At 34.3% G+C, this 60,948-nt stretch overlaps 2 protein-coding genes across 3 annotated transcripts; one reads left to right on the forward strand and one right to left on the reverse strand.

The window, feature by feature from the left end:
* Positions 1–36,373: 36,373 nt before the first annotated feature.
* On the reverse strand, positions 36,374–51,604 carry Rilpl (Rab interacting lysosomal protein like). Of its 2 annotated transcripts, none has more exons than XM_089644903.1 (7): positions 51,237–51,604; positions 49,732–50,019; positions 47,579–47,653; positions 43,277–43,375; positions 40,482–40,573; positions 39,675–39,845; positions 36,374–38,149 (listed from the first exon to the last, which is right to left on the reverse strand). In XM_089644903.1, the coding sequence occupies exons 1-7, from the start codon at positions 51,540–51,542 to the stop codon at positions 38,044–38,046; spliced, it is 1,137 nt and encodes a 378-aa protein (XP_089501029.1). In that variant the 5' UTR covers positions 51,543–51,604; the 3' UTR covers positions 36,374–38,043. The 2 variants fall into 2 exon arrangements, with proteins under 2 accessions (XP_089501029.1, XP_089501028.1); XM_089644902.1 differs by having other exon boundaries at positions 47,564–47,653.
* A 3,067-nt stretch (positions 51,605–54,671) lies between these two features.
* LOC149413145 (uncharacterized) lies at positions 54,672–60,214 on the forward strand. The gene is made up of 4 exons (XM_089645058.1): positions 54,672–55,007; positions 56,095–56,233; positions 57,803–58,903; positions 59,765–60,214. The coding sequence occupies exons 1-4, from the start codon at positions 54,846–54,848 to the stop codon at positions 59,944–59,946; spliced, it is 1,584 nt and encodes a 527-aa protein (XP_089501184.1). The 5' UTR covers positions 54,672–54,845; the 3' UTR covers positions 59,947–60,214.
* The last annotated feature ends 734 nt before the right edge of the window (positions 60,215–60,948 follow it).

A 60,948-nucleotide genomic window follows, 5' to 3' on the forward strand; every position in this document is an offset into this window, starting at 1 on the left:
CGTGCTGAAATTTTGGATTAGTGATAAAAATCATGATCTCAAACGAATTCAGTCACAAAATTTCAATTAAGTTGTATTTTAACAAAAAAAATATTTTCATGGACGATAATTTCAGACTTGGGTTCGAACTTTAGAAGCAGTTTTTTCAAGCTCTGTTGTACCGAACGGGCTGAAATTTTTGAATAGTGATAAAAATCATGATCACAAACGAATTCAGTCACAAAATCTGCATAAAGTTGTAGTTTTTGAAAAATCATGATTTATATCGACGCTAATTTCTGACTTGGGTTCTTACTTTGGAAGCAGTTTTTTCCGGATCTATGGTACCAAACGTGCTGAAATTTTGGATTAGTGATAAGAATCATGATCTTAAACGAATTCAGTCACAAAATCTCAATCAAGTTGTAATTTAACAAAAAAAGATTTTTATGCACGCTAATTTCAGACTTGGGTTCGAACTTTGGAAGCACATTTTGCAGGCTATATGATACATATCTGGCTGAAATTTCGGAATAGTGATAAGAATCATGATCAAAAACGAATTCAGTCACAAAATCTGCATAAAGTTGTATTTTTAGAAAAATCATAATTTTTATGGACGCTAATTTCAGACTTGGGTTCTTACTTTGGAAGCAGTTTTTTCCGGATCAATGGTACCAAACGTGCTGAAATTTTGGATTAGTGAAAAGAATCATGATCAAAAACAAATTCAGTCAAATCTGGATAAAATTGTATTTTTAGAAAAATCATTATTTTTATGGACGCTTATTTCAGACTTGGGTTCTTACTTTGAAAGCAGTTTTTTCAGGATCTATGGTACCAAACGGGCTGAAATTTTGAAATAGTGATAAGGATCATGATCAAAAACAAATTCAGTCACAAAATCTAAATTTAGTTGTATTTTTAGAAAAATCATGATTTTTATGGACGCTTATTTCAGACTTGGGTTCTTACTTTGGAAGCAGTTTTTTCCGGATCTATGGTACCAAACGTGCTGAAATTTTGGATTAGTGATAAGAATCATGATCTCAAACGAATTCAGTCACAAAATCTCAATCAAGTTGTATTTTAACAAAAAAAATATTTTCATGGACGATAACTTCAGACTTGGGTTCGAACTTTAGAAGCAGTTTTTTCAAGCTGTGTTGTACCGAACGGGCTGAAATTTTTGAATAGTGATAAAAATCATGATCACAAACGAATTCAGTCACAAAATCTGCATAAAGTTGTAGTTTTTGAAAAATCATGATTTTTATCGACGCTAATTTCTGACTTGGGTTTGAACTTTGGAAGCACATTTCGCAGGCTATATGATACATAACGGTCTGAAATTTTGGAATAGTGATAAGAATCATGATCAAAAACGAATTCAGTCAAATCTGGATAAAATTGTATTTTTAGAAAAATCATTATTTTTATGGACGCTAATTTCAGACTTGGGTTCTTACTTTGGAAGCAGTTTTTTCAGGATCTATGGTACCAAACGGGCTGAAATTTTGAAATAGTGATAAGGATCATGATTTAAAACAAATTCAGTCACAAAATCTAAATTTAGTTGTATTTTTAGAAAAATCATGATTTTTATGGACGCTAATTTAAGTCTTGGGTTCTTACTTTGGAAGCAGTTTTTTCCGGATCTATGGGGTACCAAACGTGCTGAAATGTTGGATTAGTGAAAAGAATCATGATCAAAAACGAATTCAGTCAACTTTGGATAAAATTGTATTTTTAGAAAAATCATTATTTTTCTGGACGCTTATTTCAGACTTGGGTTCTTACTTTGAAAGCAGTTTTTTCAGGATCTATGGTACCAAACAGGCTGAAATTTTGAAATAGTGATAAGGATCATGATCAAAAACAAATTCAGTCACAAAATCTAAATTTAGTTGTATTTTTAGAAAAATCATGATTTTTATGGACGCTTATTTCAGACTTGGGTTCTTACTTTGGAAGCAGTTTTTTCCGGATCTATGGTACCAAACGTGCTGAAATTTTGGATTAGTGATAAGAATCATGATCTCAAACGAATTCAGTCACAAAATCTCAATCAAGTTGTATTTTAACAAAAAAAATATTTTCATGGACGATAACTTCAGACTTGGGTTCGAACTTTAGAAGCAGTTTTTTCAAGCTGTGTTGTACCGAACGGGCTGAAATTTTTGAATAGTGATAAAAATCATGATCACAAACGAATTCAGTCACAAAATCTGCATAAAGTTGTAGTTTTTGAAAAATCATGATTTTTATCGACGCTAATTTCTGACTTGGGTTTGAACTTTGGAAGCACATTTCGCAGGCTATATGATACATAACGGTCTGAAATTTTGGAATAGTGATAAGAATCATGATCAAAAACGAATTCAGTCAAATCTGGATAAAATTGTATTTTTAGAAAAATCATTATTTTTATGGACGCTAATTTCAGACTTGGGTTCTTACTTTGGAAGCAGTTTTTTCAGGATCTATGGTACCAAACGGGCTGAAATTTTGAAATAGTGATAAGGATCATGATTTAAAACAAATTCAGTCACAAAATCTAAATTTAGTTGTATTTTTAGAAAAATCATGATTTTTATGGACGCTAATTTAAGTCTTGGGTTCTTACTTTGGAAGCAGTTTTTTCCGGATCTATGGGGTACCAAACGTGCTGAAATGTTGGATTAGTGAAAAGAATCATGATCAAAAACGAATTCAGTCAACTTTGGATAAAATTGTATTTTTAGAAAAATCATTATTTTTCTGGACGCTTATTTCAGACTTGGGTTCTTACTTTGAAAGCAGTTTTTTCAGGATCTATGGTACCAAACAGGCTGAAATTTTGAAATAGTGATAAGGATCCTGATCAAAAACGAATTAAGTCACAAAATCTTGATAAAATTGTATTTTTAGAAAAAATTTTTTTTTTTTTATGGACGCTAATTTCAGACTTGGGTTCTTACTTTGGAAGCAGTTTTTTCAGGATCTATGGTACCAAACGTGCTGAAATTTTGGATAAGTGATAAGAATCATGATCTTAAACGAATTCAGTCACAAAATCTCAATCAAGTTGTAATTTAACAAAAAAAGATTTTTATGCACGTTAATTTGAGACATGGGTTCGAACTTTGGAAGCACATTTTGCAGGCTATATGATACATATCTGGCTGAAATTTCGGAATAGTGATAAGAATCATGATCAAAAACGAATTCAGTCAAATCTGGATAAAATTATATTTTTAGAAAAATCATTATTTTTATGGACGCTAATTTCAGACTTGGGTTCTAACTTTGGAAGCAATTTTTTCAGGATCTATGGTACCAAACGGGCTGAAATTTTGAAATAGTGATAAGGATCATGATCAAAAACAAATTCAGTCACAAATTCTTAATTTAGTTGTATTTTTAGAAAAATCATGATTTTTATGGACGCTAATTTCAGACTTGGGTTCTTACTTTGGAAGCAGTTTTTTCCGGATCTATGGTACCAAACGTGCTGAAATTTTGGATTAGTGAAAAGAATCATGATCAAAAACAAATTCAGTCAAATCTGGATAAAATTGTATTTTTAGAAAAATCATTATTTTTATGGACGCTTATTTCAGACTTGGGTTCTTACTTTGAAAGCAGTTTTTTCAGGATCTATGGTACCAAACGTGCTGAAATTTTGGATTAGTGAAAAGAATCATGATCAAAAACAAATTCAGTCAAATCTGGATAAAATTGTATTTTTAGAAAAATCATTATTTTTATGGACGCTTATTTCAGACTTGGGTTCTTACTTTGAAAGCAGTTTTTTCAGGATCTATGGTACCAAACGGGCTGAAATTTTGAAATAGTGATAAGGATCATTATCAAAAACGAATTCAGTCACAAAATCTTGATAAAATTGTATTTTTAGAAAAATCATTTTTTTTATGGACGCTAATTTCAGACTTGGGTTCTTACTTTGGAAGCAGTTTTTTCCGGATCTATGGTACCAAACGTGCTGAAATTTTGGATAAGTGATAAGAATCATGATTTCAAACGAATTCAGTCACAAAATCTCAATCAAGTTGTATTTTAACAAAAAAAATATTTTCATGGACGATAACTTCAGACTTGGGTTCGAACTTTAGAAGCAGTTTTTTCAAGCTCTGTTGTACCGAACGGGCTGAAATTTTTGAATAGTGATAAAAATCATGATCACAAACGAATTCAGTCACAAAATCTGCATAAAGTTGTAGTTTTTGAAAAATCATGATTTTTATCGACGCTAATTTCTGACTTGGGTTCGAACTTTGGAAGCACATTTTGCAGGTTATATGATACATAACGGTCTGAAATTTTGGAATAGTGATAAGAATCATGATCAAAAACGAATTTCGTCACAAAATCTGCATCAAGTTGTATTTTTAGAAAAATCATGATTTTTATGGACGCTAATTACAGACTTGGGTTCTTACTTTGGAAGCAGTTTTTTCTGGATCTATGGTACCAAACGTGCTGATATTTTGGATTAGTGATAAGAATCATGATCTCAAACGAATTCAGTCACAAAATCTTGATAAAATTGTATTTTTAGAAAAATCATTATTTTCATGGACGCTAATTTCAGACTTGGGTTCGAACTTTGGAAGCACATTTTGCAGGCTATATGATACATATCTGGCTGAAATTTCGGAATAGTGATAAGAATCATGATCAAAAACGAATTCAGTCAAATCTGGATAAAATTGTATTTTTAGAAAAATCATTATTTTTATGGACGCTAATTTCAGACTTAGGTTCTTACTTTGGACGCAGTTTTTTCAGGATCTATGGTACCAAACGGGCTGAAATTTTGAAATAGTGATAAGGATCATGATCAAAAACAAATTCAGTCACAAAATCTAAATTTAGTTGTATTTTTAGAAAAATCATGATTTTTATGGACGCTAATTTCAGACTTGGGTTCTTACTTTGGAAGCAGTTTTTTCCGGATCTATGGTACCAAACGTGCTGAAATTTTGGATTAGTGATAAGAATCATGATCAAAAACAAATTCAGTCAAATCTGGATAAAATTGTATCTTTAGAAAAATCATTATTTTTATGAACGCTTATTTCAGACTTGGGTTCTTACCTTGAAAGCAGTTTTTTCAGGATCTATGGTACCAAACGGGCTGAAATTTTGAAATAGTGATAAGGATCATTATCAAAAACGAATTCAGTCACAAAATCTTGATAAAATTGTATTTTTAGAAAAATCATTTTTTTTATGGACGCTAATTTCAGACTTGGGTTCTTACTTTGGAAGCAGTTTTTTCAGGATCTATGGTACCAAACGTGCTGAAATTTTGGATTAGTGAAAAGAATCATGATCTCAAACGAATTCAGTCACAAAATCTCAATCAAGTTGTATTTTAACAAAAAAAATATTTTCATGGACGATAACTTCAGACTTGGGTTCGAACTTTAGAAGCAGTTTTTTCAAGCTCTGTAGTACCGAACGGGCTGAAATTTTTGAATAGTGATAAAAATCATGATCACAAACGAATTCAGTCACAAAATCTGCATAAAGTTGTAGTTTTTGAAAAATCATGATTTTTATCGACGCTAATTTCTGACTTGGGTTCGAACTTTGGAAGCACATTTCGCAGGCTATATGATACATAACGGTCTGAAATTTTGGAATAGTGATAAGAATCATGATAAAAAACGAATTCAGTCACAAAATCTGCATAAAGTTGTATTTTTAGAAAAATCATGATTTTTATGGACGCTAATTACAGACTCGGGTTCTTACTTTGGAAGCAGTTTTTTCAGGATCTATGGTACCAAACGTGCTGAAATTTTGGATTAGTGATAAGAATTATGATCAAAAACAAATTCAGTCAAATCTGGATAAAATTGTATCTTTAGAAAAATCATTATTTTTATGAACGCTTATTTCAGACTTGGGTTCTTACTTTGAAAGCAGTTTTTTCAGGATCTATGGTACCAAACGGGCTGAAATTTTGAAATAGTGATAAGGATCATTATCAAAAACGAATTCAGTCACAAAATCTTGATAAAATTGTATTTTTAGAAAAATCATTTTTTTTATGGACGCTAATTTCCGACTTGGGTTCTTACTTTGGAAGCAGTTTTTTCAGGATCTATGGTACCAAACGTGCTGAAATTTTGGATTAGTGAAAAGAATCATGATCTCAAACGAATTCAGTCACAAAATCTCAATCAAGTTGTATTTTAACAAAAAAAATATTTTCATGGACGATTACTTCAGACTTGGGTTCGAACTTTAGAAGCAGTTTTTTCAAGCTCTGTAGTACCGAACGGGCTGAAATTTTTGAATAGTGATAAAAATCATGATCACAAACGAATTCAGTCACAAAATCTGCATAAAGTTGTAGTTTTTGAAAAATCATGATTTTTATCGACGCTAATTTCTGACTTGGGTTCGAACTTTGGAAGCACATTTCGCAGGCTATATGATACATAACGGTCTGAAATTTTGGAATAGTGGTAAGAATCATGATCAAAAACGAATTCAGTCACAAAATCTGCATAAAGTTGTATTTTTAGAAAAATCATGATTTTTATGGACGCTAATTACAGACTCGGGTTCTTACTTTGGAAGCAGTTTTTTCAGGATCTATGGTACCAAACGTGCTGAAATTTTGGATTAGTGATAAGAATCATGATCAAAAACAAATTCAGTCAAATCTGGATAAAATTGTATCTTTAGAAAAATCATTATTTTTATTAACGCTTATTTCAGACTTGGGTTCTTACTTTGAAAGCAGTTTTTTCAGGATCTATGGTACCAAACGGGCTGAAATTTTGAAATAGTGATAAGGATCATTATCAAAAACGAATTCAGTCACAAAATCTTGATAAAATTGTATTTTTAGAAAAATCATTTTTTTTATGGACGCTAATTTCAGACTTGGGTTCTTACTTTGGAAGCAGTTTTTTCAGGATCTATGGTACCAAACGTGCTGAAATTTTGGATTAGTGAAAAGAATCATGATCTCAAACGAATTCAGTCACAAAATCTCAATCAAGTTGTATTTTAACAAAAAAAATATTTTCATGGACGATAACTTCAGACTTGGGTTCGAACTTTAGAAGCAGTTTTTTCAAGCTCTGTTGTACCGAACGGGCTGAAATTTTTGAATAGTGATAAGAATCATGATCACAAACGAAATCAGTCCCAAAATCTAAATTTAGTTGTATTTTTAGAAAAATCATGATTTTTTTGGACGTTTATTTCAGACTTGGGTGTGTACTTTTGAAGCAGTTTTTTCAGGCTCTATGAGACCAAACGGGCTGAAATTTTGGAAAAGTGATAGATTCGTTGTACACATTGGATTCAGTCACAAAATCTCGATCAAGTTGTATTTTAACAAAAAAATTATTTTTATGGACCCTAATTTCAGACTTGGGTTCGAACTTTAGAAGCGATTTTTTCAAGCTCTATGGTACCAAACGGGCTGAAATTTTGGATTAGTGATAAGAATCATGATCAAAAACGAATTCAGTCAAAAAATCTAGATCAAATTGTATTTTTAGAAAAATCATTATTTTTATGCACGCTTATTTCAGACTTGGGTTCCAACTTTTGGAAGCAGTTTTTTCAGGCTCTATGGGTCCAAACGGGCTGAAATTTTGGAACAGTGATAGATTCGTTGTACAAATTGGATTCAGTCACAAAATCTCGATCAAGTTGTATTTTAACAAAAAAATTATTTTTATGGACGCTAATGTCAGACTTGGGTTCGAACTTTAGAAGCAGTTTTTTCAAGCTCTGTGGTACCAAACGGGCTGAAATTGTGATAACAATAATGATCAAAAATGAATTCAGTCACAAAATCTGCATTAAGTTGTATTTTTAGAAAAATCATGATTTTTATGGACGCTAATTTCAGACTTTGGTTCTTACTTTGGAAGCAGTTTTTTCAGGATCTATTATACCAAACGTGCTGAAATTTTGGAATAGTGATAAGAATCATGATCAAAAACGAATTCAGTCACAAAATCAAGATTTAATTGTATTTTTAAAAAAATCATTATTTTTATGGACGCTAATTTCAGACATGGGTTCGAACTTTGGAAGCACATTTTGCAGGTTATATGATACATAACGAGCTTAATTTTTTGAATAATGATAAGAATCATGATCACAAACGAATTCAGTCACAAAATCTGCGTAAAGTTGTATTTTTTGAAAAATCATGATTTTTATGGACGCTAATTTCAGACTTGGGTTCTTACTTTGGAAGCAGTTTTTTCAGGATCTATGGTACCAAACGGGCTGAAATTTTGGATTAGTGATAAGAATCATGATCAAAAACGAATTCAGTCACAAAATCTGGATAAAATTGTATTTTTAGAAAAATCATGATTTTTATGGACGCTAATTTCAGACTTGGGTTCTTACTTTGGAAGCAGTTTTTTCAGGATCTATGGTATCAAACGTGCTGAAATTTTGTCATAGTGATGAGAATCATGTTCAAAAACGAATTCATTCCAAATTCTGCATAAAGTTGTATTTTTAGAAAAATCATAATTTTTATCGACGCTAATTTCTGACTTGGGTTCGAACTTTGGAAGCACATTTTGCAGGCTATATGATACATAACGGTCTGAAATTTTGGAATAGTGATAAGAATCATGATCAAAAACGAATTCAGTCTTAAAATCTGCATAAAGTTGTATTTTTAGAAAAATCATGATTTTTATGGACGCTAATTACAGACTTGGGTTCTTACTTTGGAAGCAGTTTTTTCAGGATCTATGGTACCAAACGTGCTGAAATCATAATTTTTATGGACGCTAATTTATGACTTGGGTTCGAACTTTGGAAGCAGTTTTTTCAAGATCTATGGTACCAAACGGGCTGAAATTTTGGAATAGTGATAAGAATCATGATCAAAAACGAATTCAGTCACAAAATCTGCATAAAGTTGTATTTTTAGAAAAATCATTATTTTTATGGACGCTAATTTCAGACTTGGGTTCTTACTTTGGAAGCAGTTTTTTCAGGATCTATGGTACCAAACGTGCTGAAATTTTGGATAAGTGATAAGAATCATGATTAAAAACGAATTCAGTCACAAAATCTAATTTTAGTTGTATTTTTAGAAAAATCATGATTTTTATGGACGCTAATTTCAGACTTGGGTTCTTACTTTGGAAGCAGTTTTTTCCGGATCTATGGTACCAAACGTGCTGAAATTGATCAAAAATGAATTCAGTCAAATCTGCATAAAGTTGTTCTTTTAGACAAATCATAATTTTTATGGACTCTAATTTCAGACTTGGGATAGAACTTTGGAAGCACATTTTCCAGGCTATATGATACATAACGGGCTGAAATTTTGGAATAAGGATAAAAATCATGATCAAAAACGAATTGTCTCTAAAATCTGCATAAAGTTGTATTTTTAGAAAAATCATGATTTTTATGGACGCTAATTTCAGACTTTGGTTCTTAGTTTGGAAGCAGTTTTTTCAGGATCTATGGTACCAAACGGGCTGAAATTTTGGAATAGTGACAAGAATCATGATCAAAAACGAATTCAGTCACAAAATCTGAATATAGTTATATTTTTAGAAAATTCTGATTTTTTTGGACGCTTATTTCAGACTTGGGTTTGTTCTTTGGAAGCAGTTTTTTCAGGCTCTATGGTACCAAACGGGCTTAAATTTTTGAAAAGTGATAATAATCATGATTCAGGCTCTATGGGACCAAACTGGCTGAAATTTTGGAAAAGTTATAAGAATCATGATCCAAAACGAATTTAGTCACAAAATGCAGATTTTTTTTAAGTATGCAGATAATGTTGTATTTTTAGAAAAATCATGATTTTTATGGACGCTAATTTCAGACTTGGGTTCGAACTTCATAAGCAGTTTTTTCAAGCTCTGTGGTACCAAAAGGGCTGAATCTTTTTATGGACGCTAATTTCAGACTTGGGTTCGAATTTTAGAAGCCATTATTTCAGGTTCTATGGTACCAAACGTACTTAAATTTTGGAATGTTGATAAGAATCATGGTCTCAAACGAAATTCGTCACAAAATCTGAACAAAATTGTTATTTTCGAAAAATCATCATTCCTATGGGCACTTATTTCAATCTTGGGTTCGAACCTTAGAAGTCATTTATTCAGGTTCTATGGTCTCAAACGGGCTGAAATTTTGGAATGGTGATAAGAATCATGGTCCAACACGAAATAAATATCAAAATCTACAAATGGTTTTAATTTTAGAAAAATCATTATTCTTATGGGCAATAATTTCAGAGTTGGGTTCGAACTTTAGAAGCGAAACGATAGTTTACAAGCATAACGAAATAGTGATTTCGATAAAGTAGAATAGTTTCACCATGAATGCAAAGGATCGGTCCGTCGTGCACTATAGAATTCTACGGAACCTGAAAAAATGGCATTCAAAATTCGAACCCAGTCTTGAATTTGTTTCCTTAAAATTGAGATTTTTTTTCAAAACATGCGTTTTTGCGAACACAAGTCTGAAATTTGTGCCCGTTAAATTGAAAATTTTTCCATAAATTCTTTTTTTGGTGTATATTTCTTATTCATTTCGATAAAGTAGAAAAGTCTCACCATGAATACAAAGTGTCAGTCTGTTGTGCACGATAAAACCTGAAAAAATTGCATTCAAAGTTCGAACCCAAGTCTGAAATTTGTGCCCGTTGAATTCAAATTTTTTCCAAAACTGCTTTTATTGCAGATTTTTTTAGTGATGTAGATTAACTAGAATAGTCTTACCACGAATGCAAAGTATCAGTCCGTTTTGAAACATAGAACCTGAAACCTGGCTTTCAAAGCTCGATCCCATGTCTTAAATTTGTGCCCGTTAAATAGAAAAATTTTCAAAAAATGCTTTTTTTGCATTTTTTTAGTGATTTCTATTATGTAGTAAAGTATCAGTCCAATGTGCACCATAGAATCTGAAAAAAATGGCATTTAAAGTTCGAACCCAAGTCTTGCATTTGTGCCCGTAAAATTGGATTTTTTTACCAAAATCCGTTGTTTGTAGATGTTTTTAGTGATTTCGATTAATTAGAATATTTTCACCACGAATACAAAGTATCAGTCCGTTGTGCACCATAGAACCTGAAAAAAAGGCCAATTTCGAACCAAGTCTTGAATTTGTGCATTTATGAATGCCATTTTTTCAGGTTCTATGGTGCACAACGGACTGTTATTTTGCATTCGTGGTGAAACTATTCTAATTAATCGAAATCACTAAAAAAATCTGCAAAAAAGCATTTTTGAAACAATTTTCAATTTTACTTGCACAAATTTCAGACTTGGGTTCGAACTTTGAATGCCCTTTTTTTCAGGTTCTATTTCGCATAACAGACTGAACTTTGCATTCGTGGTAAAAATTTACGACTGAATTTAAATCACTAACAAAATTTTCAAATAGTTGCATTTTATGGAAAAATTCACAACTTTACGGGCACAAAGAAAAGACTTGGGTTCGAACTTTGAAAGCCTTTTTTTCTGGTTGTATGGCGCGAACCGTTTTAAGTGTACTTATATGTTTAAAGTCAGAGGTTATTCGTTGAACGAAGCAGATTAGTTTAAGTGATTTGTTTACGATGTTATTTATGTGATCACGAAAAGAATGTTTGCAGTCAAGAGTCTAGAGTGGCCCCAAGGTTTTTGATATATGTGACAGTAGACTGACACAATTTTTTTTTTTTGGAAATGAAAGTTAAATCTTAAAAGTGGTGTATTACAAAGTGTGTTTTTTAATTAATAAACACTATTTACTTTATAATCAAACTGGTCAAGATTTTTTGTTTCTATAATAGGACAAAATTTTGCATTTATCAACATTAAGTTCCATGCAGTTTATTTTGCACTTCACTGTGTACATACAAAGTAGGAATTAATTATCATAAGAATCTTATTATCATTAGCAAAAATCCAGAAGCGTGTGTGTGAGAGAACTTTAGTGTTATCGTTAATAAAAAGGTTAAAGAGAAGCCGAGCCAAATGGGCTCCTTGGGGAACACCGGACGTTACGTCAATGTTAAAGGAGTCAAAGTTGTGTATTTTAACCCTTTGTTTTCTATCACTCAAGTAAGAGTGAAAGAATGACAACGAAGGGTTTCTAATGCCTATAGCATAAAGTTTGACAGTGAGAATCGTGTTATTAACTTTGTCAAGGGCTTTAGAGAAATCAGTGTAGAGGAAATCAACCTGAGTGTTGTCTTCTAAGGCTTTAACAATGGTATTTGTAAAGGACAGTAAATTAGTTGTTGTGGATTTCGCCGATCTAAATCCTCAATCCGAACAATTTTGAAAATAGGATTTATTTTCTTTGTGATTATCGATCCAAATATTTTTGGAATATTAGATATAATTGATATTGGTCTGTAATTACGAATATTCGAGTTATTCCCGGACTTATAAATTGGTCGAATATATTAAATTTTCAATGAATCAACAAATGTTCCAGATGAAAGTGATAAGATGTACAAAATACAAATTGGGTTTCATAATGAATATTTCCATTCTTTTAGCAAGATTTCTGGAATGCCATCAGGTCCGGTACTTTTTTATGGTTGCTTATCACTGCTCTTGAGTCCATCGCTGATCTACTAGTGCATCGGTAGTTGCATCTGTATGTCCCATTGTTATAATATCTTATGTTATTATCTCCCGATGAACTAGGACGGTGAACAAAAAATAGGTATGCCTTTCTATTTGACCATTCTATTCATTACTTTACTACAATCTATGTTTGAAAAATGCATCCATTGAAAAAAAACGTAAAACCGTAAACGCATAAGATAAATAAGATGTAGGTATATACATAAGTCAAGAATGGCGTTCAAAGTATGGTCCACTAACATCGGTTCATTGTCCGCTGTGAGATACCACGGGCTTCAGTCAGTTATGGTCGGTTACAAGATGGGCACAGATGGGTACAGGTCTCCGGCAATAACTTCAAAATGCCAACTTTCACCCTGATATAATGTACAAGTCATACTTGAAAAGCTAAGGAAAGTAATGGTATAACCTTTCGTCGGTAAATAGGGTTTTAATATAATCAGTTGTCGTGTAAATTGAATTTTTAATCTAAAAAAAACTCAAAGAGCACTTGAAGTTGGCGCGCCGGTAACCCAAATGTTCCGGGCCGTGGCGCGGCGGATGGTCATCGGCGACTCGATGAGTTCGTTTGCGGTCGGAAGGATTCGGCGATATCTACAGCCGCCACACCCCCTTTCCCACTTCCCGCATCGGGAAGAACAAGAAGAACAAGAACAAGAACAACATCTCGGAACAACATTTTTCACTGATTTTGCAAGGAATATAGACTCTTTCTAATATACCTCAATAGATAAATATAATGATTTTGCAAGTAGGTACACGCAGAAGCGTCGCCAGCATCCAATCTAAGGGGGGGCAGCTTAATATTTTTTATAGAGTTTACTGGAAAGGAACAAAGAAGTAGTCAGAATAAACTCGAAATATATTTACATATAAGCTGACGTGTATCCGGCGTTGCACGGGGTTATGAACATGGTCTTTTTATGCTGTGAAGCGGTACAAAATATTATTTTGCGTTTGGAAATTTTTTTTTGTGTATATATATATATATTTTTTTTTTTTTTTTTTTTTTGCCGGTAACCCGGGCGTTTATTGACATCAATATTTGTTTACAAATTATGTGCGCTACCCGACTCACTAGACAATTTCTGTTCTGAGCCGGGTAGCAGTATCTACTATTACATATATCAATAATAATAAAAGTGAATAAAAATACAAAGTAAATAAATAAAAATACAAAATACAGGAAAAAGAAACGTAATTAAAAAATAAAAGATTACCTAGATAAAATAATCTAAATATAAATTATTACATTCGTCATATGTAACAGTAATTGAACATTTTAATATGTCATATAAAAATTAGCATGGAAGGTTTGCGAGTAACTTGTTAATGCAATTTCTTTTTGTGTTCATTAGCCACGTATTAAAGTATTTGTATGTACATTTTCTGTTTATTTGAGTTGTATTTTGTGTTTCTTTTAAGAAAATATTGAATATGGAAGGTGCGAGGTAAGATTCATGTTTTTTAGCAAGAGTGGATTTAATTATTGGCACTTGTAAATGATTGTTAGATTTAGCTCTAGTGTTCTGGGAGTGAGATATGTGTGAAGGTGACGATTTTATGCAATTTGTATGGATAATTTTTTTTATGAATAGCTTCCTGATATCAAGTATTTTATTTTTAATTAAAATATTTTCAGTGGGATAAAGATATGGTTTTTTGAACATAGTTCTAATAAGTGCTTTATGAGCTGTATTAAGTAGCTTGATGTATGTGTCTGCGGCACCACCCCATGCCGATATACCATCAATTAAATGCTTTGACAAAGGGAAAAGTAGACATTTTTTAGTAGTTTAAGTGACATAATGTTTCTAATCGTTTTAAAAATGTGTATTTGTTTCCGGATTCTCATTGCAAGTGAAATTATGTGAAGTTCCCATTTTAGTTTGCAATCCACTGTTAAACCAAGATACTTAATATTATCCGAATGTTCAATTTTTTCGCAGTCGCAGTTTTTGGTTTGTGATGTAGTACATGGATACAGCTGTAAAAGCGGGACGGTTTTTGGTTGCCCAATATTTGTTTTACTGAATGTTAGAAATTTGGTTTTCGAGGTGTTTAAGGTAAGAAGATTTTCGTCGAGCCATTTTTTTATCTCCTTCATACCAAATTCGGCGCTCTTAAATGCCTTTTCCCAAGATTGCTCTTTAAAAAGAAGTACAGTATCATATTACCTTCATACATATTAAAAAAGACTTCGTAAATAATTTCCGCACATTAGTCCCAATTCCTAAATAATCTCGGAGATCTGTGGAACAATTCCATCCTCAACCGGAGTTCCTAAGTGACAAGAGCAGAGTGACTGGAAAATTAGTTTCAACTCTCACAAAGACACGGATAAGCGTCGCAGGCGAAATTTTTTCCATGCTATCCTCTTGGGGCAGATATGTGGTGTGGGTGAAGGGAGTAGAACATGAATTATTATATTAAAAAAAGACAAACTAATTTAATGTCAGTATCCCAACAATACTTAATAATTCCTTAATATTTTCTTAAACGGAAATATTTTTGATTTGTTTAAAACGGAAACATTTAAAACATATCAGCTTAATCGGCTAGTAGCCGAATGGGCACATGCGTCGGATTCCCACCTAGACGTCGCTTCTTCAAACCACTGCTAACTAAGTCCTCCATTATTGAACAAGCAACATTTTCCACTTACGCCTGTACCTGTCCTGTGTCCCTAATGTGTACCATTGTGCATCCCCAAAGATGACATATTATGCCTTAAGGAACGTATTTCCCTTCGAGGCCTCTGTGTGGAGTAAATATAAAAAAATAAAATTCGGTTCCTGGCCGGGGTCCACACCCAGAAGTAGTCTCAAGTCTCAAGGCCGGGGTTTGTCAGGCCTAACGGTAAGTCCGGCCCTGACCAAGATGACCGCGTTACTTCTGTTTCTGGCAATAAACACATTTACTTCATATAATTGTTAAAAAACCATACATTAATTAATAAAAAAAACCTACGTTTATTTTTTTTTAATTCTAATAATACAGTTTTATTCTTCAACTTCATAGCAACAATAAAATAATTATTAAATTTATTTGATCCATCCAGTACAACACTTACTTTACCAGTAAATTATTTTTAAAAAAACACGTTTGAATGTAAACTTGTGCATGCCGATAATGATTCAAAATGATTCGAAAATGTTGGAACACCCGTCCCCTCTTACCCCGCAGTAGTCCTACAATACAGTAAACCACTACGAGTAACACTTTGTAGGGTAAATTATAGGGAGTTTACATCTCCCGAAAATAATAATAATGTTTACCTTTCCCTACATTTATGTGAGACTGGTATTATTATAATCCAAACGCCTCGGGCGGCAATTAATTCACTCTCTCTACAGAGGTTTCAGCCGCCAGTTTAGCCCTAAATCCTCTCCAGTGTACGCGCTCTGCTTTTGTTAAAATTATTCTAACGTGAGTTTGTAAAAATAAAACTAAATTTAAAATATTGATTAAATTAAATTAAATATTATTCAATTGACCGGTCAGTGGTTGAGTGGGCATAGCGCTTGGGTCTCACCCGAGCGTCGCGTGTTCGATTCCTCGGCTGGCTAAGTCCTCCATCACAACACAAGCAACATTTTCGGCTTTCTGTGGTGGTAGTAGGAGATTTTCAAACATTGTTGGGTTATTCGTAACCTGGGAATGTTTGTCTTTCTTTTTAAAAATAAAAAAAAAAAAAAAAATATTCGAATTCTGATTTTATACACCGAGAGTAATCACGCAACCTTGGATTCTGCGAATTGGAGAACCGCAGAATCATCCAGTCAACAATCCACTTAAATTGGCAATAATTAAAAAAATATATATATATTCTACTAATGCAGGTACTGTAATGAAATATGTACGAAAAGTGGTCTCTCAACCGTCCGGAGTCAGTGAGACTATGGCAATCCCGTTGAGGTGAGTTGTGAGGCTGAGGTAGTTGGGCGGGAAAGGAGATGGGGAAGAGAACGGTGGGGAATTATCTATCTATCCAGATCTGGTCACCAAACATCCTAAATGGCTGTCTTCAGGGCTTCATCGGGGCTATTGTAAGACAATCTGTTATTGTTATAATGTGTTATTGTTAGTCACCAAAATTCAGTGTCCCCTAGTGCAACGATCGCACCAGGACAGGAGTAGTACTGCCCTGGTGCCACAATTGTATCGTATCGTAAAATAACTGTGTATGTACTTAGTACTTAGCGTAAACATGCAACAAAAAACGAAATTAAAATTTTAAAACAATTTTACGAAATCTAAGCCCTGTATGTAGCAATTACCAAATTGGCTTCCTGTGCAGGTTTATATTACAGGTAGAAATTAATGTGGTCAGTGTACTAATCTATAAACACTCGCATACAATTATTTTTAATGCTACAATAGGTCAGCAATTAAAAAATGGCTTTAGTATTGTGAAAATGCCGATAAAGTAGCAAACGCAAAAAAACTATTAATATTGGTTAAGAAATTAATCATTTTACACCTGTGTTAAAACGTGCTGACGTGTCTGCATTAGAAATAACATAATCTACGAATATCCTCTGTCAACAAAACGCATTAAATCACAGTATATTTTTAACTGCGCAAGTAAATAAACTAATTTCAAATCAAACGAATGACGGATGAGGAGATCTGAAATGATTGTGAGGTTCTTCCCATCTTTCCATCTCCTTCCCTTCCTTATTCCCTTCGGACACTGGCTTCGAACAGTCTAGAGCAGTTAGCAAAGACTGGTAATTTTGTTTGGACCTTCTAAATAAGATCCAAATTGCAAAGTTGTAGCCAGTATTTATGGAATGCCAAGTTATCACGGATTTGTCCGGATGACCGAGTTTGCATTTCCGCATAATACGGGCATACTCGTGCAAGGCCGTTAGAAACTTTGGCTCAATAATGGGAAGGAAGTGTAACACGACTCATTACCTATGTTATGCATAAAAACCTTGTCTTATAAACATTAGGTTATCGATAAAAAAATAATAACATTTGACAAGTCAAAATATTTCACCAACAAAAAATGTAGATATAATATGTCTCGACGCCATCTAGTGGGAAATTTAGCACTAACAAAGCCTTTCCTACAAAAATAAAGTTGGTTGTTTTTACAGGTGCAAAAAATATAATAAGCAGTAATTGTTGATTGAAGTACTAGTACATATTGAATTATTTGGCGGGTTGGAAATAAGCCGACGTGGTTCAGTGGTCCAGAGCGTCTAACCGGAGATCAGAAGGCGCGGGTTCAATACCCGTCGGCGGCATTTATTTTTACTCGGGAGATATTTTCAATTTGTATTCATATTACAGGCGACTCATTATTGCTTATTATAACAGGTACAGGTACCTACATTGTAATGGCCGTGAAATATTAAATCATAGACCTAAGTGTCGATGTTCTCTTATTCGCGATGAGATTGTAAAGGACCGGTCCTGTGCAGTCGCAAATGTAGCAGTCTGCTCTGGGGGCCGACTTGCTAAGGCTAACCTCAACCTAACCTAAACTAACACCTAACACAGGGTCCTTGAGGTTTTAACTAGCGCCAGTTTGCCTCAGGGCCGGCCCTGGGATTATATTATACAATCTTTGGGGATTTTGTGAGGTGGTTTTTAGGGGAAAGTTCTGAGAGAATCTGGGGATCAGTGTCTCCAGGAATGACAGATGTATAAATCCATCCCTCCCACCTGAACCCTGAACTGAAACGGCGCCTGTCGATAGTAAAAACCTACTAAAAAGGGAGCTGTGATATGCTGCGTATACGCCGCTTGCAGTTGCTTCGTTCCTTTCCCGCAATTCGTGGGTCGGTTTTTCGGTTCGCAAATGTATACGTACATAAGGGACTGGCGAGAGTCCGGCTGAAGAGGTCAACTACAATGCATTAGTCAATGTCCGCTGCATTTATTCACCGGTGGAATTAATGAAGATAACGTGATTGGATTATTGAACTAACCAATCTGTCAAAGGCTAAATTCTATATTTTATTTATATTCTCACGACCAGGCGACAAGCCACAGCACCGGAGGTACAGACTACAAAGCTGTTCGAGGTATCTAGTTCTGAATTCCCAGTTCCCAGTGGCATCATACAACATCTGCCGTGTGTTGTGTATCTTGTGTTGTGTGTTCACAGCCCACACTTTCTCCGATTAACCGTGTTAAAGACGATTGTTACAAACAGTGCCCAATTACTTCATTCAATGATAATAATACGAGGAAGTATCTCTACTTAATACGTTGTTTATTAGTCGTATTAGTTTCTTTTGAAAATACCTAATTAATACGGTGTTTTATAATCTTGGTCATGCTTTTTTTTAAAGAGAGAGATTAATGATTTAATTATAATTTAGTTGAGACTGCATTAAATGGAAATCGGATTATTATGCATTAAAAATATTCGACACGGGACGCCTGGCAGATGTGAAACATAAAAATTGATTTTTATTGAAAGAAGTTAAAATGTAGTTAAAAGTAAACAAGTCTTTATATTTTGAAAAATAAATAATTATTTTATTACTATTAAATTATACACAAAAATTTATAACAAATTAAAAATTCATCTTCAGGTTTGTCGGGGATGCACACAAAATGACCGAAAAAGTGTTTTAAAGTTCAGGTATTTTCAGGTATAAAAATTTGGGTTGTAAATAGCTAGGACTTTTCATGTAATTAAATCCTGCTTGTAACGAACAGTTCATGTGTTGACTTTTTCAAATCTTGCAGATATATCGTACCCATTGTCGGCTCGTGACTTTTAGGTGTAATACAATGCTAGTACTACAAAAATGGCATAATTGATGTTGTTGTAGCTGAACACGATTTTTATTTTTTTTATGAAAATTTAATTTTTTGTATGAAGATTTTCAGGAAATTTCAGTTTGGCCGTCACACGGGTTTCCTGAAAATCTTCATACAAAAAATCGAATTTTCGAAGGAAAATAAAAAATCACATTCAGCTACAACATCAATAATGCCATTTTAGCACTCTAGTACACTCAAGTCACGAGCCGCCACTGATCGTACCGTCAGATGACCTAAATAGAGCAAAACTCTCGACAAAGTAGTATTTAAAGAAACACTGCGAATTTAAAAATTTTAATAGATATTTTCTTAGAAAATAACATGGGTACATTATTTTAACACATTCTTTGCGGGAAACGAGAAAACTCGTCATACGCCTTTTTACAGTAAGACGCGGGATACGACTTTACTCGTTTTGTTGCGCAAAGCGGTAAGGAGCGGGAAACTTGTAAACAAGGGGTTCTAAATGGGTGCGGGGTCATGTGTTTTCTACTGTCGGCGGTACCGGATCTATCTACCTGTCAATACAATGAGTTTGAAACACAACAAAAAAATAAAAATAATAAAATCGTTGTCGCGTATGTTCCGCTCACAAACTACGCAGTGAAACGCGATACATGTGCAAGTTTTGCAATGTGCCCCTTAGGGTGGTTACAAGGTATAAGGTGAAAAAATATTTTCGTCCTAATGCCGGCCTGACCCCCCTAATATTTGCCATTTGTCTAGAAAATAAGATTTGGAAAGTTTTAGCTCAATTGGATAATGTTAACCCGTGCCTCATCGAGATTAAATATGAAATAACGATTTTTTGTAAAAAAAAAACTTAATTCAATCACTTTTGATCAAATTTTGTTTCCTTTGAACATTATACATTATTAAACAATATAATAAACAACATCATTTTCAATAAAATAATATAATATATAATAAAACATATAATAATATAATAAAACATATAAAAATATATAATAATACCACTGCGGTAAATACTGGTCGCTTCAACGGAACTTGCGTTTTGTTGGAGCAATTATTAGAGAAAAATCTTCTTTATTTAGCATGTCGCCACCATATTTTAGAAATTATTCTCAAATCAGTTTTTGATTTAAAAATGGGCACAACTACTGGACCCCACTCAAATATTTAAAAAAACTTTCAGACTGGGTGGTCGAAGCTAGACAAGACAAAATACAAAACTGCTATTGAAGATAAAAATATTAGACATAAAATAGGGAATTCAGATGAAATATCAATTTTTTTTACAGAACAATTAAAAAACCAACAGCCATGGGATGATTACAAAGAATTAATTCAACTTTCGTTAGTTGTGTTAGGACATACGATAAGATACTTTTTCAAAGTTCCTTGTGCCATTCATCACGCTAGATGGATGGCAAAGACCATTTATTGTATCAAAGTATATCTTTTCAGGGATCAATTTACATTAACAAATTTAGAAAAAAAAGCTATCACTGACATTTGTTTATTTTTAATAAACATTTATGTAAAAGCGCGGTTTAACGCCCCCAAACCCACTTTGGCCCTACCAAGACCTACAATTTTTAAAATCTCTTGTAAAATATAGAGAAATTGATAAAGAACTTGCAGACAAGGCACTGTCTAAAATGATAAATCATCTGCGGTACCTCAATTCTGAGTAAGTCGCATTTTCTTTCTTCGATGAAAATTTAGAAAAAAGTGAAAAACAAGCATGGCTGTAAAAATTCTACAATTAATTCCAATTGAAGAACAAACATGTGATAGAGGTGTGAAAGCAAAACTCAGTCTCCATCAAATGGATAATTTATTGGACAAAGATATCGATTTTTTTGTTTCTCATCAAACTCTTTTGATTCAATTCAAACTCTTTTCTCTTCAGTATCAATTTCAAATCTTTCAAAAGATTTGAAATTGATACTGAATTTTCAAATACGGATCCTGACATATGGTGTGAAAATACACATTATAAAAGCAAAAAAATATGGTGAACGGTTTCAAGGTTGTCAATGACACATCTGAAAGAGGGGTAAAATTAATCCAAGACTTCAATTCCTGTTTGACATAAGACAAAGAACAACAACACTTTCTGTTACAAGTTGTATCGGAATGTCGAAAATTTTTTCCTGACTCTTCAAAAGCCACGTTATCTAAGCCATTACCACCTTAATCTGATAATTAATTGTAAATGTAAATAATAATAATAATAACTTCTTTCTTTCATAATGCTTTCTTTTGTATATTTTAAATAATAAAACTTTGAACATTATTTCTTCTTGTTTTTTATACCTTTTTGCATTTCTTTTCTCGTAAATCCATCATTTTCAATTTGGATTGTGCTGTATTTACTTTGAAAACAGTTTTAACTACACCCTTTTTTATGTACCAATTGAGAAAATAAATAAAGCAAAATCTGGACAGCACATGTAATTAAATCTGGCAATATTGATAGATATTTTATGAAAAAAAAATTTTTTTATAGAAAGTTAAACTTCAACCTTGATGAGGCACAAGTTAACCTTATCCAATTAAGATGAAACTTCACCAATCTCATTTTTTAGCCAATTGGCAACTTTAAGGGGGGTCAGCACAAAAAATTCCAACATTGATTTTTGTAACCACCCTAGTGCCCCTGCATAAAGGAAAGTGTTTCGAATGCTATCACACATTGAAGCACTATTAGGTTATAGTTCTTTTTTATAAGTATTGAAAATTTCTAAATAATCTTGTAATTTTGTATGAAAAAATTTCGATATGTTAATTCGATTGTGAAATACTGTTTTTTCTATGATTCCCAATAAAGTAGAAAGTTTTTGTTCAAAGAAAAGGAATTACACATACATTGCTAAGTAAATAAATAGAGACATCTTTTTAAAGTAAAACACTGAAAGTTTCATCGAAAAATATCAAATAGATCATAAGATATGAATATTTGGCGGAAAGTCTAATTTTGGCGCTAAAATTTAAAAAAAACCGCGCTTCGCCCCCAATTTGGCGGTAAAATGCCCGACCATATAGTGTTAAGAGATTAAAAACTTAAAGCGTACGAGGGAAATATGTTATAAATCGGTAGAATTTCGGAATGCAGTGGCTTAAGACAATACAATACCCTAAAATAAAATCGGAATCGGCCCTGTATATTGGACAAACCTATCGTTGAATTTTCCCTAATAAATCTCCAAAATAAAGTGGAAATCTTAACGACATAAGTGATAAAGTCATGTAAAAACAATATTCCGGCCCACGGTCGAATTTGCCCTAGCAGGCCTAAAAAATTGATCTTTCTATGGGGTTTATTATAATTATTTCTAACTAACGTATTACTAAAATCCTAGATGTTTCTAGAGGGATCCCTCGGTCAGTTATTAATTCACTGTCTAGAAATATAAAATTTGGTGTTACCGCTAATTTTATAGTTGCAAAGCGTTTTATAAAATTTTCAAACGTTTTGCATAAAATATTTTAATGGGAAAGTACTGTTTTTATAAATCTTAAAATATAACTTCTTATTTTTTAAAGGGTGGAGACGGTTTACACGTAGTTCCCGTGAGCACTTAGGCCATAGGCCCATTGTGCTATCTCCCATTTTACCTCATTTCTTTAACAACAACCCACTCCCTTTAATAAAGTTCCCCAGGGTTGTTATTGGGTATGTGGCTATGTCTTCTGGTTCTACTGTATGTCTCCCAGGTATCTGAGCCTAGTTCCCACCAGGGCAGGACATTGGCACCATAGGTGAATTGGAGTCTCTTCATCCTCTTCACATTTCCTGCATCTATTGGTGTTTTCCACTCCCAATATCTGCATGTGTCTCCTGAGATGGCAGTGTGCCTTTAGTAGTCCTACCAGTTCCCTCAGTGAGTTTCTGTCCATATCGAGTAGTTTCTTGGTTTGTCTAGGGCAGAGGTTCCCAAACTTTTCCGTTGACCCCCTGCCTGCCGAATATTGAATTTACCTAAAACTATTAACGTCTCATGTGATAATCATTTATTTTTTTAGTAAAAATATTCCCTTCCCTTGCCTGCCCAACAACCGGGTGGCGGTATAGTTGCTCTGTCTTTACATTGTGCAGACAGGGTCAGCCTAATGAAAATGAAACAGGATAAGCAACGGGAATTTCTTTCTGTAGCTAGCCCTACAGAACTGCCCCTTAAGTTCTTTGTCAGTGCTTATTCCGGTCAGTTCTTCTTGTCCAGAGATGTGCTTTATTTCAAATAAATCCATTTCAAATGGAAATGCAAAATGCAAAATGGGTATTTTCCATTTTGCATTTTAAATGCTTTTCTAAAAACCATTTTGCATTTTGCATTTTAAATGCTTTTCTCAATGCATTTTCCATTTTAAATGCTTTTTTGCAACATTCTTCCTACTATCTCCACTCAACATTTTTTCATAAGCCCCAAATATCAGTCGGTCCTCAACCTCGCTATGAGAGATAATTTACATTTGTCAAGTTGCTCCCTGGTAGGAGCCCTGGAAATTGAGTGATACCATTACAAAAAATACTGATTCAAATACTGAACATGGGGCCATGACGCTGTAATATTAAATGTTAGATAGCAGTTTCTATGTTTTTACTTTGGCAACATTAGTCCCGCGCAAATTTTTTGTGGTTTCATAATCTGTAGTCGTGGTGTTTTTGGATTTACCATCATGTAATATGTTTGTTCTACATTGATGTCCATTATTAAATGACAAAATTGTTTAAAAATTCTATAATTATTTTAATTGTTTGACCTGAGAAACCATTTTGCATTTTCAATACATTTTGAAAATGGATATTTTGCATTTGAAATGCTTTTCTAAAAACCATTTTGCATTTTGCATTTTCAAATGGAAAATTTTTGACCCATTTCCATTTTGCATTTCAAATGGTTTTGCACATCTCTGTTCTTGTCACATGATATCCGATTCTTCAACGTTGCATTTCCATAGTCGAAATATCCTCAAACTTATTTTTGAAGTCTGTGTGAAGTGCTTTTAAATGTTGAAAGTCATTATTACCCTGGACGTTTTTCAAAAACAAGTTGGGGAACTAGGAAAATTCGCGGCTTCCAATGTGCAATGTTTTACTTGAATATATTAATTCTGACGAGAAAAGGAACGTAGACACTATTTATATACCTCAATTAACAACTTTACGAAATATAAAAATATAAATATCAAATAAGTAATTTCTCAGTCTATTATATTTGTGTTAGGTCTATTGTGTCATTTACGGAACTCCTAAATGTTGACTTGAGGTAAATGGGGGTTCGCTCGTATGTGCCCCCATTTTTTTCTCGCTGACATGGACCCCCAGCATGCCGATATCGACCCCTGGGGGTCCATATAGACCACTTTGGGAACCTCTGGTCTAGGGTCTGGTCCTTTTATGAGTACTTTGGATTGTCTCATTCCAGGTGCCTTCTCCAATGTGGCATTCGAATACGCGTAATACGGTAATAGGCATTAAAATCGCTTGACAAACGGAGACTAGAAAGGTTCGATTTCAAGCCAAAAACAGCTTTTTATTTATTTTGTAAATAATTTTATAAGAAAGCAAAAAAGTTAATCAAGTGAAACTGTCACAGATAATCTTAGCTATAATACTGTATTTTTTTTAAGTTGTTTCATTTATGCGTTCATACATTTCTATTGAAAAAATGTTTTTTTTTGTAGTTTACATTTATATTTTTTATTGAGTAATTTATTTTTTTATTTGTGTTCTACTCAAGCGAAAGGATAGTAAAACCTTTAATTTATCTAAAGCATATTTTTGGTATTCATAATGTACACCAATTCGTTATAAAGATTAATCAGAATAGTGATTTGGCATTAAGCTTCGCCTTAATCTGTTGACAAACTTTGTTACTCAATCTGCACAGATAGACAGGGCCACAGCAATGCATAGCGGGGTACAGATAGTTGGTGAATAAAAATCACAAGACAATGTTTAACGTTTTATTCACAAAAACATTTAATTTATCAATACACCACCTAATAATACATAATTGTCGACTTCCACTTCCAGAATTATATTCACAGAAGACAGTAATACATTTCATTATTGTTTATAATAATATTACATTATTATTAATATTTTTATTGACAGATGCACAAAATACAAAATGTGCAAATGTGTACAATATCCAAAAATACAATATAATATGAAGATATTTTATTAATTTATTCATTGGGTGATGTGCAATATCATGTGATATGTGGAATAATGATAGTTTCTGGATTCAAAAATATACGGGAAGAATGAGCGCTGACAGTTGATGAGAAAAGTTAGCTTAATCACATCAATATTGGTAGCAAGACTTTAGGCAAACCAAGACAAAGTGCTGGCAAAGATAGAGAGGCCGGGAAAGGAGAGCATTGAAGCAAGAAGCAATGCACCGACAGAAGTGAAAAGCATCAATTAAAATTATTGAAAGCAAAACATCTGATTAGCCCTCATTAGCAGTGAATATTAACATTAAAGTTTTGCACAATATATGTATATACAGGGTGTCCGGGGGTAAAGTGCACTTACTTCGGGAGGTGATTCTACGTGATGATAGAATTTCGAAAAAAGTTATTTTTCTTTTTTACTTCTACAATCGTATAGAATCACCTCTCAAAGTTAGCGCTCTTCACCCCCCAGACGTGCTGTATATATATACAGGGTGTATCGGCACGTACCCGACAAACTTTAACCAGCTATTCCTTAGCATATTTGGAGTAAAAAATCTTATGTGCACTTTGCTGTCCGGTAACGTTTTTTTTTAATAAAAAATTTATTATTCATATTTTCACCACATGTCACCACTGTTTTATCCTTTGTCAAAGTTTGAAAAGCCATCTGGCAAATATTTTATTCGAATTCCGTTGAATAATGCACGTGTGTACCTATATTGGCGGACTTTTACAATCACCGAAATGGCACGGCACCATTCGTCTCATTTTTAACTATTATTATTTAGTGTGTGCGAAAGAGCGAAGACGCTTTTTGACATACTTGCTTATAACAGCTGTTGAACACGAAACGCAATGCCAATGACAGTGATGTAGTGTGGAAATTTTATTTTTTTTTGTTTTTAATTGAAAAAAAAATGCTACCGGACAGCAAAGTGCCCATAACATTTTTTACACCAAATGTGCTAAGGAATAGCTGGTTAAAGTTTGTCGGGTTAGTGCCGATACACCCTGTATATGCAGGGTTTTCCAATAAGAGGTGTTATTTTGATATTCAATCGTAAAAGATCAATGGTTTCGTTGCTTGTGTGGCACGTAGCGCCGGCTTGTTGAAACTAAACGTTGTCCAGATCAATACCATCCAATTCCGGCCATAAAAAATCATTAATCATCTCTCGATAGCGCAATCCATTCACCGTAACTGTTGCTCCAGCCTCATTTTCGAAAAATTAAGGTCCAATGACTCCGCCGGACCATAAACCGCACCAAACAGTCACACGTTGAGGATAGAGAGGCTTTTCAACAATAACTCTTGGGTTTTCCGAGCCCCAGATGCGACAATTTTGCTTGTTGACGAAGCCACCGAGGTGGAAATGGGCCTCATCACTCAAGATGATTTGCATTTGATTCACTCAAGTGAATTTTAATAATTTCAATGCATTGTTGAAGCGTGTATCGTTCCATTTTTATTAATGGAGTAGTTTCTACTTGTCAAATGTCAAAAAATGACAGCTTCAAAAGTAACATCTACCGAAATAGCGGGCTATTCAAAATAACACCTCTTATTGGAAAACCCTGTATATATTTCTTTTACATTAGCTCCACGTGAGGCCTCGAGGAAAGTAATTACCCTCAGGTCCTATGTCATCTTTAGGGACGCTGTGTGGAGAGCAATGTTTTAATTCCTAATAGCGGTCTTTCATCAGAGAGATACTGGGAGTATCTACCACTTTGTAACCAGAGGCAGTCCCTGCCTTAGTGCATTTGTGTAATTAACTGCCGCACATTCAAGATAACATTAGACAATAAGAACAGAAATAACGATAGAATACATGCGCCGAACATCGTTAAACAAACTTAGGCTCCACTCATGAAGGATTCCCGCCATGTCTTTTAAACCTTAGCAACTCCGTACTATTTACTCTCCGCACACATTTGTGGGACTGGTTAGTTCTACAAGTTGTGCATATGTCAAAATGCCAAAGACTTGACGTCACACAATGTGCTCTAACTGTTGGCGCTCTGTCGAGTGGCTGAAACCGTGAAACATAGAGACTACTTCTATAACGGCCATTCATTTGTTAGAGCAGTGAAGACATATAGACCCCACCTGCATTCGCAGCGCGTGCGCAGACACACCCTTGATCGTTGACAATACATTACACAAACATAATACTAAACTTTTGGAATGAATTAGTAAAGTTTAACGGATTTGGAACTAATTATCAATGTTAGATGTGATAGTGCTACAAAATCAAGAATCATACTGGACAGTTTATATTCAGTATTAAGACTGCGCCCAGATTTTGCGAATTTTGCTCTAGAAAAAATTTGTAGTAATTAAAATCTTGCAATCAAATTGTTTTTAAAAAATAATTATACAAGTTTGTAAGGTTAATGGTTAGTACACACGCAAAGCTCACATCAAAAGTTAATGTACAGCGCATCATCTTTTCTACCGACACACGACGCTATCAAATATTTGTACCTATGGTAGGAGAGGGGGTCAGTTGAATTCGAGAGCGGCCGAGGAACATAATTTCATCTGTCAAAGTGACAACTTTACTAAGGGAACACGGAACTTAGTTGGTAGCTCCGTAATTAAAATGACCCCCTCTCCTTTTTGCGGCGGAGAGGGGGACGCATAACTTTTCAAATATCGCGTCGGGAGCGGTTACGTAAAATAAATTCGGTTAGCGAAGTTCAGAACCACACTTATAGCGCGTTATCTTTTTACGTGTGTCGGGTCTGTATGGGATTGTATGGCGAGCGCTATTGTGCTTTATATTATCTGTTGATGTGAGCTTTGCGTGTGTACTAACCATAAGGCTGTGAATAGGATATTCAAAAAATAACTTTATTAGACAGCATCGTGGCTTTGTTGATGTGATCGTTAGTTTTCCGTTGGAAATTTTCGGAGTCAATATATCGTGGAGTGAAGAATATTGTTTATATTAATGAAAAAATGGAAGTTACAGGTATGCAGCTTCTGTTATCATTTAATTTACCTGTGTCAAATGTCGCCATTTTTTTAGTGCACTGTTGTCAAATTCAGTTATGGGACGTCTATATCTGGAATGTGCCGCAAGCGTAGTAAATATTATTTTTATGAGAATTAAATGTAAAAAAAAAAACAAAATAATAAAATAAAATTTACTCAACGCCATCAGCATATTAATATTTACCTATTTCAGTCGGCCATGCTTTTCATTATCGGTATTTAGCGAATATAAATTAAAAATTAAAACATGGATAATCGACAGAAAAATAATATATTTAGGTACATTAGGTTGAGATTTTTTTGCAATCAAATCCCTGATTAAATCATATATCGCACAAAACCATTGTATAAATTTCAACAATAGTAAGAAGGGGCGTTAAGTATTTGACATAATACTTGACAGAAATTATGCTTCAGTAATTCCTCTGCAGATCTGCGTTTAGCAATAAATATATACATTTTAGCAGTACATTCAAATAAACAAGATGTCAGCACTTCTACTTGTAGCCAGCAGGAGGAGTTAGTGACGTTACAACATTGTATACGTAATAATATAAGATTGTAAAGGAATCAATTAATTAATAATGAAAATTGTACATTCAATAAACATTTGTCACCCACAATAATTAAGACACTATCGATTATAACATGCTACATAAAATTTTACTAATAACGCCTAATTTAATTGTATTTGTTGCAGAAATAAACTTAAATACAAAGAAAACAGTAAGGTAGCCCTCACACGAGAGATTTTAATAGCGGCAACAGTTGGAAACTATTCGATCGGTCAGTGGCTGAGTTTTCATCGCGTTTAGGTCGCACCTAGGTTGACTAAGTCCTCCATCACAACACAAGCAACATTTTCCGCTTACTGTAGTGGTACATAGTAGAAGATTCTCAAATATTGTCAGGTTATCCGTAACCCAGGAATGTTTGTCTTTCTTTAACCTTTCCCTTACTGTGCTAAAAAAATCCATGCATTCCGGTGCTGTGTAGTCAATACACATCTCAAAATAAGCGATTTAACCGGTCAGCAACGTAAGCAGATATACGCGATAAAATAACGATAGCAGTCAAGTACAATAAGCGTGTTTACACGTCAACGCGTGTCTCTCCATAGAAATCGTTCTTACTCCGTTATTATTTTAGTTACATCCCTCAAACAAAAACTAAAAGGTCGATTATAGATCAAGCTACACATCACTACCAAGTTGTCTATGGAAATACAAAACAGGAATCTGCTGACAGTCGCATAATTGACACAACATTTTTACCCGCGCAAAATGTCTGCCGGTAGCGCCGCGCGCTTCACATATTAAATTTTTATAAAATATTTTTATATGAAATGATAAAAAAATGAGGTGATAAAAGTGTTTATTACACATATATACAATAGAATAAATATTTTTGTTTACATAATCTGTGATTTTAGTACCATTTTCACCTAAAAACATGACGTGAGTCATTTTTAACCTATTTTTAATGTTTGCGTTCTAAATTTTAATATTTAAAAATGCTAATATTTATTTGTAATATAATAATTTGAAAGCTTATTTTGTAACTTTTGTAAAACAGTTTTTACTATTCGGCTACGTTCAGAAATGTTTCATTTATAGAGCTTTAATTGTGAAGCGGTAATAACAAAAAGTTTTCGTAAAATGTCATTTCGTTAAAGACAGTTAAAGTGCTTACATGGCGATTTTCGGAGGGGTTAATAACGGAAAAATATTAATATTCATAGTTAATCGATTATGTTTATTATATTTTATATCAAAAATGATAATAATTGTAATTTAATTGCTGAAAACATGAAAAAACCATCGGCAGATACTAAAGAAACGTGCGAGGGGTCCACATTTAACAACGGTTCGCGGCCGACTGGCTAGCGGCTGGCGGCTGGCACAAACACAGCTGTGCGGTCGTAGGTATCGAAGGACTAAATCAAAATACAACTGCAGACGTGTGGATGTCTCATGTTCCCGCATAGCGAATTGAAGCGGGACGTCAACAGCGTGTCATTTCCTCGCAGACTCTTCGCATTGGTATCACACGGTTGATTGTATTGGTGTATTTGTTCCCGATTTTTGACAAAAATCTCTGATTTTTAATTGAATTTGAAAACTATGTGAAATATTATTTTTTAATTCGGTGCACAAATGTATAGCGGAGGAATACCTAAAATCTAAACCTAGAATTTATTATATTTATAGAGTTATTAAAGTTATAATAACCAATGTGTAGTAAATACACATCACAGATAAGGAAAGGTTAAAAAAAATTCCAAAATCCTTACAATTTCAAAAAAAGTCCTCGTCGCACCACAATATACCATAATAGATTTTGATTCAAGCAACTGTTGTCCTAACTAAAATCTCTCATCTGCGGCCTGCCTAAAATATTGTCAATATGAAATTAAGTACAATCAATACATTATTGAATAAAGGCCTATTCACATATAGGCAGATTTTGCTTCTACTGTGGGTAGCGAAAAGTTAATTCTCGCCTTTCTAATCAGTCACATTTGTGCCGGTGTGTACCAGTGAAAAAAAAGCATCTTATTACACAAAAGGATAGCTATAGCGCCAATAAGCGAAAAGATACCGCCTACACATGGCTCTAGTTTTCAAAAGCTCATACAAATAACTGGCAAAGTTCCTCTTGATGTTTTCGCTACCCACAGTGGCAGCGAATATGGCTTATATCTGATTAGGCATAAAAGGCTGATTCAAATGAGTGTTTTCATAAATAGTTTTACAGTAAACAAATAGTTTATAGCACAGCAATAATGGCTAATTAAAATATTAAAACATAATATATTGACATCGTTTTAAAAATAAATAACAGCAAGCAAAATAATTTCAATTAATTTAAGTAATATATTAGGCATAGATAAGGTACATAGAACAAATAAAATTAGATGAGAAAAAAGTAAGGAAAAGAGATACATTTTTAAGCTGTCTTAAATAAACACAGTTGTTAAATATCATGTTTTTCAAATAATTATATTTATGGGACCATAAATATTAGAAACAAAGGGAGATGTGGCAGGATAGCATGCCAACTGTCGCCACGCTACGACCTAACTGCACTCAAAGCGGCGGAGTCGATGTAAGTTATGCGTTTAGTGATAGATTGCCCGAGGTCCTGCCAGAAGTATCTTGGGTACTTTCTTAGGGACACTCAACTTTTTCGTTTATCCTATATAGCACAAGGTTAAAATATGAACAAAAGTAAAGAATTTTCTCCTCCACACTGCATGGAAAATTGCCTCAACGTTAGCTCAACGGACCTTCAGTCAGCACGCGATGTGGCTCGAACGCTGCAAGGACCAGGAAGTATTTTCATACAAATCTCGTACTGCCACCAAGACAACTTTGGTAGTCCTCTGGCAGAATGTTTTGCACAAAAACATCATCCTACCGCCAAGAGCTTCCAGCAGGATGAACCATCGGACAATCGGATGGAAAAAAAAGGCGGGGTGCCGCTGCGAGTAGGTGTGATTTGCAGTAGTTTGGGCGAATAATTTTGACGACACTTTCCGCGCACGGTGTCATACCGATAATTATTATCCCATCTCCCTTGTTTCTATTATCCATGGATGGGAATGATTCGAAATTCATGATAGATGTAAAATTATCTTTAAACTAGACTGTTTCATTTTTAAGTTCATTTTTAAGTTACCTTATATGTACGTAAAATGAAGATTAAATCATACCGGAATGTATATTTTACGCTAGTATAATATAAATCACTTAAAGCTATATATATATTACAGTCGAACCATCTAGAAACATATTGTAAAATACTCGAAAATTCCCAACAGATACATTATTGTACCTTACCAGATAGAGCACCTACTTTCTAAGTATCTAAATGTCTCATTCTAACAGCTAAGCTACACCAATAAAATATATGAATTGCAACAACAATGAAATAAAGTACACTAGATTAACCTTAGTACAAAAAATGATTCATTAGAAAGGTATGTTAAGGTCACATTTCGTCACAAATCAACGACCAGTGCCATTAAGGTTTTTTTGACAATTGCCACTTCAAATAATGGCCGCGTTAACCACAGATTCTCAACCTCTCAGCGTTTGATCAAATTTTGTTAATTAATTAAGCACAACAGTCAAGCTGTTTAACATACTTAGACCCGGTTATTTGAACACGCGTCATGTTTCTATCTTCATTTTCATTATTGTCATCATTCTTAATCTAGTGTACTTAATGCCACTGATATTGCAAATAACATAGTACCTACCTACGCAGTGTATGAAGATGATCTTAGTTTTCAAAGTACTGTAATTTTGATATTTTAAATATGTATAAGTGTAACACACATTTTGGTTAAAAAAATTACAAGTTCTTAAAACAATATTTTATCACAAAATCATAATTTTTTTTCTAATTATTTAAAAATCAGCAATATGTAATACATATTTTTGTGAAGACGTCACATCATGGTCCTGGATACAAGAGACATAAAAACTTAAGCACATTAATAGATAATATGTAATTAAACAAGTTAATTGTTGTACTTGGCATTAATTCAGACGTTATAATATATGTGTTCATTTAATTATTTTATGAAAAACCACCTTTTGTAAGTTATCCAATAAAACGTTAAGATGAATTATTTGTTAACGCCCGTATATACGCAATATTAATAAGTAGTTTTGGCTATATACAAAACTCAATTCTTTCAAGAAAGGCATAAGAATACAATACTGTATCGGTGATTCAATCCAATATTGTATTTGCATGCCTTTCTTGAAAGAATTGAGTTTTTATATGTACAAAACTTTTTATTCATATTTAAATTCCTGTACATTGTTGTACATGCGCAAGCAAATTTTTTTTTCACTGCGCGGCATTTCATTATATCATATTGTTTCAATACATTTGACAGAAATCTGAGAAATCAAGAGTAAATTCTTACATAATTATGATTATTCTGGGTGTACAAATTACCAATTTTAACGACACATTTATTCGAAAATAAGTATTTTCCAAATATTATTTGAATCTCATATTTTGTCTATTGCTTAATTGTAAGAGAGTTATTAACCCGTCCGTACTTAGCGTTCCACCCAGTATGTTTATTTACTTGCTCGAGGGATTAGTACACAAGTATACGGTGACCGTCTTGCAAAAATCATGATATCATATGAGTGAAAAAAATATAAAAAACGTTTTTCGAAATTCCATTGTATTTTTAACCATATAAAAATATATTTGACGGTGACCGGATAAATCATCAAAATGATAATTCATCACATCTTTAAAAAGTTATATAAAGTCATGGAAAGTGATGAAACAAAAACTAGGTTATGTAGGTTAGGTTAGGTAGAAATTTTATTTTTTTCATCGTTTCTAATGACTTTTTAAAAGTGCGTTGAATTGTCACTGTGTTGAGTTATCATGGAACCATATTTGACGGTTAAAATGTACAATCATACAGAAACAACTACCAAAGTTAGTGCACTTTAACACGGACACCTTGTATGCAGATACTGCGCCCGACGTACGTGCGCTGTCCATTTGTATTAAAAAAATAATAATGTGGTCCCCCCAAAAGCATAGACCTACACGGTAAACAAAAAGATATTTCAGCAAATGCATATTTTTTTTCAAAATTCAATTTAAGGTTTTAGGTTGTGGAAAAATATTACAACCAAACTACCTAAACATGCAGAATATTTATCGTCCCCAAAGGTTTAAAGCATAACTTTCAAAAAGTTTTTTTTCGTAAAATAATTAAATTGGCTCCACCTATGAATGCATAGATTATAATGTGTGTTTACACTTAAAATAAATACATTTTTAAACATATTAAATTAAAATCATTGCAGGAAAAGCATATTGTTAGGTATCTTATTAAATTCATATCAGGCTTGGAAACCATGTTAAATTGCAAATATTATATAAGATATTTTAATGTTAATAAGCAGGGAGAAATGAAACTAATTTCTCAACTTTATTCTTCCTCGACTCCTTCCATTCCCCACTCCCATCAAGTCTATGAAAGAGCAGATTATGAATTAGTTTAAGTATACTCCTATGTGGAGCAAGTCGTGAGTACAACCTCAAATCTCTACATTTTCATAGAAATATAGTCATAGATATGAAATTAATAAGTACCAATGTTATTTTCTCAATCTATTTATGATGTGTTTTTTATGTTTCTTTCTCGCACTTTAAACATTAAAATGATAATGTAAAACTATGCAGTAAGATGTTACACAAGCAACAATGGAATGCTTAATTAAAAATACATACACACTTAAATATATTAATTGTAATTGGAAGCAATTGTCTCGAATTAATTGAATAAATAAATTGATATAAGTACAATATACAGGGTGTATCGGCAAGTACCCGACAAACTTTAACCAGCTATTCCTCAGCACATTTGGAGTAAAATATGTTATGGGCGCTTTGCTATCCGGTAACATTTTTTTTCCATTAAAACCAAAAAATAAATGAAAAATCCACACTCCGTCACTGTCATTTGCACTGTTTCTCGCGTTCAACAGCTGTTATTAGCAAGTGTGTCAAAAAGTGTCCTCGCTCTTTCGTACACACTAAATAATAATAGTTAAAAATGAGACGAATGGTGCCGTGCCATTTCGTTGTGATTGTAAAAGCGCGCCAACGTAGGTACGTACGTACATTATTCAACGAAACTCGAACAAAATATTGTCAGATGGGTTTTCAAACTTTGACAAAGGATAAAACATTGGTGACATGTGGTGAAAATATGAATAGTAAATTTTTTATTAAAAAAAAATGTTACCGGACAGCAAAGTGCCCATAACATTTTTTACTCCAAATGTGCTAAGGAATAGCTGTTTAAAGTTTGTCGGGTACGTGACGATACACCGTGTATATGCAATCGACTAACTACTAAATACAACACATAAAATTCGGAATATTTTCCAAAAGGGATGAAATTATAATTGTGTAATACAAAAAATTTTTGTAGATTTTTTTTAAGCACAATCATCACAACTTTAAAATGTCAAAAAATTTACATGTTCCAAAATTTACCAATCCAATTTTCAAAAAATTGTCAGTCTTAGCCGTTTAATGTACATAAATTCTTTCATGTTAAATACTATAGGTTTCTAAATCTCTACAAATTTTTTATGATGAATTTCGGGTATGGAATGAAAACAAATAAATGCAATTATTAATCATTTTAAGATGACAGGGAATTTTCATACTGAAATTGAGATATACGTATATATATGTACGTATAAAGTGAAAGCTTTGTGGTTCCAACAAAAATCCAGTTAAATTGGAATCTCAAAACCTAGCAAATACGTACAAAAAGTATACATATATATATTTAAGTATGAAATTAATGGTAAGTTTAAATTACGGCATAGCAGTATGATAATTACAATAATCTGTCATTCTGACAGCCGATTTGTAAATCTGAAAACGAATTTCTAAATCTGACAACTGACATGTCAATCTGACAGCCGATTTGTAAATCTGAAAACCAATTTCTTAATCTAACAACCGACATGTCAATCTGCCAGCCGATTTGTAAATCTGAAAACGAATTTCTAAATCTGACAACTGACATGTCAATCTGCCAGCCGATTTGTAAATCTGAAAACGAACTTATAATTCTGACAACCGACATGTCAATCTGCCAGCCGATTTGTAAATCTGAAAACGAATTTCTAAATCTGACAACTGACATGTCAATCTGCCAGCCGATTTGTAAATCTGAAAACGAATTTCTAAATCTGACAACTGACATGTCAATCTGCCAGCCGATTTGTAAATCTGAAAACGAATTTCTAAATCTGACAACTGACATGTCAATCTGACAGCCGATTTGTAAATCTGAAAACCAATTTCTTAATCTGACAACCGACATGTCTATCTGTCAGCCGATTTGTCAATCTGACAACCAATTTGTTAATCTGAAAACGAATTACTAAATCTGACAACCGACATGTCAATCTGACAGCTGATTTGTCAATCCGACAGCCGATTTTTCAATCTAAATACCAATTTCTAAATCTGACAGCTGACATGTCAATCTCGATTTATCAATGTGACAACCGACTTGCCAATCTGACAGCCGTTGTTGTACTCAAACCAGGAAATCTAATAATGCAAAAAAAAGGAATGATTAAGTGGATTTGATATAAATGATGGCGGTTTCGATTTGTGGAGGTTAGGATCACTAGAGATTTGAATTTTCATAGGCTTAATTGTGAAATCAATATCTAAATTATTAATCGAATGATAGCTGCAAAGCAGTAGATAAAAAATAAATTAAATAAACTACATTTTATCACACATACGTATGAAATAATAAGTCAAAATAAGCTACGTATGTATAAAGAAATGATTACACTCAACCCACATTGTTCATATGTAACTAAGAAAAACTAGATTTATTTGCTCGTCTCCCTCTTCCTTTAACACGCATTGTAATTATTATTCTTGACTAAAAAGCATCAATACGAAGCAAATGATTTTAAATCTTTTCTTATCAGATCCTTGTCTTTTTAAAAAACTTAGCTCACAGTCTTGGGTACTACAGAAGATACATTGAATAATAATTGGGAATTAATTTGTGGTCAGAAATAAACACTAAATAATAAAAATAAATCACAAAATCAGTTGGCGTGATCAATGTGCCTAAGCCACAGGGCAATCAGGCATTCGAGCGCCGCAGCCACACAGACCAAGAATTCAGTATGGCTCTTTCCCTTGACCAGAATGGCGCCCTTAACAATTACTTGATCCTTCTCACCCAAACCCTTGGGACCAGCCTCCAGCGAAATGCCGCTCATTTCCACCGCAAGATTCACAGCAGAACCGAAATTACTCATAACCTCAAATTTTTGTTTCAACTTCAAACAAAAGCGGCAAACATCCCCGTAATCCGGAAGACTTCTAGAATACGATGTCCTTATCGTAGATTCTGAATCCAAACGCAACAAGCGCTTTGAATTTGGGAGCGTCAACAAATTTTCACAATTTAACACATTACAATCGTTCAAAACAAACTGAATATTTACTGTGCGATCATTATCAGTCGAAAGAGGTTCGTCCGCCATCTGAATTTGGTCATTAATTTGATTATCCAAAGATACAAATAGTTCGGATTCTATATCAGAATTGTACGGAGAGACCGATAAAGAACTCGTTGTGAAATGATCGCAATCATATTCAATATGCGTTGATAATCTTTCGTCAGATAACTCCTCCATTTTTTCCATATGATTCCACGAGAGATTCTCATTGCTCTGAGAAGTATCCTCCACAAATTTATAAGTATTTTCTACATCTCTACAGTTATTCATTAAATATACATCACTCTGTACCTGACAGAGCTTTGGTTTTAGTTTTGGCCGCTTATTCTTAACACCCCTGTCGCAGCGACAGCACTCGTCGTCCGTAAACACCGCAGGAGAAGAAGGGGAAGAGCAGTATAGTTGTGGTGCAGTGTTGTCTATGGTTTTCAGCTCCTCACTTGTCCGTGGTGATGCCGGCCATCTTGGTGGTGAGGGAGGAGAGGGATCGTCCAGGAAAAGACCCCACAGCGACGTCATACTCGGAAAATAACTTCCGAAAACTGGAAAGATAAAAACATTCATATAAATATAATGAAACACATATAAGAGACAAGGCTTTCAAAGTAGCGATGGGTAATGACTCATTTTATTAAGAGTGGGAGCCACTGTGTCAGCTCAATATGTTCAGACGGCTAAAAGAATCAATTAAACGAGAGCGAGCCGTGAGCTCAGAGAACGATAAAAAGTTAATTACAAGGTATTAAACGAATATAACTTAGTACTAACATGGAAATCAATAGAAAAATATATACATATTCACATGTTTTTGATAGATTTCTCGTTTGATAGATGCCCCTATCTTCATCATCGGATTGCAATCTAGAGCTTAGAGTTCTCTAGAGCACAGGCGTCAGGTGGGAATGCTGTATTATACCGATATTCCAGTGGAAGATGCTCCGAGGAACTCCCGTCGTTATTGATCCCTTCGGCATCGGTGCATAGTGGGGAACAAACTAAACACGCGCCCAACATTTGTCACACGGGCTGTTTCTATGACTTGTTCTTGAGTTCAACAGCTCGGCTGTGTAAAGAATTGCCGGCCTCTGTGTTTCTACCCTACCTACAAGATGCTCTCTTCAAAACCTATGTACACTCCTTCCTCTTTTCAACAAGACTCTCCACACAGCATACTCAAAGGTGATTAGACCCTGAGGGAAATTATTTTCCTCGGGGCCACCTGTATGGAAAAGATATATATGTATACATAAAATCTATACATGTATACATATAGATATATACATATATGTACACATAAAATCTATACATATAGATATATACATATATGTACACATAAAAATTTGCATTTTAGATTAAATCTTCGATTAGTAGTTTTACGTGAAATTTGGCCGCTTGTATGGACCGCCACCAAGCCAATTTTAAATTTCACTTTTCAAGGACTGAAAAAACAAAACTTCTGATATGGAAACATTATGTGCATAGGTTTTGCTGTATCTACATATTTACCAAATATGCGTATGGAAAACAGTATAGATAACATCTTTTTATTGGGCGATGGGCAGATGGTCAATACAAGATAATGAATATCAAGCACAATGCACTTTTTTGTTATCTGAAAACATTGTTTGATTATCAATATTATTACATTTTTATAACATCGATAACGAATATATATTATCAGATTATAAATCATTGGACGTGCAAATCTTTATGGGATTTACACTACTAATAGAAATATTTTATCCAGAAAGGATGCCCATGTAAATAATGTATGTTTACTGACAAAAACAATGCAAAAGAAAGAAGTGTTTTTTAATGCAGCCGAAGTCTCAATATATTTATCTTCATAGAAATATAACTCACAGTTCAAGCCGTTACAAATTTAATACTTATCTAATTCAATTTACATTTATTCTAAGATCTTCCCACAATCATATGTCATGCCCATCGATATTAATAAATCTATTTCTTGTGGGGTCTTCGCCTGCCGTAGGTCTGCGATTGTCTAGGCTTTAACCCTTGGGATTGTTTGTCTTAAAAAAAAGGAAACATGACAGTCTGACTCACAACTTGCGTATGCCCGAAGGTTGTCTCTTCCAGGGGGCATCATCTGGCTCGCAGGGCAGTGGCCCCTGGACGGGGGGCTCTGAATCCTCATCATAAGCCGAGACAGAAGTGGATCCTTCGGAGAAGCAGGACGCGTGCTCTGGCGCCAGCGTCTCTGCTTGCTTCTCGGCACTGGAACGTTCACAAAAATACTTAACATTGCGGCAATCAAAAAAAATAATACAAATAACACGTGGAATGAACCAACTGCATTTCTCTTTTCGCACGTCATAATCACGGGCTCTTCAAGACCAAAGGAATCAAAGACACAAGGATGTTCTGAGGAACTTGTGACATCAGCTATACAACACAGCCGAGAAATATGCCAAATTTGCGCTCAACATTTGTACCCAACACGTGAGAAAGGGTCGCTTCGCTGTGTTCAACAGCTCTGCGTTTCCTCCTTCCTAAAACATGGTTCTCCTCAATGTTGAATATCCAAGTTCACTCCTTCATTTCTTCAAAAAATTCCTCCAAGCTGCATTCACAAAGATTTAACATAAAATAAAAAACATAACTCCCCAGAATAAAAAAGTTGTGTGAATAGATCAAATACTTACAATAGATTAAATCATCAATTTGAATTTATGGTCAAGAACAACCCTTGAAGATTGAAAGCCAAAAATAAAATAAATAAATAAAAATCCAATCACCAATGAAAAATAGAAAACTGTTACTCATAGATGGTTAAAGCCAAGACCAAGTTGGACGTGTCACAGCAAGCGATAGTAGGGTTCGTGTTTGATTTTACCATGCACTTTGAAGTACCTGACTGACTTCTGCAGCGCCTCCAACTGCTCCCTCAGCTGGTCCCGCTCCTTGAGGAGCTCTGCCAGCTGAGCCGCGCTGCCGCCGCCATTCTGAGGAATAGTAAAGGAAGAATGGTTATTGCCATAGATAGATAAATGAAGGAAAGACTTGAAGTACACCAAACCCCACGTCCAACGAGTGTGCTGGTGCCTAAAGTAGTAGGTTATAACATTTTCAACAAAATAATCATTATGATATCCAGTTGACGGGTTTCACTGTAACACATTACATAATGTAATAGACCAATTCCAAAACGAGAAATAGTAGTAGAGGTATGGGTCATAAAATAAAACAAAAATATGTCCACGTTACATTTCACCCCGCCCTCCCCTATCGGAAGGAAGGGGAGAGTGAGAGGGAGGGAGACATCTGTTTGCCTTTAAATTAGTCCCGGGACAATCGTGAATGATCCGCTCATTGAAACCCGTCCACGAGCTTCCAAAGAGAGAGCGGGTTATTATCTCCTCAACACCCGGGACCCAATCTGACGACCCGGTTGGCAGAATGGCGAAGCGAGCGCACATAGATTGTCAGCACCCGAGACTCACAACCCACTCTCATGACCTACTCTCGAGACCTACTCTGACGATCTACTCTCACAATCCGTTTGCCGGGCGCCGTAGTGGCGAGGCGAGCGCACATAGATAGCCCCCGGTTCTCAAGACCTACTCTTGCGACCTACTCTCGTGATATACTATCACGACCTGGATGCCTGGTGCAGGTGAAGCGAGGCGAGCGACGTTTTTAAATCATAATATTTAATTAAAATAACTTCATTCTTACTTTAATATAACATTATACAAAAATCTATGTACTGTTTCATAATTAATATAATTTAACTATAAAATAAATTAATAACTCAAGATTTTATTTTTGTCGAAATATTTGCAGCTTCTATCGTTTTATTGTTCTTTTCATGAAGTATTTTTTTGTTGATTTTGCAATGAGTTTATAAAATGTTAAAGGTAGGTGAATATTGACACATTATCTATTTGAAATTTTCCATATTATTTACAGAACCTACTACCTACCTAAGTCAAGCGAAAGTGAAAGTAGCTGGGTGACGAGTAATCGGGTTTTGAGTGACCCGAAACCCGATTAAAGACCCAGCTCTACTTTAAATAAGGTCTCCGCTTTTTCAAAATGTGAGCGATCAGTACCTGCCAAAGGAAGCCTAAATAAATTTTAAAAAGTAGCTGACTGCTCGAAAATATACTTTTTAATGAACAACGTTCGAAATAATTTTTTTTAAATATATGCTGCAATGTGTTCCACATGGAAACTGCCATCATTCTGATTTTAAGATGTTTAGGTACAGTTTTTTGGACAGACAATTTATTTCAACTTAGAATTAAAACTAATTGATTTCAGTTGCATTTTATATCAATATTATAACGCTTACCTCTAGAAAGGTTAGGTAGAGATAGAAGAAAGGATTACAGCACCCCTGAGTTGATTTTTCATAATGTGAGACTACTTTATTTCCCCCCACATGTGGCAATACTATCGCAAATTAATCCGCTGCTATACGCAAGCGAGCATGACAAGAGGAATCTTCATTCCCGTTTTAGCGTTTGATTCAACCGCCAGTAGTACCTTCTTTCTGACACCGTCGCCGCGCTCTGCGTAAATTATAAAAATCGTCCTCACTAATAAACTAAATCAATTGTGCAGACACTCGTTTCAATCTCCCATCTCCTGAACACAATTTACGGTTTGGGAAGGCGTCATAAATCCACAGCTAATTGCAAGCCCTTGCCACAATAAAAACAGCGCTTTACAAATATAAACTTCATTATAATCTATTCAACTAAAACGGTTCCCTGATATTTCATCAAAATGAAAATTCAACACACCTTAAAAAAAAGTGTTATAGAGTCAGTAAAAGTGATGAAACAAAAACTAGGTTTAATAGTTACTTATGTAACCTATTTAACCTAATTTTTCTTTCATCACTTTTCATGACTCTATATCACTATTTGGAGGTGTGTTGAATTGTCATTTTGATGACATACCCGATCACCAACTAAAACCACTTATTTTATGTTATATTTATACACATTGGCGAGCACACTGGGATGGTCCAACGCTCCATAGGGAACGCATTGCAGCTTGCACAGCGCGGATGCACACGCATGCAATCTAAACTGCAACTGCAATCTAGACATAAAAGCCCTACTCACCATTCCATTTGCATAACCACTTGCTGGACAGCATGTTGCAATTAAATTATTACGTCAACCCAATTATTATTACTCCGACGGCCCGACAAAGGGAATAATAATATTTTACCTGGCGGTTTGCATGCGCACAATCAAATTGGCAGAGCTAAGTAGGGGCTTTTCAGAATTCAATACTTGCAGAGAAAGTTATCTATCTGGTCACAATCAAATTGACAGAACCCCACAATGCTGTTCTGCATCTTCAATTGGGATGGTATGTAGGGGTTTTTCAGAATTCAACATTACTTTCAGAGAAAGTTATCTATCTGGTCACAAACACTAATTATTTTCATACTTTAATTTGAACAAAAAAATTTCAACTTGGGACTCGATATACTTGAATATGAGAGCTCAAATCAAAAAAAAGTTAAACCACAAAATCGACTCCAAATGTAATGTGGATTCAGTTTCCCGCTTATAATGCGAGTTTTTGGACACTGTGTATATTTATCCATGTGTGTATCTGTATAAGCTTGTCCATCTGTCCTGATATGTTGGGCGAACATCTCTCAATGAAACAAATAACCTTACTTTATCAGTGGCCAGGGCTTGTCGGAGAGAAACCAGTTCCCTCTGTCTGGCTTGAGCGTCGGCTTCCAGTTCTGCACGCTGATTACAAACTACCCTCATCTGCAAACAAAACATACGATAACTTTATTTTATTATTTCGCTGACTGTAATTATTTCCTCCACATGTAATTATGTTTAATTTCATCATGTGATCGATTTGAATAACATAGCATCGACATTTAATTAATTTAACATTTAATTTCATCATGTGACCGATTTTAATAACATAGCATCGACATGTTTAATTTCATCATGTGACCGAATTTAATAACATAGCATCGACATGTTTAATTTAATCATATGGCCGATTTTAATAACATAGCATCGACACATTTATTTCATCACGTGACCGATTTTATTAACATAGCATCGACATTTGGCAAAATTTATCTAGAAACATTATAATTTCAGATGTTTTGTGATGTGAAATTTTACGGCATGAAATTATTCACATTCAATGAACTTTTAATTTTAATTTGAAAATTGGAGCTGATGGTGAGAATAGTACAGACAAGAATAAAGTAGGTAACAAAATTATTATATTATAATTAATTAATAATTCTATATTTGAAATGTGTATTTGTTTGGTTTAAATTTTTGACAGATGATTTTACAAATTTACTAACGGTTTTCATTGGATAGTAAAATTTCCGACGCAAATCTAATTTGTCAACAAAAATATATACATAATTATATTATGAAGACAAATGATAATATTTGTTTTTGAAAGGCAATTATCAATAATCATGCCCATGCACATTTCTAATGAAGCACTGCAATTGCAGCTTCAACTCTGTATACATTCATTTTGTCTTCAGATATTTTGGTTAGTTAAAGACAAAATTTTTTTTTTTAAAAGAAAGACAAACTTTCCCCGGTTACAAATAACCTGACAATATTTTTAAATCTCCTACTACCGCCACAGTAAACGGAAAATGTTACTTGTGTTGTGACGGAGGACTGACCGAAAATTAAAATGTCACTTTATAAGTACGATATTGTACATGTATTTGGTTGTATAAATAAATAAATATCGTTCTGTCAGCCCCTTAGGATTAAATGAATTGAAGTGATAATAATGACATTACTGTGTATTTTATTCACAATGCTTTAACCCTTGGGACCTTCTAAGACCCAAACAGTCCCAAATGTCGTGCGCGCATTATACTCTCCTAAGACCATATTTGTCCCAGAACGACCGCACATTATTAAAATGCATATATCTCTCTTCCTCTCATCTAAAAATTTATTATTTCTTTTATGTCAGAAAGAGAACGAAATAGTGCTTGTTGTTGTCTTTGAAAAAATGGAAGCTTCTAGAAGGTTCGATCCGTGCAAATCAACAACGTCTCAAGGGTTAACGAAAATATCTTTCGGCCCCTATGGGTTAAATTAATTGACTGAGAATAAAAACATAATTATGTATTGTATTCACAGAGCTAATAACAAAACGGAAGTCAATTGTCTTCTGCTTTTATTTGATCACAGCAACACCTCATCATAATAAATAAAATCTAAAAAAAGACCTTGAATGAAATGATGTCATCGAAATACTAAATAATGACTTAACCCTTTCATCCCCAGTGTTAATTCAAATTAACATGAACTTTGTGAATTTTTTTACCGTAGCGGTAGTGATGTAGATAAGCCACTTTTTTGTTTGTAATCTTTTCTATGGCGTCTATTTTTTCCGCTCGGTTGAAAACCTTATTCCCGCCACAACAACGATAAATATTTTGACATCTACTGATTGTGAGTTTCATCGAATTTCTGCCGTCATTGATTACTTAATTTAAGGTGAGATATCAATATTTTCTACTCGAATTACAAATATTTTAACACATTAAGATGTGTTCTATGATAATAACATCAGTTCAATTCACTTTTCACAGTCATTTGCCAGAATATTGTAAATGAATTTCAATGTTCATTCAAATTAGTGACGGACATGTTTTCGACTAGTATGGCGAATATTCAAAGATTCATTATCCTATATTATTTCTTTATTTCTGTATAAATATTAGTTAAAATGTTATTTGTTTGTACCCTAGAGATTATCACTACATTGTAAATGTGCATTGTTGACATGAAACTTTTATTTGTATTACTTTTGTGTTAGGTTTATTTTACCTTACTGTTTAAAAAATACCCTCTGACGTCCAATGTTAATCCAAACAACATAAAATAATTTCTAAAAAAAAAAAAAATACCAAAAATTTTCTGAGGTTATCAAGCCTTACATTTTTATATAAGTGGAAACAATAATGCGGGTGTGAAAGGGTTAACATGTTCTACATGTAACCTGCAATGCAACAAAGGTTGCAACAAATTACCATACTTATAATTAGAATAAAATAACTTAGTTTGAATGCCACTCTATTTTAGCATAGTAAAAAATAAAGTCGCTATCCGTGTCTGTCTGTTTGTGCGCTTAGTTCTTCTAAACCACGCAACGGATTTTTATAGGGTTTTAACTACCATTTAGAGAATTTCTTCCGGAAGATTTATGTATATAATCCATGCATATTATATTTATAGAAAGTAGAGAAAAGTCAATGTTTTGTAATCAAGTGGTAAAAAAATATTTTCGGACGCTTACATTGTTAACGCTGGCTAAACCTTAACCTTATTAGATACCTTAACCCTTAAATCCATGATTTATTTATTTTTCTGGAAAAAAAAATATTTTGTAGATATTTACATAAAGAATTTTATTTTTTTGTAATTTTTTAATGATATTTGATTAATAAAAAATTGTTGCAAGTTTACAACACCATGTATTTAATAAAAATTAATATGAACAATTTACGTATGAAAAAAAAATAAAAAACCAAAAAAAAATTCTCAAAACTAATAAGTGTACGGGAAAAATACAAGTTATTACATATAAGTATTGTATTATTGTATCTACTTACCTAAGAAAATCAAAATAATAACAGCAAAACAAAACTGTAATTCTAACCTCCAACCAATTTTCGAGAATCTTCACTTTGTTAAAGAAAAAGTGACATTTGACATTTGCGAAAGAAAAAAAAGGTGATGCCACTCGATAAAATATATTACCGTGAACTTGATAATTCTAAAACGGCATGCATTAAGTATACACCAAAGAGTTAAAGGTGGTTTGAACGGTATGTTGCAGTTTTGCAACAGTATGCATTTAAGGGTTAAAATAATGTACTACGGAATTGTATATCTTAAAGAGGTCTACAGAAAAGTACACCGTAGTTTAGGTCTAAATCCTAAGGATAAACCCTAGCAACGCTGGGTACACGTCAGCTAGAAATATATAAACCAACCTGTTTCGATTCGACCTGAATCTTCATCAGGGTTTTATAAAACATACTAAATTAATTACAAGGTTACAGTGTACAGGTACAAAGAAGAAGAAAGAGAACATCGACTTTGGTGGGAGGGCGAGGGGGAGGTAGTTAAGAAAGAGGGGTTAAAAGTGGGTGTAAGGAAGGGGAACACATTCAAAATGGAGTTATTTGATAAATTTATTGACCCCTCAAGCATATTTTCCGTTATATTTCTTAAAGATGCTTTCCGAAAGCCAGAGAATTGTGTGTATTAGAAACGGAATATTTCTGAATGTATCCAAAAACCTAACTGTTTTTTGAAAGGTGATGAAATACGCTTTCAGATTTTATTATTAGAAATAAACATATAATTTTTTTAAATAAAAGTCAAATGCAAACATGAAAAAGTTTTAAAAATGGCTCACCTTACGTTTTTCCGTCTAAACACGCAACTAAAATTACCGATAATGAAAAAATAAATACATAATTTACTAGACAAATTGTTACCAATCCTTTATGTAACAAAATGTATTATAAACATTATTACTTTTTTATTATTTCATATAAAAACAATTAATAAAAAATTTCATAAATTTTTCTCAATTTATAGTCAAACCTTTGGTTTCATAGAGGTGTATATTTTAATTTTTCTGTGGTTAACTTCTAGATTTGAATATAAAGCACATTTTTTTCTCTTTCTAAAAGCATTTAGATCACATTTCTAGTTAGTAAGGGAGACAACAATTTCTATGAGACCACATGATTTGTTCCCCTCAGCCTGAGATTTCTTTCAAATTGTATAAATCACACTTCTAGGAATTTTCTATTCAGTGCAAAAAGGTTATAAACATGAAAATATATTAGTAAGATTTTGAATACCTATATGAAGTGCTGTTGAATTAAAGGTTTAGTAAAAGCAATACAAAAAAAATCTATTGTATCATACTTGATCACTGCTCACCTGTTGAAGTAGGTACTTTTGCTTGCGTCTCACTTCACGGCTAGTCGCCGCTAGCCTCTTCACCTGGGACGTGAGCTGTAACGCAGAAATTGAATATGTTACAACAAATGAATCCTATAATTTCTAAACCCGCTATATCCGATTTTTTGACAAAATGATCTGAGTATGACATCTTGTTTACATTTTTGCGAGCAACAAGAGGAGCCTAAAATTGAGTTTCAAAACCCTCCTTATCACGACCAAAAACCATGTTAAAACTGCGAGTGAGAAACCAAATCCGCCATATCATACAGAAAATTACTATCAAAACGCGCTATATCGGATTCAACCAATCACAAGCAGTTATTTTGCCAAAATACAATATGGCCGCCGCTCTGACGCTACGCTCGTGTGTCAAAATGATCTACGCGTGTGTTTCTAAACCCGCCATGTCGGCTCAGTTGACTTTCTAAAGCCTCTATATCACGAAGTGAGTATCAAAATACGCTTTATCCATTTTATTTATCGAAATTACTTAATTATTGATAGACATATATAGAAAAATAAATGCTTTTCGAAATTTTATTACTCCAATTCATTCTATAAAAAATTGTAATGCAATTACTTATGTACGCTAGAGATGTGACAGTTTTTTGCGGTTTTCTCCAAATCAGTGAAAGTTGATATAGCGGGTATAGAAATTACACGACTCAAATAATACCACACAGGAATAAATCCTTCCAATACCGCCTTGAGGAAAAACAACTATTCATAACTGAATGGCTGCTTGAAAAGGTTCTATTCTTACTAACTAATCATCATGGGGTTTCACAGCAGGGGTAGGCAGGGAGGATAAGGCTGCCACACAACTCTGTCTCAGCATACTTCTTACTTTACATGTATAAATATGCTTTCGACATGACATGACCTTACTCAAATATTTGATTTACATAATTTATTCTCCCTATCATCCGCTCTACAGGCTCAAACCATCTAAGCTTCCATTTCTGGAGAGAAATCTAGTTTCTCCTGCATTTAGTCTCCTTCCTTCCTCAGCCAGTTCAATGTCTCACTGCCATACATAAGGGTTGGTATCGGCACTCCATTGTGGACTGCTAGCTTCGTTTCTTGGGACAATTTTTTTGATAGCAAGTTAACCCATGAGTTGAAGAATTGTGCCCACGCAAGGTACGAAGTACCGCAATAGCAGTGTTGAACTTGTAAGTTCATTTTGCCTTCGAATATAACCTCTGCTAACTAACTACTAGGTTAATTAAAGATAAAAATTAAAATGTCACTTTATCAAGTATGGTATTGTCTATGAATTGGCTTTAATAAAAATATCATTTTAAGTTTCTTGTCGGTCCCAAAAGGTTAAACATTACATTGCAATCCCATAAAAATCCTATCAAAAGTTCAATCAAATAGATAAGTAAATTTCAAAGATAATTGATAGATCTAAAAGATAAATATTTTCTGAGTAAATTTCCATACCAGGGAGGGCCTGTGAAATATGAAGTTGTTTTTCTAGCAAATTGTCATACCAGCATGACATTATTTATTTATTGAATTTGTACAACTTTTATACCTTTTAAACAATGTATTTCCAGTGCCAAATATCCTATAAATGTGTTATAGGACATGGAAACTTATCGATCTTTTGATCCACTGCATTTAGAAAGTATGTGACTCTTCCCACAGGTGAGTTAATGAATAAATTGGTGTGGTTCGCTCTGCATTAAAGGAGGTTATGATGACATCCTCGAAAGTGAGACTCTGGTATAAAGATATTTATTTGAGCCAGATAAATATCCGATTATTAAAAGATAAAAATATTCATCCACGCAATACCTCTGCAAGTCTCTAAAGAGTAGTAATTGGTCGTGCCCAAGATATAAATAGATGGGTATAGTCAGGGGTAACGTCCGTAGAGACGCAAAAACAAAAATGTACGCTAGTTCGTGTGGGGCGCCGATGATAGAATTTGACACCAATACATTTAAAATTATTATGTTAATTTTTCAGCAATTGTCATACCAGGGACCCGGCCGCCTAACACAATGTTATGACCACAATAATAAGGTTGCCAAATCGCTAGAATAAATATATCTGTCCACGTTTTTTAATTAAATAAACAGTAATTGATAAATGATTCAATGTTAAGTAATGCATACCCCTTCAATCATCTTCTGCTTCTCCTGCAGCAGGGTGTCTTTCTCCCTGGCCATGTTCCTGTGCTGCTCCTGCATCTCGCCCATGCGCCGCCACAGGTTCTCGTCGTCGGCGCCTGCCCCCCCGGTACTCGCGTCCCCAGACCCCGAGGGGGGTTCCTGAGCGGTGGAGGCAGCGGGGGCGCCCTCCCTGGCGCGCGCTAGACGCCGGTTCTCCTCCTGAAGACGTGTCACGGCGGTGACCAGTTCTGCCGTCTCCGAGCGCCATTGCTCCTCGATTATCTCCAGCTCCTGCCAATATGGAGAGAATCAATGGATGGTTAATAACCAATAAAATGTGAAACGAGCTATAGATGATAAATTCCCCTATCTTAACCTTTTCAACGCTTACCATTCCAAAACACAATGTGTTTTGCAACAGTTGTCGCGTGAAAATGGGTCGCTTCTACGACTCATTCTTGTTTTCAACAGCTCGTCTGTGGAATAATTTTCTAGAATTTCCTTTTCCAAAAGTGCCCTTAAAGTAATTTTCTCACGAAAATGGCACTATAGAAATGATCCAAACATTAATACAACATGGAAGACCCAGATTAATTCCTTCCTTCCCTCGTAAATAGACCCTCTACATAGCATCCCCACAGATGACTCCTGTGTGAAGTGAATATAAAAAAATTAAAGTATGAAAAGCTTATCTTTTTCATCTGCAATGCATTCTAGATAGATGCAATTTTTGCATCTATCTAAAAACATCAGGATTCTTCGAAAGGAGGAACCAAGTACAACATGCTTAGAAAATATTTCCCTACCTATCAATTTTTGCTCAAACAAAGAATGTCATTGGCAATCCAGCAAACAGTGATTAACCAAACGGTTAGTAAATTTAAAATAAAATACAATTAAGAATAACAAACTATTCAACATTATTATATATTTAAAACTATTGAGGGGAAACTATGATACTAACAAGGGTTTGGTTCATTTTAGGTTTATTTATGTAGACATTTTATTTCAATTAGGTACATATTTTAGTCTATGTACCTACCTAGTATATTATTTTTTTTTCATATTGCACTGATGCTCAGTAACATTAAAAGTTTTGGGGAAATCCGTATTTAGGAAAATTTAATTTCATATTTTTAGCATTACAATGACTTATTATAGGTAGGTAATGACCAAAAATGGAACTATGGACCTACTTATAATAATGAGTAGGTAATAAAAATACTATAATGACTGCTTGTTTTTTGTTACTTTACATTCGAGAACACTTAATCGAGAGTCTTGAATATGTTTTCAATAGGTACAGAAACAGGTTCCATGGTGAAATTAGATGCTTTGGCGTTATGAAAGTATTTCACGCAGTATAACTTTACAACTAGGTTTGAACTTAGTATTGATTTGGATTATTAAATATGTTGAAAAATGATAAGGTCACATTTAAAAGCAATATACAACAGTTGACCTTTGCAACAAACTATTTAAATGTCAGATACATGAACCCGACAAACCTTTTCAAATCGTTGTCGATATTCCGCCTTTTCCAGTTTGTCATTTTCCAGCTGTGAGATTTTATCATGCAGGTCTTGAAGGGTGGAGTTTTCTCTCTCATTTCGTGTGGCCAAGTTCTCCAATAATTCCAAGGCGTTGATTACTTTCGGTAGGAAAGAGGTGAGCGCCTCCGCCCCGTACTTGTCTATAATAATCTCGCACTCTTTGCCTATATCGGAGGCAATGTCGTACACATCTACCACCGTCACATCGTCGCCATTCTCCGCATCTGACATTTTCGATGCGTATCGCCTATGGAGTGGCATAAATCTGCTTTCTTGTTTTCTATTTACGATTTTTACCTGCAACTAGTCAGATGTCACTTAGCCGCCATCACAAATCTTTATGGCTAATAATATTTTTCTATGGATTTTCATTGTTGCCAGTACAAGAACAATGTTGCGATTATATTTTTTTTCAATTAATTATCCTTTTAGGCTTTTTATGAAAAAATTAAATATTTTTTTGGAACTTTATCTTAGAAAAATCCTAGTCATAATGAATTATTGCATCCGGATCCGGACTTATTCCATATGGCGCTATCGATTGTTTATAAAAATGACAAAATCACGAAGAGATTGTTATAACTCTACTCAAGGGAAGTTAATAATTAATATTATTCATGTAAAAGATAAGGAGGAACGAGTACAAAAAAAAGAAGTTACTTAAGTTCGAACACGATTAAAATTTATTTAAAAAAATGTATAAAGAAGGGTTAGTCTTAATCTAGCTTAATTATAGTTCTTATCTTGAACCGCGGATCTCCACGTTCGCACTTATCACCGACATCACACAAGCGGCAACTTGGGTTGGATCCGAAGGGCGGAATTAGTTTAGCCTGGGCCAAGGCTCCGAAGGGCGGAGTCGGCAGGCAGCGACTCCTGAGAGGGCAGCTTCCTCGTAGGGATATCCTCAGCGCCGCTCCAAGGGGGAGAGCAGGAAGTTTCTCGGCGGAGGCGAGACGGTAACTTCTGCTAGGGCAGCTCCCTGGTCGGAAGAGCCTCAGTGCCGCTCCAAAGGGGGAGAGCAGGAAGTTTCTCGGTGGAGGCGAGACGGTAACTTCTGCTAGGGCAGTTCCCTGGTCGGCAGCTGCCTCTCAAGGGGGAGAGCAGGATGATGACTCCCAATATGATGACTGTCGAGTGCGGAAATGTGAACTGTCGAAAACTAGGCGAGATCGTGACCGCCGAGAGGGAAGCCTCCTGGGCGGAAGCGCCTCGGCAGCCGCCCCAAGGGGAGGCGAGATGATGACTTTCGGGTGCCAAAAAAAATCAACTGTTGGTTGCGGAATCTGTCTTCAGCTGTTGAGGCGAGATGAAAACTGCCGAGAGGGCAGCTTCCTCGGCGACCGCCCCAAGGGGGGGCGAGATGATCACTCTCCAATGCCAAAAAATCAACTGTTTTCAGCTGTTGAGGCGAGATGAGAACGGGTGCGCCTGTTCTCACATTGCCGGAGGATTGGGGGCGGAGCTACGAAGTTTGCCGAGTGAACACGAAGGCTCAAAGCGGCTCGGAACTACGAAGTTTGCCGAGTGTACACGAAGGCTGGCAACAATCAACTTGATTTTGAATAATTTGTTTGAAGTCTTGAAGTTTGACTGTGGTTTGACGTTCGAAAATCTCTCAAGTATGAGGGAGATTTTGTGTTGAAAGAAACGAAACATGGAGGTCGTTATTAGTAAACATTTACAAGACATAATCAACCCTACGGACGAAAATAAGTATTATTCTGGATACTTCGACAGCCAGGAGAAATACGCTGCATTCAATACTGACTTGAAGGCTTCAGGGTTTTCATTCTCAACCAGAACCAGTTATGGTAGAAAAGGTATGTAGCCCTACCCTACTACAATCACAGAGCGTGCAGCGTCTAGCCCTGCCCTTTTGGCCAACATAAACTAATTTGTATTCCATTTTTTTTAACCTAACCTAACCTAACCTAACCCAACCTAACCTTCTACTTCCTGGTTACGAAACCATTACTAGGATAGGTTATTGTACTTTTTATTACTAACCTCCAACTTACCTAGCTCTGGTAGTTTGTATTGATATTTGAAGGTTATGTTTGTATTATTTAAGCTTTCTGCCAGAAGCCTGACCTCAAAATTGTTATTTAATCTTATATATTCTAGGTTTTCCGAATAAAATCACAAAGTAGAAGAAATTTGTGTTTAATCCGTGACCTATCCTGATATTCCTTTACGATAGGCCTACTTCACTAGTAACTCTTAAGATCATTTAAACTTGAATGCACTACTTGTATTTTTATGACAAAGTGACTTCTTCGATGTAATTGTTATGCAGTCTTATGGAGAAATAACAACCAACCAAGAAAGCCAAGTTCTCATTGTCACAGGTTTAAATTTGCCGGGCAGATATGAAGTGAAGTTCGGATTTCGTAGCTCCGCCCCCAATCCTCCGGCAATGTGAGAACAGGCGCACCCGGTCGCCGAGGAAGCTGCCCTCTCGGCAATTCTCATCTCGCCTCAACAGCTGAAGACAGATTCCGCAACAAACAGTCCCGAGTCAAACAGTGAACAGTTGATTCTTTGGCACTGGAGAGTGATCATCTCGCCCCCCCCCCCCCTTGGGGCGGTCGCCGAGGAAGCTGCCCTCTCGGCAGTTCTCATCGGGTGCGCCTGTTCTCAGGGGCGACTGACTGGGTACTCTCTGATTGGGTACTGTTGACTGTTTTGGAATGGAACTGTTAACTCCTGCGCAATCCGGCGACCGTAGCGCACCTGTCGTGGGGTGCTGGAACTAAAGTGGTTCCGCTTTACACCACTTCGGTACGTTGTTTGAGTCCTGTGGCGCTGGCATCGCCATCCTCACCGCTAGAGTTATTATTATTTTAAAAGATGTTAATATTACATTTGTGCAAAAGACCTTCAAACCATTGCAATATAGCCTAGCCTTGGGCGAAGGTTTTTATTGCCGGGTCGCTGGTTTAACAATACACCCATTTCGGATTACGACTTGATGGGTGTATTTCCAAGTTGGCTTTCTAATTTTTTTATTGCGGGACCGGTGAAACTATCCAGTAAATACTTAAGGACTAATAATTCGAACTGCCGCCTCCATCTGCGTGTAAAATTACAGAGACAGATGCGGGAGCACGTGTTCGCTTTGGTCTTTCTGTTAATTCAAGTCTTGTATATACCTAGGGACATATCAGAAAAAACCTCAAGATTTTAAGCAATTTTTTAGGCTCTTAAAAATCTTGCTCAATGCTAAATTAAAACTGGGGTGCATAACATATTGAGCTAAAAATATATATTAAAAACTACCTAAACTTAAACTACCCGATTATTTCGAAATAGATATCACGAATATGTCCACCACTATGAACCAAAAAATCTATGTTCTGTGAGCTGTCAAACTGTCAAACCGTCAAACGTCAAAAGTTAAAAAATATTATGTTCATGCAAACAATAATATTGTCGACGAATTTTTAAATTGATAGATAAAATTTAATTTTGTAAAAATAAATTTTCGTCTATTTAGTATAACTATTCAAAGTCTAAATTGTTATTTTGTCATCTATTTTTTAACTGCAAAAAACCAAAACAATGGAAAAAAGTCAAAAGATTATAAGATTAGAATTTGCGCCTGGGACTTGTGCAATATGTAATGCAGATGATAATGAATTAAAAAGTATAGAGCTCAATTATGTATTTAACCATTCAGTTGAAAATTACGCAGAAATGCTTATGAAATGTTTTAATATACAGGTACTAAAAAAAACTTTAAATTAGGTAGTTTGAATTATTGGCTTGTGTAATCTGTATTGCTGTAATGATTGTCATTTATGTTCTGGGTAAAGGTTACGAATTCCGCTTCACGGTAAATATGGAATGTTTACTTTGAATTAATACTTGAATTTAATTATATTATTACTAAAAGTTACTATAAATGTTGGGGAACCTTTAATAACGCCTGCTCGCGTCCCCTTTAGAGTTATATCCCAGTTTTCAAGTAGTTTGTGGGCTACGCTAGGTTTGTATAGACTGGTTTGTGATTTAATTCTAATACGATATTATGAATATAATCCAACTCTTGATATGAACATAGTCACCGTCGGCTGCGAATATAACGGCGCCGCATACTAATTGACATATCGCGTAAGTGACTTAATAAACTAAATTAAAATTAAAAGTGCGTATTTTTCCGTCTCCCCCGACATAATAAATCATGTTTTGAATTAATAAAGCTAAATCCATTTATTTGAAAGTGAAATATTGCGTATTAGGAGTGAAGCAGAATAAGAAAAATAATATGTTCTGTATATTAAATTTTAAAAATAGCACTACTATAAGAATCGTGAGTAAACTTTTACCCACAACTACCCTTTTTAATACACATTTTTTTAAAAACAAACTTTGGTAAATATTTCCCTAACTGCCGCACTTTTAATAGACCCAGATTATTGAAACTACACTTCGTTTTCATCTTATTTACTACAAAACGCAGCTGTTTACGTCGGTAAAGGTTGTAGATAGATGAAAGATGCATTGTAATTCTGTTTTTATTCTATCAAAGTTAAAAATTTTCCTTATAGAAAATAATCATTGAATGCGTTATTGACTGAAGTCACTCAATACTAACTACATCACCACGATTTTCGCGGTAACTTGCTTAAAAGCAGATGGCTTATTACCAATTGTAGTGGCAATTTCTTCCAACCTTCCAAATGACCCAGAGATATAAAGTTTTTTTATTAATCCTTATTTACCGAGTGAACTTCGAAGTAAGCCCGGCGAATATACCAGAGACGGAGACGACCATCTATACTACATTAACCTGTCTTTATGTTTCCAGCTGAAGTCAGAAGATCAAACCATCAATGTAGAGATATGTGAAAGTTGCGTCAGTAGCTTGAGGAATGCCGCCTCCTTCCGTCAGCTGGTAGAGGCGGCTGACAAAACCCAACAGAAAAAGGCACCGCACTTGAAAAATGGTAACAACACGATTATTGGTTTGTTCCGTATCCACTTTTTAAGGAAATTAAGAAAATTAAAAATAAACTGCTCAACAAACCTAAATTTATCTATATTAGTTGAATTCCTATCAAACATGAATTTATCTATATTAGTTGAATTCCTATTAAACATGAATTTATCTATATCAGTTGAATTCCTATCAAACATGAATTTATCTTTATTAGTTGAATTCCTATTAAACATGAATTTATCTATATTAGTTGAATTCCTATCAAACATTAATTTATCTATATTAGTTGAATTCCTATTAAACATGAAATTATCTATATTAGTTGAATTCCTATTAAACATAAATTTATCTATATTAGTTGAATTTCTATCAAACATGAATTTATCTTTATTAGTTGAATTCCTATTTAACATGAAATTATCTATATTAGTTGGATTCCTATTAAACATGAATTTATCTATATTAGTTGAATTCCTATCAAACATGAATTTATCTATATTAGTTGAATTCCTATTAAACATTAAATTATCTATATTAGTTGAATTCCTATTAAACATAAATTTATCTATATTAGTTGAATTTCTATCAAACATGAATTTATCTTTATTAGTTGAATTCCTATTAAACATGAAATTATCTATATTAGTTGAATTCCTATTGAACATGAATTTAACTATATTAGTTGAATTCCTATCAAACATGAATTTATCTATATTAGTTGAATTCCTATCAAACATGAATTTATCTATATTAGTTGAATTCCTATTAAACATGAATTTATCCATATTAGTTGAATTCCTATCAAACATGAATTTATCTATATTAGTTGAATTCCTATTAAACATGAATTTATCCATATTAGTTGAATTCCTATCAAACATGAATTTATCTATATTAGTTGAATTCCTATCAATAAGTGATTTAGAAAGGTAAATATTTACCAAAGCACCGCACTTTTAGTAGGCACAGATTATGGAAATTATATTTTACTTCAACTTAATAACTACGAGAAACAACTATTTACTTCGGGAGAGATGGTAAACGATGCATTAAAGTTCTATTTTTATTAAAAGTTCAAAAAGTTCCTATTAAAACGATCTTGTTCCGCCATTTTGGATTTTTCTAGCATGGAGTGACGTTTTCAAAAGGTTTCGTTGCACAATCGATATACATAATCACAAATTATTTGAATAACCCAAATGAAGTAATTAATAACTAATTTTTACTATCTCCCGGCGTAAATAGTTGTTTCTCGAAAAATATGTAAATTACTTTAGTTAAGCGGTTAAAACTTGTTTATCTTCACATGGCTCTCCCCCACAATTTGCATAATGATGATTGGGTGACAAACAGTTCAATTATATATTGCAAGATACATAACTTTACAGAAGGGCCAATTTATAGTGTATTTATGAGTGTTTTATGAGTGGTATCCCAGTTTCACGTCATTGCCACCGCATTGTTTTGTACATGACCACTTATCACCATTATCAAACTCAAGGCATTTTAAATACCAATTCAAATAAGATGTTATGTGAGTATTACAATGTTGCATAAAACTATAAATTTCTTTTAGGAAAGTCTCCGAGAAAAAGTGCGAAAACCTTGCCCTATTCAAAAGCAAATGTAAAATCTCATGGCACCAAAGAGAGCACCAAACATAATGAGAATATCCTTCAGCTCACAGAAATAATTATAGATAAAAATGATCGCAGCAGGCCGGAAACCAACCAACAAATTGAAATTATATTGAAACCGTGTCACGAAGAATTTAATGATAATTTGTCAAATCTGCCTGATCAACCATTATCTAAAGCACGAGAAGATTCAAATAGTGTAGATAAGTATGATATTGTTGATATTAGAGAACAGGTAATAGATGGGGAATCTTCTACAACCTTAGCCCAAATGAGCAGTCATCAATTTGAAGTCAAATTGGAACCTAGCAAAGAATTTAATGATAATTTGTTGAAGTTATCTGATCAACCACTATCCAAAGTACCAGAAGATTCAAATAGTGTGGATATGTATGATATATCTGACGGTGGAGAGCCGGTAACAGATGGGGAATCTTCTACAACATCAACCCAGATGAGAATAGCCACGGGATTCGAACGAGAAATAGAACGAAGTAAAAAGAAAGAAACCGTCACCATACCACCATTAGATATCTCCTGCAAGATGTGTCCTATTTGCAGTCAAAAGTTTGAATTCTGGCGCTTGTTGTCGACGCATTATGACAACCACTTTCCAAATTTTGTTTGTGAAATTTGTGGATTGTCGTATTCTAAGTCAGGAAGCTACTACCATCACCGACAACGGCATTTAAAAGTTGATAGGCATGTTTGCAAACTTTGCTCTAAAAGTTTTTTATCATCTAGCTCGATGTATGGCCACATAAGGACCCATCACAATAAAGTCAAGCCGATGAGGTGCTCTGAATGCGATGCCAGGTTTTCTAACTCAGACTGTAGAAGAAGGCACATGTCTTTGAAGCATGGAAAAGAGTGCACGTTGTATCTATGTCCCATTTGCGAAAAAACCTTTTACAGTCCGTTTAAACTGAATACCCACGTTAAGAGGACCCACGACAATATAAAGAGCTGCTTCTGCACTGTGTGCGATAAGGGTTTCTACGGGAAGCAAGAGTTGAAAGAGCACATGCTCATGCACACAGGTCAGTTTCCTGCTTTATTTTTCAAATGTGCATTAACTTGAGTGCGTAATTCATTTTCATAATATGTAACATTTAGACCACTAGTGCAAAAGTGGTCTATATTTTTTTCTCATGTAGTAGAACATATTAAGAGGGTGTATCCTTTGAAATATTTAAAAGCGCCACTTAATCTTTACTTATCTGAAGGTAGAAATTATGTATCACCCAAAGGGAGGTCACTAGCAGTGGTGGCTTGTACTCACAAAATTGTGTGAAGCACTAAAAATATTGTCAGTAGGTATAGTATGAGAACTGTGTACTAAAGTGGCGCCATCATGGCGCGACAAATAAATGTATTGTATCTGCCGAGGAGTTCCGAGGCATTGGTGAGCGCCATTCATGTTTCGGAGAAATTTCAATGCTATGGTCAACATCCATGCTCTGCACGTATTGATAATCGATGTTCCCAAGTGACGTTTCTCGATGAAAAATATGGAATCCGCTTGCGCCAGCAAATTCGAGCCAGTTGAATTTAAAGGGGCGGTGGTGGGTGGGAGAGAGAGAGGAATTTTGTTGGAATTGGATAGATATTATTTAATCAAAAATTATCGAATTATTACCATGAATCAAACTACCCATCATTAAATAATAACAGAATTTTATTAATTCTACCAATTATTAAAAATGAAAAATTCAAAATTATTAAAATTCAAAAGAATTTTAATAGTTCTAGAAACAACCCGACTTCAACTCCAACTTCCCTCCGGTGCGGAAGGGTTAAGAAGCGCACCTATATTGAATCTTTAATTATTAACATTATTTTATGTCTGCGGTATTATGTCCTATAAGCATTTTGATGTTTTATAAAAAAAAAAATTTCAGATGCTGATAAGTACAAATGCAGAGAGTGTGGAAAGGGTTTCCCTCGCCTGAAAAGCCTCACGGAACACCTGAAGATTCACAACAACATCAAGGACTATGTGTGTGAAGTATGTAACAAAGCCTTTGTGCAAAAAAGTGCATTAAAGACACACATGAAAGTGCACACTAAAATCTCTAGTTGATTATTTTTTTATATTTCGTTCTTTTGAATACAGATAATTGTAGCGTCATTTCTTATACTTGAAAGAAAAACACAATATTCTATCCCTACATAATTAAAAACCGTCTTTAGAGATTTAGGAGTTCCATCAGACATTTAAGCTTCTTTTTCAATCTCACATTGAGAATATCACGCCGAATGCTTTGAAAATGCTAGAATTTATGCTTACAGTAAGTTCAGTTTTTCAAGTTTCAGTTTTATATTGAGATATTTTATAAATTTTATAGATGTGATTTAAATTATGTAATATTACTATGTGATCTATTCAGAGATGTGCTTTATTTCAAATAAATCCATTTCAAATGGAAATGCAAAATGCAAAATGGGTATTTTCCATTATGCATTTTAAATGCTTTTCTAAAAACCATTTTGCATTTTGCATTTTAAATGCTTTTCTCAATGCATTTTCCATTTTAAATGCTTTTTTGCAACATTCTTCTTACTATCTCCACTCATCTTTTTTTCATAAGCCCCAAATATCAGTCGGTCCTCAACCTCGCTATGAGAGATAATTTACATTTGTCAAGTTGCTCCCTGGTAGGAGCCCTGGCAATTGAGTGATACCATTACAAAAAATACAGATTCAAAAACTGAACATGGGGCCATGACGCTGTAATATTAAATGTTAGATAGCAGTTTCTATGTTTTTACGTTGGCAACATTAGTCCCGCGCAAATTTTTTGTGGTTTCATAATCTGTAGTTGTGGTGTTTTTGGATTTACCATCATGTAATATGTTTGTTCTACATTGATGTACATTATTAAATGACAAAATTGTTTAAAAATTCTATAATTATTTTGATTGTTTGACCTGAGAAACCATTTTCCATTTTCAATGCATTTTGAAAATAGGTATTTTGCATTTTGCATTTGAAATGCTTTTCTAAAAACCATTTTGCATTTTGCATTTTCAAATGGAAAAGTTTTGACCCATTTCCATTTTGCATTTCAAATGGTTTTGGGTA

This window comes from Hesperophylax consimilis, chromosome 22, assembly GCF_061612785.1.
Source record: "Hesperophylax consimilis isolate HC1 chromosome 22, BYU_Hcon_1.0, whole genome shotgun sequence".
Classification (NCBI taxonomy): domain Eukaryota; kingdom Metazoa; phylum Arthropoda; class Insecta; order Trichoptera; family Limnephilidae; genus Hesperophylax; species Hesperophylax consimilis.

Bases quoted from the DNA above. Each gene is read 5' to 3' on its own strand.
- Rilpl (XM_089644902.1), bottom strand. From the start codon at position 51,542: ATGCCACTCCATAGGCGATACGCATCGAAAATGTCAGATGCGGAGAAT. The intron at 43,376-47,563 runs GTATGATACAAT...TTTTGTTTGCAG, and splicing joins AACAGGTGAGCAGTGATCAA to ATGAGGGTAGTTTGTAATCA. The intron at 39,846-40,481 runs GTACTTCAAAGT...TGAACGTTCCAG, and splicing joins GCGCTGCAGAAGTCAGTCAG to TGCCGAGAAGCAAGCAGAGA.
- LOC149413145 (XM_089645058.1), top strand. From the start codon at position 54,846: ATGGAAAAAAGTCAAAAGATTATAAGATTAGAATTTGCGCCTGGGACT. The intron at 55,008-56,094 runs GTACTAAAAAAA...TTATGTTTCCAG, and splicing joins TGAAATGTTTTAATATACAG to CTGAAGTCAGAAGATCAAAC. The intron at 56,234-57,802 runs GTAACAACACGA...AATTTCTTTTAG, and splicing joins GGCACCGCACTTGAAAAATG to GAAAGTCTCCGAGAAAAAGT.